Source organism: Lemur catta, chromosome 14 (genome assembly GCF_020740605.2).
Source record: "Lemur catta isolate mLemCat1 chromosome 14, mLemCat1.pri, whole genome shotgun sequence".
In the NCBI taxonomy this organism is placed as follows: Eukaryota; Metazoa; Chordata; class Mammalia; order Primates; family Lemuridae; genus Lemur; species Lemur catta.
The window spans coordinates 42,324,303-42,396,391 of record NC_059141.1 but is presented as its reverse complement, the minus strand read 5'-3'; the positions used below and the strand labels follow the sequence as shown (position 1 = coordinate 42,396,391).

The following is a 72,089-nucleotide window of genomic DNA, read 5'->3' as shown; positions in this document are numbered from 1 at the left end:
TTCATCTTATACCACTTAAAACAGAACATTAAATGTTCAATTTGATAGCAAAGGTGGGTAATGGGATCAAAATTAAACAAAGATTCATTGGACAAGCACACTCACTCGTGGGCTTCTCAAATTAATAGAGTTCTCAGAAATTTGGTCTCATCAATCACTTTTTGTTCTTTCTACAGATAATAATATTTGCTATGGTCTATTATAAAAGCTCATAAATAACACAAAGTCATTTGTAGTAAGATCTAATTTTTTTCTTTATCTAACCTCATGCCCTTATCTTGTTTACAATTCTTTCTTCTCACCAGTGTCTCAGAAGAAAGTATAATATCCTTCAACTTCATGAACTTCATTGCATTGTGCAAAAATAGATACATTCAATCTTGAGAATAAGAGTTATTTTAATAAGCTGAATAACCTACTATGTAATCATAATGCCAAATATGCTTATTATTATAATTATTTTTCTCTCTAAATCAATTGGTTTGTAAGCTCAAAGCATGCATTTCATTATATCCTAATTAGACTCACAGAGCTGTGATCTCCTTGTAACCCTAATCCCTATTATAAAATGGAAAAATCACCTAAATTTGATTTACACACTCCTTTTGGGTAGTGTCACCTACGTTACCCTCATGGCAAGAATTTTCTATTAAAATCTTTTTTGAACTAAGAATTCTAGTCATTTAGAATAACCAAGATGAGCACATCTTACATCCTAGAGTCAGTATAAAAATTTAAAATGTTCCTTCCTGGCTATCAAAACTAATATTCTGTCAAAGTGTTAATTGTTGAAAATTCCCCAAGTAGATTTTGAAAAGCACTAATACTGCGATATGGTCTATGAAGAAGGGGTCTTAAGGTCAAAAAAGTTTAGGAAATGCCAAAATCCAAAATTTATCCTAGTATATTAGTTACTTTAGAACTCCTACAGTTTTTATTTTTTTTTAAGTTTCAATAGAAAATGTTTTAAACTTATTAGAACAGGAATTCTTTTGAGAATCTTATTTGGTTAGTGACATGGTAGACCTACTACAGAATACTGTTTGGAAATTGGTGAGATAGACTGACACTTATGGAGTATCTATTATATGTTAGTTCTTACAATAAATTCATTTATCATTATAGTAAGTCTCTTCCTAGCTGGTGGCAACACATTGTGTGAAACCATCCATGAACCAGGCCCAAATATTAATACTTCCTTCCTCAGATAATTCATCGGGGCTACTCCTAGGAGACCAGAGATGTGAGTTGAGAGCGAGGTGGCGATGCAGCAGGAATAGGTGCCATGAGAGTCTGTGCCACATATTCATGCTATGTAGTTTAATCTTCAAAAGCTGCTTGACTTCAATTTTATACACAGCTCTATTTTCCTCTTGTGATCATGGAGTGCTCTATGAACTTGCAATTTTATGTTTTGGTGGATAACACCTAACTCATGATGGGCTACTTAGGTTGAATGTCATTGGAAATTCTTAGGCATTCAGTCCCTTCTAGGGACAAGTGGAAGGCTAAGAACTACTTCCTAAATGAAGAAATTATTTTCAGAAGAGGGTGTGGCCTCACTCTAAAATCCTCAGCATCTGTACTGTGATTCTCCTACTGGGGTTCCTCAAGTCTCCACACAGACAGCACCTCTAGCTACCGTAGACATGTTGAGCATCATTGGATCTACCGAGTCATTAGGTCCAAATCACAGAGCGGCTTGTGCAGCAGTCTGGACCACCTGCAGAGCGTCTTTTATCCTAGGCTTATTCAAAACTGGCAACTTTACAGGCTATTATCTGGTAAATGGGTCAGAGAAGTACACTCAAATGTGGTTTATGTTGCCTTTAACAACCAAAGAAGTCCACAAAATGTTGTCTTCTTAATGATAGAGGTGTAAGGTATAGCAACCTGTATTCTATTTTTTATGAGATATCACATTTCCTAGTCCATTCAACCCTAGAAATTTTGTCAAGATGACCAAGATGACATGCCTTGAATTTTCATGGGGTGTTTCTCCCACCTCTAGCATACATGCATTTTATCAAGACCTCTAAAATATTAGTTCCTTCCTACTTACATAGTCTAATCAGAATGAGTCATCTATATAATGGACGAACATGCTGTCCTGCAAAATGGTGAAATGATCTTGGTCTCTGTGGACTAGATTATCACTGAAAACCAGAATACTGACATAGCTCTGAACTAAGATGTTGAAGGCATACTGCTGTCCATGACAGATAAGAGCAAACTGCTTCAAATGGTTTTTGCTATTCAGAATTGGAGTAGGGGGAACATTATCCAAATCAATAACTGAATACCAGCTATTGTTCCAGCAAGGAATCCATATCTGTAACATTTGTAGTTGTAATAATCTACTTCAGGATCCTATAATCATCATTAAAATTAAAGAGCCCTTTTCAATGATAGCATTTCCCACCATTGTCTTGGAGTTGCAGAAGACAGCTGCTGTGGAGCTTTCCCAGGACACTTAACCTCCATTCATCAATGTTTTTCTCAATGCCTTGCTTATGAAAGTGTCCATTGGGCCCTTCTGAGAGCATTTAGTGAAAAGTGGGGAGTAGGACAGATATGATATATCCATTACAATATTTCTATCCTCCTCAGCCTTTAGATTACTTCCTCTATGTTATACCAATAATGTTCCAGCAACTCAACTTTATTTAATATAGGCCACCATTGATTCCAGTTTCAATCAATTGTTAATATTAATAAATAAAAAGTAAATGTATTCCAAGTCCTTTGAGTTAACACAATAAATCCAGAATTTCTGCTAAGTACTTCATGAGAAAATGTTGGCCTATTCCTAACTAGTCTAGCACACTTATAATCCACTCCCACACATATTCTCCACATTTCTGCCAATATAAATCAGCCACATCATGCAATTTTGGGGAGGGGATTTAAGCTGCTGTAGCTATGTAAATATAAGAGAAAATTAACTTCAAGACAAAAACTTTAACAGAGATAAAGAGGATCATAATATAACAATAAAAGATTCAATTCTTGAGGAAGATATAAAAATGTCAAATGTTTTACACCTAATGATATATATGTAAAGCAGACATTGACAGAACAAATAAATGAAAATTCTAAGTACATCATGATAGTGAGACATTTTAGCACAATTTTCTCAATAGTAGATAGATTATAGAGACAAAATAAAACCAATGAAGATACACAGATGATATGATAAACAAATCAATGAGCTTAACTTCATATGTGTTAGTGATATATATATGTATATATACGATGTCATTGCAGTCAACATTAGGAGAATACATATTTTTTAAGCACAATACAAACTGATTGTGTCATTGGCCATAAAGTTAACCTCAACAAATTCCAAAGGACTGGTGCCAAAGAACCACATATTCTAACTACTATGTGATAAATTTACAATTAACTAAAGAAGATAAACAGAGGGATAATCCATTCAATTGGAAATTTAAAAACACACTTTCAAGTATTTATGGGTCAAAAAAGAAAACAGAATTTAAAAATACTTAAGATTGAAAATCACAAAACATTTCACATTAAAATTTGTGGGATATAACTAAGAGGTACTAAAAGGGGAAATTATAAAAGAAAGGCTAAAACAGTGAGCTAAACTTCCAATTTAAGAAGTTAGAAAAACAATAACAATAAATTCAAATAAAGTAGAAGATACCATATAATAAAAATAAAAAGGAAACTATTGATAGAAACAACAAAGACAAGAGTTGATTCTTTGAAATGATTACCAAACTAGACAAATTTCTGGCAAGTTAACCAAGGACAAAGGAGAAAATATAAAAATAAACAATATTGGAAATAAGAAGGAGGAAATAAGGACATATTTTCTAGAGATTAAAAACAAATAAGAGAATTTTATGAATGACTCTCTACCAAGAAACATGAAAATTTAATTAAATGGATAAATTAGTAGAAAAAAAAAGCATACCCAAATTGACCAAAGTCAGGAAATAAAGGACTTGAATAATCCTATGAATAATGAAAAATTGAATCAGCAGTTAAAATCTTCTCAAAGTCCCAGGTGGTTTCAAAGGCACATTCTAACAAATATTTATTATCAGTTGATTTCAAATTTGCACAAACTGCTTCAGAAATAGGAAATTTTTTTTATATTTTACAGTTTTATTGAATTAGCATATAATAGAACCTGTTTAAAGTGTACAATTAGATGAGTTTTGACATGTGTGTGCACCTTTCAAACCATCACTACAATAAAAATAATGGACATATCCATCACCTCTAAAAAGTTTCCTATGCCTCTTTGTCTTCCTTGATATCCAAAGAAGACAATGTCAATACAAGAAAGGAAAATTGCAGTAATGTATATAAAAATAATATATAATGACCAAGTATCATTTATTCCAAGAATTCAGTTTATTTAATATTATAAAACAAATGAACATAATCCACTACATTAAGAGATTAAAGGAGAAAAAGAAAACAAAGTGAAATCTCATTGGATAAGGAAGAAAACATCCCTTAAAATTTATATCCATTTGTGATATATGTATTAAAAATAAAAAGCCTCTTAACAAACTAGGAATCTATAGGAACTGTAATAACCTGAAAAGGATACATACCAAAAAACTATTGCAATTATCATACTTAATGGTAAAACATTAACCAATGTATGAAGAAATCTCCATCACCTTGGGTAGGGACATAAACAAAAAAGCACTAACCATAAAAGAAAGTCTATTAATGCAGTTGACTATATTAACATTTTGACCTTCTGTTCATCCAAAGACAACATAAGAAATATAGAAAACCAGAGAGTGAGAGAAGATAAAGACTTCCTGGAGGTTAATTTTGAAAAAAGCAAAGAGGAAAAGGAAAAGAAAGCTAACCCAACAGAAAAATAGGCAAAAGACTTAAAGGCACTTACAAAAGAAGGAATCCAAATGGCCAATAAACATAAGAAAAGTCTCAACCTAATTCGTAATCATGGAATGCAAATTCAAACAAAAATAAGATACCAATGCATATCCCTCAAACTGGCTAAAATTAAAAAGACTGACAATACATAGTGCAATCAAGGAAACGGAGTGACAGCAACCCTCATACACTGCTGGTGTGATGATAAATTAATACAACCACTTCAGAAAACAATTTGTAATTACCCAGTAAAGTTAAATGCACATTTTATAAAATAGCAATTCCACTCCTAGGAACATATACTAGAGAAATTCTTGTGCATTTACACATAGAAAAATACATGAGAATTTTCATATCAACATTGGTATTAATAGCAAAAACTGAAATCCATTCAAATACTCATCAACAGAATGGATTTTTTAAATAGTTATGCATTTATGTAAGAGAACACAACACCTCACACAATGAAATTGAGTGAACTCTAGCTAATAAGTATGAGTCACAAATTGAAATAATGTTAAGAAAAAAGAAAAACAAATCAACCACAGGAAATATAAACAGTAAAATCTACTAAAAAATTTCTAAACAAACAAAACTAAAGAAATATTGTTTTTAGGGACTTCAAAATTCCTTATAATATTCTATATCTTAAGTATGGTAGTGGGTACCTGATTGTTTATTTTATTATTTTTTTAAAATGCCATATATTACATATACTCTTTTGTATGTATAATGTGGTTCACATTTTTTATGTAAAAATAGATTTATTTACTTTTACTTTTCAATTATTTTTCTTGTTGAACCAGTGTTTCTTTAAATAATTGCTGAAATTTATGAAACTCTCACTATATTCCTAAGATGGTGTTTAATTATGGATTATCTATATGGATCCTCATAGCAAGTCCATGAGGTAACAACTATTATTACAAGCACTTTTTACATATGCAAATGGAAGCTCAGGGAACTTCAGTAACCTGTCCAAGTTTGTAAAAATAGTAATATTAATCTGACTATACATTCCAAATCAGAGCTGCATTAAGACCATCTTTAAGAGTGACACAGTCCGGAGACTGGCTGTGTAATATATATTACACTGTCTTTGGGAGTAGACTGTATCAAAGCAGAATGCACACATGTACTATTGGCTTTCCTTTCATTAGAAATATTGACCACACTGTCTGAGGAAGGCAATCTTAAAGTCAGTACTGATATTGGCAATAAATTCCCAGACCATATTCATAATACTCATCAACTGTGTGGGATAGTAGTAAAATAGTTGGCTATTTGTTTAAGGTTCGTTGTTTCCATTGACTATCTAAACTTGCTCTAAAAGGGCTCAGAATATGCCACACCCAAATTATGCTACATTGGCATAAGGATTATTTTGAGCTAAAGGCAACTGAAACTCAACAGATGCAGGAAAAGTTTTCTATCCTTTTAGGCATTATCTGCCTAAAAGTAAGGCATGGGTTGCCCTTTGAGGAAGGTGCCCCCTTATACCAGAAGGAGCAAAGCTACTGTTCTCATTGAAGACTGAGCCAATTCCAAGATGATTATGCATAAACAGACTTTAATAAAGTAGCCTTTATCTTCCAATACTACACCCATATATTTCCATAATTCCCAGTTACTTGAAGCCTGATTTTTAAAAAATGGCAAAAAGTTTAGTATAAACATCTAATTAGCTTTTTCTAGAATCGTTTCAAAGTTCATTTCCTTATAGCCATAACACAGAGGGGACTTAACACAGAGGGGACTTCCTCATGCTGGCTCAGGTGCCCCAACCAATTATGGTTGTTCTGAATCTCCTGGTTTTTGAAGAACTGGCTCATTTTAAAGATAGGTTACATGGCATCTAGCTCCAGAAACTCCATTCTGGTTTGGTCATTTCAAACAATGAACTTCCATAAAGTTGATTAGCAAATCCAAATACTTTTTCCTGCATTAAGAGGGTCACTAAGCCCCTCAGTCTAATCGATTCTAACCAACCTATTTTTTGTGAACCCTAATGCATATAAATATTAATAAAAATTATGTGCTTTTTTTCCTGTTAAAAAAGAAAGAAGAAATATTGACCAGAGCTGAGTCTTTCACTGGGATGTTCAAATACCACTATTGCAAGGTGGATCACTCAAAAATTATTCCTGACTGTAGTCCTGTTAGATTCTATTTTTTTATTACTTTAGTTATTTGTGCATTTTTCCCATTGTTTTCAATTTTTCTACATTTTAATTATTTATTATATAAAACACACGATTTCAAAAGGAAAATCATAAGACAAGGTAATTCAGAGAAGTCTTAGTTTCATCCCTGTCTCCTACTTCCTGTTCTCTCCCTCCCCTTATAAGTAACTATTTTCATTAGGTTTTAATTTATCCCTCCATTTCTTCCTTTTGTGTATATATATTTCCCATTTTCCCCACCCTTTTCACACAAAAGCTAGCATACTGTACACAATACACACACTGATTCTGACATATATTTTTAATATATAGGTGCACTGTAAGAAGAAAGCAAGTTTTTAAAGAAAAGTAAATTGGTTATTTACTCCCAAGGAGGTTGAAGTTTAAGAAAATTAAGAGACTCAGGCAGTAGTTTAGTTCTTTGCTGCTAACTCTCTATGTGCTTCTTGGAATGTCACCCCCTTAAACATGTCTCAGTTTTTCCAAGTATAAAAAGGAAGGAGGTTAAAGATCTCTAAGTCCCATCCCTCTCCAAAGCAAAAATTAAATGAGAAAAAGTCTGGGTTTTGGATGTTGAAGCACATCTAGCTTGAAATAATTAGACAAATAGATCCGAAGAATATTAGTGAATGTCCCAATGTTTTCACTAAGATAAACGGATTTTCATTTTTTCTCATTTTCTATGCCAACCCATTAGAGGTAAAGGCTACAGAAAGGAACTTTAGCTGAGTCAAATATGGCATTAACCAAGAAATGGGAATGGACATTTTGTTCATGTTTATAGCAGGTTCTATTTATGAAAGATTATTAAATGTTTTATCCACTGGGGTCATTACTTGTATTTTTTTAAATGACTACTGGGGCACAAAGTACTAAAACAGTCTACTCCAAACACTTCAGACAGGATGCACAGTAATAATCAGCATTAGGCTGATGCATGAGCAAACTTTATAGTGACGCAAAATAAGGAGAAAGAATAGTATGTTTAGCTCAAGTAGAGTCAAGTAGTTGAGGACTAATGTTAGAAATTTTTAGGAACAACATAAGTGGTCATTGGTAAACAAAGTAAGTACACTTACTGAGGTTAATTCTTTTGAATAGGAATACATATTTTAATATTATTTCCAATAACTCTTATGCTAACAAAATTGATCTATTACATCTCAAATCATCTGAAATTCTCTAGAGAAGCACATTAAATTATGTTAATGGTAATACAGATTGAAAGGCCAGGCACTGTGACTCAAGCCTATAATCTTTGGGAGGCCAAGGCAGGAGGATCACTTGAGGCTAGGAGGTCAAGAATAGCCTGGGCAACATAGTGAGACCTCGTCACTACAAGATATTAAAAAAAAAAAAAAAAAAAAACAGCTGAGCATGGTGACTTGTGCCTGTAGAGGAGGCTGAGGTGGGTGGATAGCTTGACCCCAGGAGTTCGAGGTTACAGTGAGCTATGATCACACAACTATACTCCAGCCTGGGTGACAGAAGGAGACCCTGTCTCTAAAAAATAAATAAATAAAAATGAAATAAATAAATTAAAATTTTAGTTTACATTACATGACTGTATCAAAACATCACATGTACCCTATAAAGATATACAACTATTATGTGTCCATAATAATTAAAATTTTTTTTAAAAATCATAGTAACACAGGTTGAGCATCCCAAATCCAAAAATCTGAAATCCACAATGCTCCAAAATCCAAAACTTTTTGATTGCTAACATGACACTCAAAGAAAATGCTCATTGGAGCATTTTGAATTTTGAGTTTTCAGATTAGGGATGTCCAACCAGTAAGTATAATGCAAATATTCAAAAATCCAAAAAAATCTGAAATCTGAAACACTTCTTGTCCCAAGCATTTCTGATAAGGGATATTCAACTTGTAACCTCATGTTTTATGATTACATGTCTGCTGAACACTATCCCTAACCTCATCAGATTTAATGTAAGTAGAAAAAGTTTATTTTGAGCTGCAAAGTGTCACCTAATATCTCAGGATCTTTTCAAACATCTTTAATCTATCCATTATTTTTCCTATTTTCTGATATCAAGAAATTGGAAGTAATAGGCTTTCCTTTCAAGATATCAGAGATTAGTTTTTTGGATTCAGTATTAGGAAAATATGGGAATATTTGTATGTGGAAAGCATTCTTCAGAGAAAGTACTTCCCTTTCTTTTGTTAGAAGAACATTAACTTAGGTACAAATAATCACTCTTTTACCAAAAGTCATTTCTTGCATTTGGCTCTCTCTGTGAGCTTATTCTGAGTTTTAGTTTCACGGTAGTTTTTTTTTTTTCTGGTAATATTTTATCTGATCACATGGAAGCCTGAGAACTTGACCGGTCTTGGTACCTGTGCTGAGGGAGGAATCAAAAGATTTGCACAGCTCAGAGCTGAGGGTTTCTAAGAAATAGAATCCAAGGTGAAACCAAAATGAAAGACCAGGGAAATTATATGATCAATACGTCAAACAAAAAAGTAAGATAAGAACATCCAGTTCTGAGTAGAATGGAGAAATTTGTGGCTGACCAAGTCTTCCTTCAAGAACAACTATAAACACTAAATCAAATACAAATTAACCTGTTTAAAGACATCAGATAGCTGTTGAATAAAAGAGGGCAAGAATGGCTATGTTTCTCAAAGGGAGAGAATTTCAGAGAGATGAGTTGATAATATGCAATCACTTTTTCCCTAGGGGCATTTGCAAATTCTAAGAGATTGGCAATTAAAGATTTTCTTAGACTGCTGTTAGAAAGAAAAACAAGCAAAGATTTTAATGGTTTTGTGGGCTATAGAGACATAATTAAAAACTTGAGGGGCCTCAAACACATAACTCTTCAAGACATTTGCCAACTTCTGAAGCTGTGAGGGCACGAGGTTGAAATACTAAGCAGAAAACATCTGAAACACAAAGTATCATGTATTTATGGTACCAAAGAAACAAGAGTAAACTTTAGGACCTGCAAGTTAAGCCAAAAACCTGAAAATCAGAGAAGAATTTTTCACTGTTTCATAATGTTGATGAGATAAAGATTAGATCCTCTGAGAGAGAGAGAGAGAGACAGCACAAGAGCGCTCAATGAACTCATTAAGATTCAGTTGAAAAACCTGAAGGACAAAACCTTAGCAATAGGAACAAATCAGAGGTAGGCTGAGCCTTACCAAAACTAAACATCAGCCTCAACTTAGTGCAATCGCTGATTGTTTTAAGATCCTCAGTCCCAATTTCATTTGCATAGGAGAGGAAAGGGTGAACATACTGAGGAGAAAGAAAAAGTCATTTGGAGCCTATACAATTGTTAGATACAATGACCAGCATTCAATTAAAAAATTTCCAGACAAGCTGTGAGTCAGGACCATATTGCTAAAAACCAAGAGGAAAAACATGCCATAGATATAGAACCACAGGTGACCTAGATATTAGAGCTAGCAGACATGGACTTTAAAATAATTATGATTAATATGTTCAAGAAAATAAAGAAAGTAGATTTTTAAATGCAGAATTTCTCAGAGAACTGTAATCTCTAAAGAAGAATCAAAAGGAAAATCTTAGAATTTAAAACATATGACATCTGAAATGATGAGTTTAATAGATATTAGACACAGGAGAAGACAAGATTAATGGATTGGAAGAATGGTCAATAGAAAATATCCAAACTAAAGTACAGAAAGAATAGGAATCAAAATACAGAAAAAAGCATAAGAGACATGTGCAACACAATGAAAAGATATAACGTGCATACACTATAAGCCCCAAAAGGATAGGAAAGAAAGAGGCAGAAGAAATATTTGAAGATAAGATGTCCACAGATTTAAGAAGCAACTATAACCAACATAAAAGCAAATAAAATCACACTTAAACACATCATGATAAAACTGCTAAAAACCAAAAGCAAGACAAGGAAGAGAATCCAAATATGCAGCAAAAGGTTAGAAACAGAAAAGGCATATGAACAGGAAAAAAAAAAGAGGATGGATTACCTGGATGATCCACAGGGTGGTACACTTGGCAGAGCATTTCAGAGGTGGAAGTGAAAACTCTTAAGAAGAAAGAGCTAGATAGGATAACCTTGAGCTTCACTTTTAGTTCACTCGTGCTAAGAAGCCTAAAACCAATGATAAAATCTTAAGCAATTTTTGCACTAATTAATTTGAGTCATGAAGCAATTTTTTCTTTATTATAGCCAATAGGTTAGTTTATATAACAGATACAAATATATTCTATCTTATAAATACTGTAAACAGATAAACAGTAATTGGTGCTATGAAGAAAATACACAGTGTCACTGGACAGAGAACGACCAAGTCAGGGATTCTGTTGAGACACTGTGGTCCCAGAAGGCTGCAAAAGCACTAGGCCAGTCAGGGTAATGGGGACACCATCACAGAGAGGCCGACTATGATGGGGATTAGCCTTGACGGTGCAGAAAACTGCACCAGCCACCCCAAATATATCTGGTCATGAGGCAGCCTATATCCCCTGGACGTACCACTGTATGACTTGTCTCATACAGGGCCCCACATATAGATTGATGAATGGATGGTTAGTGGGATGGAGAGATATGTAATTAATTCTAGTGATTCTGACAAGATCCATCTGGTGAGACCTTAAGCTATTGAGCCAAACTGAGTATTCACTTTGACCACGAGCTCCCTCCTGTTAGGCAAATTGTAGGGAACCCTGTACCTGACTCTGTAGCCCAAGAAGGGAATGGGCTAAGTAAGAATACATGAAAACCCTTTTGTGCTAGAGTCAATATGGATACTTTATTACAACCCACCAGGAATTCAGTCCAGACCTACTTAAAAGGAAGTGGCTCCTCACTTGCCCAACTACTTGAAGCAGGCGTGCTATACCCATCAGGGTTCTTAACCAGCAACAGAAACTGATTCTAGCTGATGTATTAAGAAGGGGTTCATTAAAATGGCATTATTAGCTCACATTATCTCTGAGAAGGATGGAGAACCGGGTGTAGAGGTGCTAGCCAGCCAGAAACAACACCAAAATTAAACCATTGAACTGGTCTAGTGAAAACACCAGTGTCACTGCCAGTGGGCACAAACACAACTTACCTCCATCAAACTAGATGCTGGATTCTGCTGTCAAAACTCATTACGACACCTCAGGAAACTGCATGGAGCTGCCGCTGCCACTCTAGCCCATCACCAGACTGTACACCCCCTGCCTCTTTGAGTCAATTCTTCCTGATCAAAGACTGAAGTGGACATGTTTGATTGCCACAGTCTAAGTCACAAAGCTTCAGGAAAGGCTAGGAAAGTGATTATGTGGCATTTTCAGCTTCTACAGTAGGAGATGGTTCTGCCCCACTGGGTGAGGAACCTTCTTGCAGACATAACAAGGGGGTTCAAATTCTGAGCAGTCATAAAGAAGGACAAATGTCAACAACAGCTGGGATAGAGACTCCCAACAAAAGAAGACCAGAGACGCCACCTTGATCCTTCTAGGGAATGAAGACATAGGACCCCAAGAACCAAAGCAAAGCAATTACATTAAGATCCAAAAGCAACGCATAGAGCTATAAGTCAAAGAGTTCCACAACCCAGCTTTACAAGTAGCACGAATATTTTGGTCTCCAAGCATTGGGCTCATGTGTCGTAATTATTGGTTGATTCAGAACTTGCAAGGGGAATTTTATTTACTGGCTCATGTATTCCCAAAAGATGCTCTTGGGATTTGTTTTCCTGACACACTGTTTTCTAAGTCTCCATATTTAACCAACTCTCTCTTAAATAAATATATGAAGCACTGGCTCTACGCCAGGTGTTATGCCAAAAACTTTACATGGATCATCTTATTGGATCTGCATCATAATCCTGATTACACAGAAAACGAGACTGTAATTGATTAAATAAGTTGTTCAAGATCGTAAAACTAGTACGTGGTGGAGCCTGATGTCTTCCTTGAGATATATTAGTACCTATCTGTTTTTATTAGGTTAATATCTTCAGTCAAGTGATAGTTCTTTGCCATTGAGACTTTTTAATGTAACTTTATATAATTTTCTTCTCTGATTTATTATCTCTTGCTTTCTATTTTAGTATACTGGGAAGAATCTTATTTTTCTATTTTCAAGTCCTTGTTAGGGAGGTGGTAAGGAAGAGGAAAGACTTTGTGATTGTTGCTGTGTACTTCCTACACAGCCAAGGCAAGACATCATTCTGTCCATTTTCCAGATGAGGAAACTGGACCCACAGTCCCAGCAGATGTAGGTTGTAAAGCATGATGCCGATGCCAGCACTCTTTCAATTGCACCATTGTAGAGGAAGGGCAAATGGATTGCAATTTGTGTGCTATATATGATTAACTAGTATATTCATTTTCTATGGCCAGACATTTTGGCACACATGCCTATAGTCCCAGCTGCTCAGGAGGCTGAGGCAGGAGGATCACTTGAGCCCAGGAGTTCTGGGCTGTAGTGCGCTATGCTGACCAGGTGTCTGCACTAAGTTAGGCATCAATATGGTGACCAACTGGGAGCAGGGGACCACAAGGTTGCCTAAGGAGGGGTGAACCGGCCCAGGTCGGAAACAGCAGGTCAAAACTCCAGTGCTGATCAACAGTGGGATCGTGCCTGTGAATAGCCACTGCACTCCAGCCTGGGCAATATCGTGAGACCCAGTCTCTTAAAAAGAAAACAGAAAAAAAAAAAGAAAAAGAAAAAACATTTCCTATGCCTGCTTTAACAAATTACCACAATTGAGTGGCTTAAACAACACATGCTATCTTACAGTTTTATCCTTTATTTACAACTCTTTAGTTGCAAAGCTAAAATGTGTGTGTGTGTGTGTGTGTGTGTGTGTGTGTGTGTGTGTGTGTGTTGAGGTGGGTGGTGGATATTATGCTGCCTACCACAGCTGGTCATGGCTGTGTTAAGAAGGATTCTGAGGCTATGTCTGTGTTCATCAGGAAAGATAACTTTGGCCGATGAGCAATGTCTACCATGAATTCAGAAGAAGGAAATGCCATGTACTTTCTATCATATCACAGATGCAGGCTACAAAAAAGGAGAATATCAAAATACCTACTGATAACAGGGGTGACCAGCCACTACATACGCTCCAGCCCTAGCTGGAAGGGCCCTTATAAGAGGAGTGCTCCAAGGATCTGCCTGTTTCCGTACACTTGTAGTCCTCCTCTTCCTAGAGCTGAAGCCATCTGTCCCTCACTGGCAAGCTGAGCCCCCTCCCACGCTCTAGGAATGCTGCTGTCTCACTGGATCTCCTGAAAGCCTGCATGGCAGCAGGCCCAGTGCTGGGTGCTGGAGACAGCCAACAGGTACAGTTCTTTCACAACAGGAAACAGCACCACAGGACAGACACACACCTGAGGGACTTACCCCCTAGACAGGGAGACAGACAGGCCGACAAATCGCCACGAAAGGTAAAATTATATTACTTTCCAGGCCCTGTCCTGCTGTGCTTCCTATCTTCACAGCTGTGCTCAGACTGCCTAAAATGCTCTTCTCTCTTCTCCTACCTCCAACCAAGCCTACTCATTCTTCAAATACCACTTCCTCTTTGATCCCCACAAGCGTGAAGAAAATCTATTTTCTCATTGTACTTTTGTTTTTTACCATACCTGCAGCTACTGATGCTCACATACTCCATAAATACTTGATGAACAAAAATGATCAAGCCAAGTTTTCAAGAAAGTTTAGAGGTGAACAAGATCGTGGTGATCTTGGTGATACAGATTTAACAGCTTATTCATGAAGGATCATTTTGTTCACTGTCAATGGACCAACATCCCTGGCCCCCACAAAAACACTTCAACTAGACAAAACATACGAAGACATTTGTCAGAAATATAGTTTTATTATAATATTTCATAATCTAAAAACTTTTTTTTTTAATTCTGGGAACAGATATTCCAACTTCTATACAACTGACTTGCCCTGCAGAATACTGGAAAACAGTGTCTAAGCAATCTGAACTTTGCACAGAAGGATCTGCAACCGAGTTTGGGGAAAAAAAGAAAAAGAAAGAACAATTCAAATGAAGATTTCTTGCCTACAAAACAAATGATAAAATTAGATCTATTCTTTAGTTTAACCCTGAACATGTTTTCCCAGAAACTTTGGTGATTTCTTCAAAGAAGCAACTTCCCTACCTCTAAGGTTGACTGCCCATGTGGACAAAGAAAATATTTAAAAATAAGACACACATGGGACATGGCACACAGCTCGGGCCATGGTATATTATTGGGAGTATCCTTCTGAGTGAGCCAGCTCCCATGTTTCAACAGTAAATTTATGTCTCTAAGGAAGCACAACACACATAACACATTTCCTTATATGGGGGTCAAAATTTAGTGGGAACTTAAAAATGTTTTAATATAATAAATATAAAAATAATTTGGTGTAATGTGGATAGAGTAGCACGAGATTATGGTGCTTTCTGAAGATCACTGGGTACCACTGTCAAAGAGAGCTGCCATACCCTCTAGGCATGTTAAATGAAAATCAAAAACATCAGTTACTTTAAATAAAATAGGAAAAAAATCTGGCTATCTCATCTTTAAAAACAAGTCATCATCACACACACATTACGGGACAAAGAGCATGCAATACAACTAACAAGTCATGTTTTTAGTATGTAAAAGGCAAAAGTGCAATCATGGTATAAGTATCAATAATAAATAGCTCTGTAGGAGGTTAATTCTCCAAATAAATAATTATAACATTACAATTTTTACAATGTTAGCCTAAACAGTGATATTCACAGCAATGTTTTTTCCCTACTTGATAGCTGCCTATACATCACATGAATGGTCCACCTCCGTAGGCCAAAAGTCAAAGTGAAGATTCAAAAATCAACATTTTCACTATGATAGATTCAAAATATTTGTATAATAAGTTACACTTTTCCATTGACTGGCATTTTAAGTAACTGCTTTATTATCTAGTTTTAAAGCACTGCTAATCTGATGCTTACTGCAATAACAATAATTCTACTGTTAATTAGGTTACAGTTTTAATTTCTAAATTAAGAGAATTCAATTTACATGAACAAAAATATATAGTTTAAAAACCACTCACCACAAACACACTTTCTCCATGAGTTTTTAAAAATAAATTATCAATATACTTGAGATATATATTTTTATATGTGTTATATATATATATATGTACTCTTTGTGGACAAAATTATTCCTGTTTCCAGAAGGATGTCAGCACTTTTGAACTCCGCATGAGATCTGATGATATTGCTAAATGTAAGGGAAAAAAATAACACAGAAACTTATCCTTGAGAAAAATCATAAAGCAGGATGTTCCTAACAGATAGTTCTTTGCGGAAACAAAAGCCATTTAGGGCAGGAGGAAGGGGAGGACAGTGTCAGATTCTGGCTCCTACATGCTTTGTTTATTTCAGAAGTTACTTTAGAATGCAATGTACAGTGAACACTCCAGATACTTGGCTGAAAGGTAAGCACGTATATTTTAGTCATGAAAGGGCACAGAAGCAGCAGGAGCCGAAGTGAGCTGCTGAGTGGAAAAGTTAGGCCAGTGGAGATAAAGTCAAGTCCACAGCTGGCAGAGGGGGAGCCGCTGACACTGCCAGGGAAGCAGGTCCTAGGAACAGCCACAGTGCTTCCGGAATGGTCACGATGCCACCAAGTGCGCAATCCGCTGGCATTCCAACCACCCGGACACTGCGCCAAGGCTGCGGGCTCATCAGGAGGGTTTTACTGTCCTCCCCAACCACCGCGACAGAAGCAGCTGCTAAGACAGAGGCTGGAGGCAAGGTCTGAGGATGCAGAATACTCAGCCAAAGACGACAGCAGAGGTGCACCGAAACCTGAATAAACATGCATCTAGGGCACCAAAAAACCTCAATCAACCCAAACTGAAAAACAGTCCATCGAAATGAGAACTGAATTCGGACTGAACAAGTCCTGTAAGCAACCCAAAGACTGAAATGTTGATTAACCAGAATCCTTATTTTGGAGGATTTCAAATTAACTGAGGGGAAGGCTGAAAACAAACACAAATATTTTTATTTCACTGCTGTTAACAGCACTTTACACTCTCACTCCTCGCCTCGCAATTTAGAGAGCACTGGGCACACATGAATGCTCTCCCAATGCCTGACATCTTGTGTGGCCTTGAGCCTGAGAATTAATGACCACTGCACAGAAGCCCAGATGCCAAAACCACTGGAGACTGGGCCAATTATTTTAGAAGCTGCGGCTTTGTTTTACTAAAACTTTAATTTTTTAAAATTCTTTCTGTAACTTGCGACCTTCTAAAAGGGGGTTGTAATACAATTCCGCTTCACTTAGTTTCCCATTTGTTGAATTCTGGTTAATCGAAGTGCTTGTATGTGTCTTCCTTTGCTATTCCAACATGTCTTACTATGGGATGTGTCCGAAAGGACACTATCGTTGTCCCCTGGAACAACATTCCTCAAAACCCAGCGATGATGGTCCAGAGCCACCCACCCTTTTAGATGATGTTCACGATAGCTGTTGGCTTCTTTTTAGCCATTTTGGGCCTGATGTTGCCTTTCCGGCTCAACGCCAGGAGCTCCCCTTTCTTTGGCGGCCTGCAGAGTTCTCTCGAGGACTCGCCCTGCTCGTGAATGGACCTGGCGGGCTGCATGCCGGCTCTGTCATCCTTGGCTTTTTTCAGGTAGCTCCTTCCCTTGGGATGGAAATGGGTCTTGAGATCAGGGTGGTTACACGCCGCGTGCGGGTGCCCTCGGCTTCTGCAGAGAGTTGGGTGGGGGTGGAAGAGAGACGAGTAGAAAGAAAGATTTCTTTAAAACCTTAAAAGAATAATAACTACGCATAGCACCACCACCTCTGCATACTACAGTGGTGATAATGTCACCATGAAGACAAATATATGTTGGTATTTTTCTTTCAAAAATGCCCATGGCCTCCATGAAATCATCACAAAATACTAAATTTCCAGGGAGATATTACTGGTCCTATTTGCCAGTGATAAAACTGAGGCACAGAAGATTTCAATGACTACCCCAAATAATACATATGGTGGTCTATGGAGATGGGACCAGAACCCATATCTCTTGACTCTCTGAGTGACCACTAAGGGACTCAGACAAATCTATTGTGCAGATATTTCCAAATATATGATTCATAGTATAAATTTACATAATGTAGTAAACATATACTACAGTAATAGTACTATAGAGCTATTATGGCCATACTACACCTCAATAAGAGAAAGTTATACTATATAATACTATGAAAATACTCTAGTACTATCCCAGTGCCATATACTAATAGACTATTAGCATATTTGAAAGTCATACCAGCATTTTACAAAGTTAGGTAAAGTTTGTGTGGCCTCGGGCCAACGGCCACTTAAATTTTCACCTAAGTCTCTCAAATCCATTTATATTATAGATGGCATATAAAATACAACAGGAAAACATTCAATACAAACATTATCAAATGGTCCCAGTAAAAAAGATATACATACAGGCATTTGGGTTTCCTATTTGAGGAGATATCTGTAAGCTGAAGGAAAACAAATAAGAAAAAAATATTACTTCCCTTGAAAGATGGATTTGGTTTTAAAAATCTTTCTCGTATTTTAAGGAAACTGAATTCACATTAAGGAAGTCGGGAACTGTTACATGGTGGCATTACCGGAGCCACCATCCCTTACATCAGCAAACAAGAGCGTCTCCTGCTCATGCTCTGCGTACTCAGGGAGCCTCTGTGGGTACTTGCTCTGAGATTTCCAAGAAGTCTGTGTTAGCAGGCCTCAAAAATTTCAAAAAGTCAGAGAGTCCCCCAATAGTGCAATGTTTGAAGAAACATGTTCTTATAAATTGGAATGATGCACCATTATTTCTTAACTGATTCAGGCTGTATTTGCAGCTAATCTACTACAGCTGTGGCTGGTCAGAATGTATTGACTAAGGGGAAAATTGGCATAAAATGTTTATTGCCTAAAATACATCATTTCTAAAATGAGAGCATATGAAGACCAACTCCATAACTGTCCCTGAGGCCATTTATCACCAAGATTATTTTCCTTTCCTAATAATTCTTGCAATAAAATATCTGCATGCACTTTTGTGGCTGGGCTCGGAATGCCCTCATTTGCAGAACAAATTGATAATTATCATTTTGTAATCCAGATGTCACCATCCAGTTTCTAGGCAAACCCAGCATATTGCCAGCCTTCAGGTCCTGGATCTCCCTCATGTAGCTTTCACTAGAAGAAGTGGTGTCACATCAGCAGGCAGACCGACAGGGGAGAACAACAAAGGAAATACGGAGAAAGGACCAACTTGGTGTTTGAGCAGCATGGCCAAAATATGTCCCTGCTACACTAAAATAATCCGGGAAACCAAGCTCAGCGTAACGGGATCACTCCCTCCATTCTTCTGTCTGCAACAAGCCACTAAAAAGGTTCTTTAAGAAAACTTTTGAGGTTCATGTCCCCAAGAAGTCAAGATGGGATTCTTGCTTTCTGTCTTTTGACATAATCAAAAGTCAGCAGTATTTTGACCCTGTTCGTGCTGGCTGGGTTTGGTATGAAATTAGTAAATTGTAACAGAAAAAGGCACCACCCTGACATGATGTTCCCAAGGTTATGAAATATATTAACACAAAGAAGGTGGGACAGATGGCTCAGGTATACATCAGGCCAGCAGCTTCTGGGGACCTCACATGCATCCACATTTCCACCTTTTTCTTCCCCAACCCACCATCACCAATAAGGATTTCTCAGCTACGCTCCTTGAATGAACTTTACTCAATGAGTAGACTGTAAAAAATGCACAGGGTTTTTCCTCCTTTAAATCATCCTCCCCCTTTTAAAAAAATTATTCAGGCATAACAAAATTTGTTCGCTTTACTGTAAGTATGTAAGCAACAGTTTAATAATTTGTTAAATATGTATACATACTGCCCTTTGGAATTTTATGCAAAAGTGAGAGATGGGGAGGGGAGAGAAGGAGAGAATGAATGAATGTGTGCGTGCATATGCTTCCCTCCTCGAGGAAAAGGCCAACAGTGTTATCAAGTGTTCAAAGGGGTCCCAGACTTCAAAAATGTTTTATTAATAACTACAACCTTGGCACCTATGAACCTCGCTAAAGAACCCTGCTGGGACCTCAAGAAAGGTGAGGAATTTATTATGTCTTATGGAGGGGGAAATGCATGAAAGAAGAGAGGTAAAGAAAGGCCATGAACCTCACATATACATGTAAGTACCATAAATGGTGCCTGTCTTTATGCCACACGCTGGGTTAAATATTGACCATACAACAAGCAGAATTAGCCCTCCAAATAGCCTTACGAGGTGAGCATTATCTTTCCAATTTTAGAGGTTTGAAAACTAAGGCAGCAAAGTTAAGCACCTGGTTTGAAGCCTCAGTGCTTTAAGAGTGTGAAGGCAAGACTTTGCTCTACCTCCCTAAAAAGCATGTGTTTGCACATGTAAATATTGCATGTGCAATATTGTGCATGTAAATATTGCAAAGGAGTGTGTACACAGTAAGTTGAGTGAAAGCGATGGCTAGATTAGAACTTCTCCAAAGATCCTATAAAAGGTGAGGTTTGGGGTGGAGGTGGGCTTGTTATCACAGCCACCACAGAATTCCCTCGGCTCTCCTCCCAGTGAACATAGGAGCCCACTGCTCCTCCTGGCCCACTCAGCCCATCTACCTACCTCCCGTTTCTCCTAGTCTACCTCCTTTGTCTTCTTTTTATTTAAGGAAAGGAGAACATTAAGATGGGGACCAAGAAAGTCTTTGATCAAAGGTTCCAGGTTGGAAAAATATAAAGAGCCTCATAACTGAAAGCCAACCTAAGAACAGGTTGAATATTCTTTATCTGAAATGCTCGGGACCAGAAGCAGCAGTGTTTCAGATTTTGGAATATTTGTGTTCTACTTTACCAGTCCAGCAGCTCTAACCTGGAAATCCAGAATCTGCAATGCTCCAATGAACATTTCCTTTGAACATGACCCTGGAAGCACTCAAAAAGTTTCAGATTTTGGAGCATTTAGAATTTCCAGTCTTTGGATTAGGGATGTTCAAGCTGTAATAGGCATTCACCTATAAAGTGAGGAGCCATGTCTTTGCTATAATCAAAGTGCTAAATGTGGCCTCCCAGGATATCTGTGGCTATAAATATGAAGAATAACTAGGATGCTTTTAACAGGGAAAGCTTTGAATAACATCTTTGGTAACCTATTTGATCCAGCATAGTGAAGGTGTAGAGTGCCCAGAAACCCACGCTTCTGGCGCCTCAGCCCCACCTGGGCTAGTTTCTTGCTCCAGCTCTGCAAGATGAGCAGAATGTTCTGACCTGACTCCCCTGCACCCTCCTGCTGGCACACCTGAGCTTCCTCCTCCAGAGCAGTTGGGAACATCAACCCCAGCCGGGCTCTCACCCTCTCCACTAAGGCTGCTGCAAAAACCACCCACCTTCCTCATCTCCCTTCTGATACCCACCTCAGTTCCCTCCTTCTCTCCTCTCCCCTTTTTCTCATGACCACCTCTAGAGAGCAGTGAAATTCCTAGATTGATATGTAAGTTGCTTCCTCCTAAGGTGACTTCTTAACGTTAAGATTCTTCTGTGCTATGGCAAAATTCCCTTCCCCTCACATTTAGTGCCTTTTCTGAAATAATGTGTTGGCATCCGCATCTTTCCCTCAATTCCCTTGAGCATTTATGTTCTTTTTCACCTGGCTGATTTCTAAAAATATAACATGCTTACTCAGATATTTTATCTTTATGCTCTGAAAAATGCTATCGAATTAGACACAAAGTGACCTACTCTCCCATCTGTCAAAATCACTCACAGAACTGCTCAAATGGAATGTCATGAAACAGCTTGGATAATCTTATTTTAAGCATTACGTTTATGTCCTGCAGGTTGCTAAATTAGGGCTAGCAGTAATTCATTTAACACAAATTTATTGGTGGCACAGTGCTTACTGGGTGCTGAGGAAACTGCTGTGAGCAAGATATATGGGGTCCCTTCTCTCAGGGAGGAGGAAAACATAATGAATGAGTAAACAAGTGAAGATAATTTCAAATAGTGATGACTACTAAAGGTTGAGTATTCCTAACCCAAAAATCCAAAATGTTCCAAAATCTGAAACTTTTTGAGAGCTAACATGATGCTCAAAGGAAATGCTCATTGGAACATTTCAGATTTTGGGTTTTTGGATTAGGGATGCTGAACCAGTAAATAGAAGGCAAATATTCCAAAATCCGAAAAAAATCTGAAATCCAAAACATTTCTGGTCCCAAGCATTTCAGATAAGAGATAATAAATTGTATTACAATGAAATAGACTAAGTAACAGGGAGAAATGGCCTATAAGGTCTGCAGACTGTCTTATAACATAGCACATTATGGTCCAAAGTAGAGTTTAAAGTACTATATGTGGCAACAAGGGGAAAATATATCTGCCCAATCCTTTTACAAATCACACAACTGATTCCTGGTCTTTCCAGGGCAATGTACTCTCCCTCCAACTGTCAGACAAGTGATCATCCCCTACTCACACACAGCTCGTTTCTAAATTCCTTGCTATAATCTAACTGCACTTTATTTTATTTGAATTAGTCAATTCTTCCTTAGGTAGAGTAAATCTGCTGAAGGCAGATCATGTCATGTTTGGGACATAATTATTTATTATTTTCCCGCTATATTTATATGTAGGCATGTGTACATTTTCTGTGTATGTATATATGTTATGTGTATATATGTGTGCATGTACATATACATTTGTGTGTACACACACATATACAGTCATGTGCTTAACTAAAACGACATTTTAGTCAAGAAGAGACCACATATACAACGTTGGTCACATAAGATTATAACGGAACTGAAAAATTTCTATCACCTGCTGATGTTGTAGCCATCATAACGTCACAGCACAATGCATTACTCACACGTCTGTGGTGATGCTGGTGTAACAAACCTACTGAGATGCCAGTATAAAAGTATAGCACATACAATCATGTACAGTACATAATACCTGATAATAATAAGAAGCTACATTACTGGTCTATGTATTTACTATACTATACTTTTCTATCATTATTTTAGCATGTACTCCTACTTATTTTTAAAAAAAGTTAACTATAAAACAGACTCAGGTAGGTCCTTCAGGAAGTATTCCAGAAGCAGGTGTTGTTGCCACAGGAGATGACAGTTCCATGTGTGTTACTGCCCCTGGAGACCTTCCAGTGGGACAAGATGTGGAGGTGGAAGACGGTGATACTGATGATCCTGACCCTGTGTAGGCCTAGGCTAACGTGTGCGTTTATGTCTTAGTTTTCAACAAAAAAGTTTAAAAATTTAAAAAAAATGTTAAAAACATAGAAAAGTTTATACAATAAGGATATAAATAAAGAAAATATTTTTGTACTGCTGTAGAATGTTCATGTTTTAAGCTAAGTTTTATTACAAAGGAGTCAAAAAGTTAAAAAATAATTAAAAAGTCTATAAAGTAAAAATGTTACAGTAAGCTAAGGTTAATTTATTATTGAAAGATACTTTTTAAAATATAAATTTAGTATAGCCTGAGTGTATAGTGTTTATAAAGTCCACAGTAATGTGCAGTTACGTCCTAGGCCTTCACATTCACTCACCACTCACTCACCCAGAGCAACTTAGTCCTGCAAGCTCAATTCATGGTAAGTACCCTATACAGTTATGCCATTTTCCATCTTTTATACTATATTTTTACTGTTCCTTTTCTATAGTTACGTATGTATAGATAAACAAATACCATTGGGTTACAATTGCCTGCAGCATTCAATTAACATGCTGTACAGGCTATACCATACAGCCTAGGTGTGCAGTCGGCTATAGCATCTAGGTTTGTGTGAGTACACTCTGTGATGTTTGTGCAATGATGAAATCACCCAAACATACATTTCTTGGAACATGTCCCAACCTTAAACATCATGACTATATATAACTTTGTTTGTACATATCTGACGAGAAGAGCTGAGACACTACCCAACTGTTAACTGCATGATTTGGTGTGATGAGAAATAATGACTGGCTATGTCTCTTGAAGAGTGTTCAACTTTCAAGCTAAAAAAATAAACTGAGCAGAGGAAGTAAGCAAAAAAATATTAAAAAAAAGAGAACTAACAGGCCTTCTTTCTTACTCATTGCCTTCCACTGTTTTTTCTCTTTGAGATTCCTCTTGGCTTAGCATAGGAGGATTTCATATATTTCTTAGCTTTGGGTGACTTACACACCTAAATACTGAAAATGTTAATGCTACATTTTAATTTTAGAATTCACAACCAGCAAAGTCAGATGATGATCAGATAATTTAACAGGCCAAAACACTGCAGAGAGCCTTGATCCAACACCTCCACTTTATAGAAGAACTACAGGCCCAGGAAGACAAACTGTTCTGCCCGATCAGAAGCCAGACCTCTTCACCTCACACCCGGGCTCCATGACCTCACGCCACAAGCCTCTCTTGAGAGACGGCAAGATGGAAGAAAGCAGGAAAGGGCTCAGAGAGTGTCTCTGCAGCCACAGCTAGTCAGGACTGGATACTCTCACGGTTTCCCAAGGAGGAGACACAGAGGGATCAAGTTGCGGGGTGACAGTTGCCCCTCAGGAATGTTGCATGTAGAAGACCACAGACACCTACCCAGAAGATAATAAATATGTCACATGGATGAGACTGCTTTGAATATACTGACCAAAACCTTATAGATGTAACAAATTTTCTTCCTTCCAGTCTACTTCTGTTCTGGAAAGTTCTGGGGCTTGCATCACTGTGCTGCCCTAAGGTGCAGGGTGCATTAGTACAGGAAGTGCCATGTAGGATTTCTTCATTTCTTTCCTCCCTCCCTCTCCCCCATCCTGTCTTCCTTCTTTTATCCACCCGCCTTTCATCTAATTCCTTCTTTTGGATAATTAGTTTTATTATTTAATCATGTTTTCCTTTAATCTTGGTTTCCAGAAAGCACAAAGTAAACTTTTTAATCAACTAATAGCAACCTTGCTAATCTTTTGGTCAGCAAAAATGTTTCCTATCTTTCTTTTCCTTGTAAACAGAGTCCCTGGTGGGGGGGTGGGAGGAGTAAAAGGATAATTTTTAAATCCTCTGAGAAAGAGGTAAGCATAAATAAAATTCAATAGATAATGAAAATGTTATAAATAAACCACTTTGGGGTAGGTATCAAACATCCTTCTTTGGCTTTGTTGTTTATACCACCAAGGACATAGCACAGAGGGCAAATGTGACATTTATCTGGATCTTTATCCACATCCAGGGTTCTCATCTGAGCTCTGGGGGTTTCTTAAGCCCCTGAAACTATATGTAAAATCATATACAGAAATCTATTGTAGAACTATCACCTGTGACTTTTTCTTTTTGAAAATCTACCTGAAGAATTTTAACCTATAGAGACTGTTGAACAGTGTTTTCCTCCCTACTAAGGGGAAAAAAAAGAGAGACATGTGGTTGGATCTTGCTTTACTGAGAAGGGCCAATTTCTTAAGATTCTCTTGAAGAGCTCCAAAGCAGGATAATAACTTCTGACCTCCTTGAACACCAAGGCTGGGACACATGATTTCTTTGGATACTTCAAACTCTTTTATTTTACAAATATAAAAATATTTCTACCAATTCAGCAATGGTGTGGAGCGAGAGGGTCAAGACGAGCTGGAAACTATGCACCCAGGATTGAGCTTACTTCCAGGTGCCTGGGACTCACTGGTATCCCTTCCACAACATAGGCAGCACTTTCCAATGATGTCTAAAGTCCCTGAAAGTCACCCATCTCCCTTTTCCTTTGTCCTCAACCCACAGCCCACTCCTACCATACACAGAGACTTCACACTTGGTGGCTGGACAGGTGTGACTTACCACGTGCCCACTGAAGTCTTGGCCAAAGCCAGAGGCCTGCTGGCTTTGATAGAATTCTAGCTGTTTCTCTGCCAGTTCCACACGTTGCAACAGATTCTCAATAAAGTCTTGGAGCCGAGCTTTGCCCTGAACCTCTTTCTCAGCTGCTGCTTCCAGGAAATGGTTGAATGTAACAACTTCTCTGCAAGGCAAAAATGTCAGAACACAAAGTGGAGAAATGAGACAGCAATTCATTCATTCAACACGTTTATTGGGTGCCTACTAGGTTATCAGTTACCATCCTAGGCAATACGGCCGCAGCAATGACAAAAGTGATAAAGTCACATCCTAGTGATTAAATTTAGAAACTACATTTTAGTAGAGGGAGTCACTATACAATATACAAATACAGGCCGGGCGCGGTGGCTCATGCCTGTAATCCTAGCACTCTGGGAGGCCGAACCAGGAGGATCGCTCAAAGTCAGGAGTTCGAGACCAGCCTGAGCAAGAGCAAGACCCCATCTCTACTAAAAATAGAAAAGAAATTAGCTGGACAACTAAAAATATATAGAAAATATTAGCCATGCATGGTGGTGCATGCCTGTAGTCCCAGCTACTCGGGAGGCTGAGGCAGGAGGATCGCTTGAGCCCAGGAGTTTGAGGTTGCTGTGAGCTAGGCTGATGCCATGACACTCACTCTAGCCCGGGCAATAGAGTGAGACTCTGTCTCAAAAAAAAAAAAAAAACAAAAAACAAAAACCACAAATACATATGTCAGGTATATAAGTGATAAGACATAGGAAAACTGAAACTGGTGCAAGGGGACAGAGTCACAGAGTAAGGAAAGGGGTGGGTAATATTTTAGAAGGCAGAGATAACATTTTGGATGGGGCAACATTTGAACAGAGACCTGAAGGAAGCTCTGAGGAACGAGCCACGTAGATATCAGGAAAGAACAAACCAGGGCCATGCAGATGGGTCTGAGGTACGGTAAGGAGGTCTGCATGGAGAAGGAGCCAAGTAGGCCTGAAAGGTCACTGTGAGGATTCCAGATTTTACTACAAATTAAGTTGGGAAACCAATGGATATATTGCTTTTGAGACAAGTTCTGACTTACATTTTTAAAAATCTGACTGTTGAGGGAGAATAGTCTAGAGAGAGGGAAGGTATAGAGGCCATGCTGAGCACCAAAGCAGGACATCAAATGAGTCGTCCTGTCCAATTCTGAACTAAGACTGAAACAGCCACCTTGAGGCCAAGCCAAGGACCAATGGGAAAGCCATTCTAGTGCTGCCATAAGAGGAGCAATGGGCAGGCTGCCTTCCCCTAAAAAGCTGAGCAAAATACTTCCAACGATACTGTTAGCTACATAATTCACTGTAAATTCACAAATCCAGAAAATTGCTAATATAATAGCTTTATTAGCATTTTATATTTTCCTTTTATTTTAATGGAAGTATAAAGGTAACATTTGTCTGATGTATAAATAAGCCCTTTATTTTAAAAAATTTAAACAACACATTTAAAATATAAAGAAGGCAAGATCTTCCAAAACTCCATTATCTTGATACCACCACCATTATTTTGGGAGCCCTTCTCATGCTCATGAACATATCTTTACACATACACCCCCCCGAGCCCCCCGCCAAACACACACACAGACAGACTTTTTCTCCTTTTTCCACGTTATCTTCCCATCTCAAGTTCCCTCTCTCCCTCTTTCCCAGGCCAAGCACCAGGTCATCAACACTACCAGTAGGTGTGTATTACCACAGTTGTCTTCACCTTATTGTCTTCACTTAATAAAAAGCCATGAATATCCTTTGAGTCATCCCCCTTGTAGGTTCTGCCATCCCCTCTGGAGCTAACAAATTACATAATTTTACTACTTGTTGGATACAGTATTCCCTTTGTGTGTTGCCAAAATCTCTCTCAACCTGCAAGGAATGACCTCCCATTGTTCTTGCCACGTTCAACGTATGCAAGATTCTGAAGACTTTGATCACTGTCCCTTCAGCTTCTTTCAGTTTAATGACCCCTAATTTTTGTCTGCCTAGCCTCATTCAGTTGTTCTAGACAGTCCAATTCATTGCCTTCTCTACACCTTCTCAACCTCCATTTGATCTTTATTTTCTACTAAGTTCCATAATTTCATGAGAGTAGAAGTTTGGGGGAATCTGGCTCAGGAAGTCACAGTTTTACATAAGATCTTTGCAAAATAGTTGGCAGTGGCTTCCAGCTCATTTATTCTGTACTGCTAGTCAGTGTGCTGCTTTTACAATTAGTCATGATTGTTCTCTCACAAATATATTATGTCACACTTGGCCATACTGAAACGTTTCTGACATTTCCTACAGAGTCACATATATGCAAAACCTTGGGAATTACATATTTACAAAAACGGAAAACAGGCTGGCTCTAATAATGATTCATTCAAAGAAATACTAGTGATACCAATCTCCTCTTTTTCTAGTTTCCTATCCTATTCCTGTAATAATTCCATTATCTTTCAGTAGCTGTACAACTGAAATAAGCTGCACAAGAGAAATGAGTCCTTCTGGAAAAGGGTTTTCTCTCATCATCAAGTTTCAAGTTTATTTCCGGATGTTTCCATATCAGCCCTCAACAGAAGATACGTTCTTTCCAAGGTCCTAGTTATTCAAGCCATGAACACAGCCAATTTTTAAGCTCCACCATCATTCACTTTGCTCTGCCTCTCACGTGAGCCACAAAATTTAACTAGCAGCTACAGAGTGGAAGGTCTGTGCAAGTGCTACCTGCAGGCCTTTCGTGGTTCTTGGTTACGGTTTAGATCCTTTGGATGGAGGATGACCACAGCTCAAACGCACCATGGAAGCACATCCCCGGAAAACGGCTACGACTTCTTCTTTCTGACATTAAGCTTTCAATTCATTCGGAGTCAAGCCTATCATAGAGACTTCCTGGCTGATATTTAGGATAACTGAGTCATGAAACAGTCTCCAGATTGTATTTGCCAGGAAAACAACCAAAACAAAAACAAAAGTGCCATGCCAGTCATTTTTTTCAATTTATTTTGGTTGATAATATTTCCAACATTTATCTTATTATTCATATTTATTAGGGGAAATATAAAAATTGACCTGTTGGAGAACCTGCCTGGGCAGGGGCTAACTCATAAATCAACTTTTTGTTCTTGTTCTAAGCCCAGCACTCAACACAATACTTGACACTTTATATTAAATAAATATTTGTTGTAATTAATGTTTACAAAGGAAAATGAAGAAACTAAAAAATGATCCAAAATCCCACCACCCAGAGCTAACTACTCTTAACATCAGGTACATTTTTCCCAGTCTTTTTTCTCTGTGCACATATACTATTCTAGGGCCCTCTCTGCACAGCTCGCATATTAGAATACAGCCACATTTGCTGGCTTAATTTCACAGGATTAACATCACAAAAGCAAGAGAACAAATCTGAATACCTACATCACCCAATGTTTTGCTACTGGTTCCATATAAAACTTTTAAAAAGATCATTGCTCCTAGCCAATCATGGAGTGTCATGCCATGTTGTAGAAGAGAAGGATCTTTTTCTAACTTCCTTCAACCAATTATCTTGTGCCCTGAAGCTGAGAAGTTAATACTCTTGCATTTTTCAACCAACCTGGCTCTGATGCTAACCTAATTTCAGTTTGCGGATATATCACATCAACTAGAGAGGAAAAGACAGTTAAAACAAGCCTGATGAAGTAGTATGATTTTGTTTTAAAAGAGAAGTTAAACATATGAGGACTGGAGAAGTTCAACATACTGAAATTGTGTAGGGTATCTTTATTAGATAAAAAGAGTACCAAAACTGAGTGACTAACTGTGGAATAGCATGTGTGCATTTCACTCACATCCTGTTCTGTCTGGATGAACAATATCCAGAACCCCCTCTTCTTTCCCCAAGGAGCTTGAAATTTTTCTGAATGGAAAAGAAGGGGGTTTAACCACATTGCATTTGTAACCTCTTTAATAATTATGCTCCAAATTCTAAAACATTCACCTTGAGTGCAAAACAGAGCAATGGATTTCAACGTAAGAGAGAACAAAATGTTCACCGATATGGTTTCAGATCCCATGTTGCAATTAATCTTTAAGAAACTACCAACTGCCACATTTGGCATAGTATCAAAGCAGAATATCCACTATTATCTGAAAAGGGTATTCAAACACCCCTCCCTTTCCCTACTATATATCGTTAGGAGACAAGATTTTCATTTACTTAAACCAGAACAACAAATTTGCAACAGAAGGAATGTAAAACTACTAAAGACCAGCTTGCCTTCTAAGAAGCCAGACAAAAACTTTTAAAATGATTTCACTCTTTTCACTAAATTGTTTTTGGAAAAGTAGTTATTTTTCATAAAAATAGGTAATTTATGTTACTATGTAATGGATACGTGTAGTAGGAGAGGCAGACATTGAAATAAATAAATACATAATTACAAAGCTGAGTTGAATGTGGCTAAGAAAAAGAATAACATGATGCTATCAGACAGAACAGTAAAAGACTTGTGTGGTTTTATTTTAGGTTCTCAGCCCTGTGACTCAGAATACAGTGTGAAAGCTGGAGGGCGAGATGAGAAGATAAGGGCAGCCCCAAGTGAAACTCAATCAGGGTGTGGGTACAGACCGGGGAAATTAACCGGTTCCAGGCCACTTCCAGCCCCATCTTTGACTTCTTATTTATTAAAAGAAAAAAAAAGGTTAAATATTATTAAATCCAAGGTTTTAAGCTCCAGTGGAAGATATGCTTATTTAAAGCAATATTTGACACTAAAAAAAAAAAAAAAATACCTGTACAGTACAAAAAACTGACCTTGAAGTTCATTATGCAGAATGATTTGCAGATCTGGAAATCTGTCAGATTTGTAGGCATTCAGAAACCGACACAGCAGAAGGGGGGTCTAAGTGAAAAAGCCCTCTCCACAGAGCCAAAGCTTTAGTTAGAAAAATATCCATTCACTCACGCACTCATTCATTTACAGGATGATCACAAGGTCTGAAACACAGATAATATTATTTCATATTTTACACAGGGAACCCTCTCAATTACTCATCTGAAGTGGGTTAAAGACAGGTTAATTCAGAAAAATCAAAGACATGCTACCCTAGAAGCATGCATAGAGACTGACGGAAATGAGCATTAATGCACTGGGGTGCTCACTACAATTTTGCATAGGCACTCAACTATGCATTTTAATGCGGAACAACGCACTGATCCTATCATATACTATAATAATCTACTATCCACAAATCATTTCTTGTGTCTATTTGAACTTCCTTCATTCCAGCACTGAACCAGATTCTTACTTTTGGATATGCTACTTTCTCCACCAGAGTCACTCCTCCTGCCCTTCCCAAGCCCCCACTCTTAAGGGTCCCCTAACCTCAGGCCCCACGCCCAGGTATACAGGAGATGGCCTGTGTTCTCCACAGAACCCCACAGTACCCTGTCACCAGGGCACCACCTGAGACCATCTGTGCCATTCACCCCATTCGATTGTAAAATCAGTGACTCAGGGACCCCATGTGCTCCTTCACTGTGGTGTCCCCACCCCCACCTCCCATGAGCCCGGCACACAACAGAGGCTCAAGGACTTTCCGCTGAATGCACGAAATGGGCAACTCTATCTCTAGTTGAAACTGTTAACCAACACAAAGATCCTTAAGTTTCTTTTTTCTTTTTTCCAGACAAGTACTGGGGCATACAACCAATGAGTAACCTACAGGTGCCTCCCACAGAGCGGGGGTGGGATCTAAAATTGATGCCTCTCCTCTATTCTTAAACAACACTTTAACATCGGCTTCTCCTCCCAAAGGCAAGGCTCCACCAGGCTATTTAAATTTCGTTTTACATTACTGATTTATGAACCTCTTCAGAGGAATATGAAATGGTAAAAATACCTCCAGCTAAAAATAGCCTCGCTATTGATCACAGAGCACCTCAGACAGACCGTAATGTCAGCCACAAGGCAAACCCTGAAGCAGGAGTCAACCACCTCTGAGCCTTGGGAGTCAGTTTCCGCGCTCCCTCGGGCCCCACAGGCCGGAATCTGCACCAGCCACCCGTCTGGAGCCAGGGCCCGGCTCTAGTCTCGTGGGCCCTTAACTCTACTGAGACAATCAAATTACTCTTACCGGTTCTGAGTAGATCAACACTAAATTCTAAGCCCCTCAGGCCTAGCGAAGGGGTATACTGGGGGGTGGGAGAGATGGAAAAAAGAAGAGAGATATGGAGAGACAGAAAGAAACAAATTTTCCTGGGTTTCCAGATTTTACCACTTGTCATCCCAAGAGAGCATGTTTGACATCTAGTTTATTCTCTATTAGTTTATGAGTCTGCAGGGAACACAGCCTGGAAAGAGAGGACCCCATTTATATATGTGAACTAACAATGTGGAGCAAACAGACCCCTCTCTGTCCCACTGAACTCTTCCTGATTTTTCTTGCCTTGCTTCCTAGCTATGGATCAGTCTGGACACTAAGTTGCCTACTCACCCACTTTAGAGCTGATCCAAAAATGGGAATGACTTAAGTGGCAAGAGGCAAAGCAAGTTACCATGTCACACTTGCCTTTTAAAGGGGCAGCATCTCAAGGCCAGCTTTGGAGAGAAACCTAAATGGACATTAACTGGCTCAAGGCACCCCACAATGTCTCTTTTGTCACACCTCTAATGATCTGTTTGATGTCTCTTTTTCCCTTCTGGTTTACAAGGTCTGTGAAAGCAGGAACTAGACTCACTTGGTTTACTACCGTATGACCAGAACCTAGAACAGTACCTGGCACTCAGCAGACACTGAGTAAACATTTGTCTTCTACAATGCTCCAGGCTGGGAACAGGGCACATGATGAAAGAGGAAGGGAAACATTATATCTGTTGTCACTTGCAAGGGAGTAGGACGGAAACTAGAGATAGAATCACAGAGGCCCCTTACAGCAATCAAAGGCTGGCAGTGGCACAGGTCCCACCCTGCCGGAGCAAGGACGTCCCAGAGTCAAGTTAAAAGCCCTTGTTGGAAGTTAAAAGCCCTGGGCTCGGTGTTCCGGAAGCTCAATATCATGACCATGCTTACGACGCCACCATTTCCCTGCTCCCCAACACCTCCAATGCCAGCTGACATTTTCTCTAATCACATCAGGAAAATAAATGATGTCACTGTAGCAGCCCTCTCAAAATAGCAAAGAAGCAAGCCCATTCCAAAATGGGCCACATTCAGTATTACATAAGTCTTGACGCTTTGGGCAAAAATCACATTTTCAGAAATCTGGCTGGAACACAGTGAACTAATGGAAAAAGTGCTCGGCAGAAAGACAGGGAAATTGGATTCCAGTTTCAGCTTTGCTACTAAATCTTTGTCCTTGGGCAAGTCATTCCACTGCTCTAGGCCTTATTTTCTGTGTCTGTAAAATGAGAGTGTTTTCCCAAAAAAGACGGGGGTACCTTCTAGTTCTCAAATCTGAAGTTGCTCGGTCCACTCGAGCTTCTAGCAGCCCTCCCTGCTGCCCCTTCAAGGTCACTCTCCTCTGGCCACCAAAGCAAATTCTGTCCTTAATCCTCATTCTCTCCCCATACAGAAAAACTCTGTTCTCTAATGTTTTATCAATTTGAAACTGTGGCTTGTATTTAAGTATTTGTCAAAACCACCCTGGGTTTGGACAATGGCACATTCATGGGCGTGCTTTATTCTTTCTACATAGAGCATGGCACCTTAGGGAAAAATACCACACATTTATCTTCCCCTTGTACACCTAGCACATACAGGTGCTCAGCCAGGACTCGCCAACCTTACTGGCAGAAGAGTGTATAAGTAAATTCGGGATTACTGTTACCACACTCAAATTCTCCAAACCCCAGGAGACCAACTCGGCCAGCAACTAGCTACTAAGTCCATCTTTTCTTGTTAAAGGATACCACACTGCACAGTTGCCGGGATTGATTTTCCTGATTACAGGCAGTGCTACCCAACAGCTCTGAATCCTCTTCAATAAGTAAATACCAGTTTCAACTGGACTTTTAAAGTTACATGGACTTCGTAAAGACAATGAGCAACTACTTTCTTGGATTTGAACTCCAAGAACATAGAGAAAACCTCTTTTCACAGGTACAATGAGACTCACCAGTACAAAAGTACAAAATACAGTTGATCCTTGAACAACTAGAGGGTTAGGGGAACTGACTTCCCACACAGTCAAAAATCCATATAACTTCTGACTCCTCCCAAATTTAACTAATAGCCTACTGTTGACCAGAAGCCTTACTGACAGCATAAATAGCCGATTAACACAATTTTGTATGTTATATGTATTATATACTGTATAATAAAGTATATAGCTAGAGATGTAAAGCTAGACATTTAAAAAATGTTATTAAGGAAATCATAAGGAAGAGAAAATACATTTACTATTCATTAAGTGGAAGTGGGTCATCCCCAAGGTCTTCATCCTTGTCCTCTTCACACTGAGTAGGCTGAGGAAGAGGAGGGGTTGGTCTTGCTGTCTCAGGGGTGGCAGAGGCAGAAGAAAATCTGTGTATAAGTGGACCTGTGCAGTTCAAACCCATGGTTCAAAGGTCAACTGTATCCCCAGTGCAAACAACCTCCTCAGTTACAAAGTATATATATATGTGACTTGTACAAACCAAGTGGCTTCATTCAGCCTATAGATGGCCCCAGGGCAGAAGCAGTCTGGAGTCTTTTATTTCAGTTTGCAAGAATGGATTCTTAAAGTTGAAGGCAAAACCCACAAGCAAGAGAGCCTTATGTGAATGTTAAATACTACATGTTTGCATTTTTTTAACCACATCTACCATCTGTGTCTCAAAGGGTCCCCAGAGATCAAGTCAATTGTGCAGGGGATGGTAACAACCTACTTTCTCTCACAAATGGGCCTGGAGAGCTCCTGTGGAGGTGCCTGCCAGAGGAACACAACTCCTGGTGGGTTCCATCCTGTATCTGAAAGGCCATCTCTTTGGTGGAAGGCACAGCTCTCTGAGGGAGAGGTGAGGAGGGAAGGGACACCGTTCAGCCAGGCAGATCTGGTCAAATCAACCCAGTATCGATGGGGTGGCAGATGGGCAGCTGGCTCTGTGTCCCCATTCAGATGGCAGGGGGAGGAGAGGGGACAGACACTGTAGACACTGAGGCCACTGTCCACAGTCTCTCCCTCAGACCAAGACTTCTAGTGTCCTCCCTGCAAACAAGACTCTTTCAGTGCCATTTTAGGTACAGAAAGAGTGATTATTTGAGGCTTGAACACAGAACTTGATGAGACAGGCCCAAATGAAGACTTAAAAAAATTAAGACTGTTTTTTATATTCAAAAGTTTAAGGCACTTTATTTTTTTTCAAAACTATTTTTAAATATCGTTGCTTTTTTGTTTGTCCAAAAATGACATACTAAAAACTAACTCGTAATTTACCCTCAGGTAGACTCACAAAAATGTGAACAAAGAGGGACAAGGATATTAACTGAGGTGCTATTTTTAATACTAGGAAAATGGAACAAAACTAGGTATTAGTCAATAGCAAACTAGTTAAATGGATCATGATGCATCCATACCATGGAATATCACGCAACAGTCAAAAGGAATGGTATAATTCTGTATTCAGTGCACAAAAGATGCCTGAGATACATTATGTTAAAGCAAAAACAATTCCACACGCAAGTGGCAGAATAGTCTATGTCATGATTTCATTTGGAAAACCAGAAATTCTCTGTGTATAAATTACATATGATCATATGCACACAGGAAAGATTTGGAAAGACATTTACTGAACCTCACAGTGGCTGTCTCTGAAGGATGGGATGGGGTAGGCTTGGATTGGAGGGGGTATTTTTAACACATACAATTCTATCCTATTAAAAAAAATTTTTTGTATAAGTATGTATTAGTTTTTCAACTAATGGTCAGGTAACAGCCTTGGATTAACCATAACACATTATCATAACTGATCCATGCATGGCTCACTTTTACTTAATCAGTTATATTTAATAATAAAGCATCTTTGAACTCACCATCCCAAACAAAAGTTAGATCCTTGACAATAACCTACATCTAACCATATGATCCTCCCTCCCATTGCCTTGTCTTCTCATACTCCGGGCAACCACTGCTCAAATCTCACGTTATTACTTATGCAATTAATAAATAAATGCAAAAAATCAATTCAGTTGCCTTTTAAACTCACTGCTCTTAAATCAAACAGAAATATTACAAATTTAATTCTAGGATCTTCTCTACACGTAGAGCAACCCCATCTGCCATTTTTCCAGTAGGGCAGTGTGGGTCACCCTGGTGGCCATTAACAGGTCAAGACACTAACTTCCCACCAGAAAACACCAGGTGCCAAAAGGGAAACATTTTTCACTAGAGATGATTTCCCTAGGAGCAAAGTTAAGTCAGCAGCTGTTTCAAATCCATCGTAACCATGTAATTTAAAAAATGTCTAGTCTGTACAAAAAATGTCTAGGCTTCCCATCAAGATAGAATGTAAGCATTTAGTGATAGCAAGTAATGATCTCTCTAATGTACAGGATTTCCCAGGAAGTTTTAATTATTACATTTTAAGAGACAGCACAAGATAGAAGAGTGCCAGAGGGCAAAGAAAGGATGAAATTAAATCAATCTCTATAATAGAACTCAAATTATTTGGAAACCTAGAATGTTTTACTCTACCCATTTTTATGTCCTTTGATTCCATGAATTCTGGGCCTCCATTTATAATGAAACTCAATATTCTGCATTTGGGAAATACACTGAATTGTTATGTATACTTTTCTAGTTTGGGTTAAATCCATACTAACCGACAAAAAAAATGCTTCTCCAAGTATGATGATTTTCAAGTAATAGCTTCTATGATCCATAACTTGGGAAAACCACTCTCAGCTTTTTGCAAGTGGGCAAGACTTATTCTAATTTCCCTCATCATTTGACAAAAAGAAAAGCCTCAAACTTAAGTCACAGAAGTACAGCAATACAAAAAAGTCTTTCCTCTGGGTTTCCTAACATCTGCTTCTCCCAAATATAAATTATAATTAAATTCTCAGTTATGGACATTTAATTAACATGGACAGATAACCCAATATGGCAAACAAACCAAAATTATTTATACTTGAGGCATATTTTTATACTTGAAGAAGACAGTATCTCGTGTTCTTGACTTTGTAACACAGGGACTGTCAAGAAGGAATGGCTCTCCCAGCACACCCTCCCTGCCCTCCCACTCGACTCACCCCTGCACACCGTTTGGTGCTGGGAATGGATGCACCATGGGTAGGCTGTGCTCCTCCTCTCTCTACAAACATTATCTGTGGGTTATAGTTCCCAGGCGAAAAGGAATTAGATATTTTGACTTTAATCTTGCTGGGTTGCAGACCATACACAGAAAGGGTAAATAATATCAAAGCCTTTGCCTCTGGTTCAACTATAGCAGTGAGAAAGGCAGTCAAGGCACCTGCAAGTAATAAAAACCTGCGGGTGGAGAGGGCCTAAAGCAATGGGGTTAGCATCCTGTTTCAGCACCACTTACTCTTCTTTCCTAAGAAGCTCCTCCTCGGAATCCGTCAGGCGCTGCCTCAGCGCAGCTATCATTTCCACGGCCACGTCCACCTGTCTGTTTAGGGCCCGCTCTCGTCTCTGAACTTCCTGCTTCTTCTGAGTCAGCTGCACAAAAGCTGCCCGAACTTCCAACAGTTCGGCAGTTTTCTGGGCCAACTCTTTGGTGAGTTTATCGATTCTCTTCTCGATGGTCCTATCCACGGCCTCCACCATCCGATTGAACTTTTCTCTGACGTGAGCCTCGAAAGCAGCTTTGGTGTCCGAGGTGGGAAGTCCGGGACTCGACCGCGGCCCGTCCAGCGACTCCGTGCGCAGGTCCACTGCAGTGCACGTCTGCACGCAGGACACGGGCCTCTCTGCCACCACCTCACATGGCTTCCTGTCCTGCGAGTGTTCGTGCGAAACGCTGTACCAGTTAACATAGCTCGGCTTCTGCTTTACCACCTGGCCACTGCTCTGCAATTTTCCCTGGTGCAGGAGTTCTGAGGAAGTGACTAGGTCTGTGTCTTTGAGGGATGGAAAGAGGCTGCATTTTGTCAAGAGGGTTCTTTCTTCGAAGCTGTGACTGAATTCCAGATGGGCCTTCAAGGACGACAAGCTTCTAAATCTAGTATGGTCTCCACACCTCGGGCAACGGAATGGCAGGCACACAGCAACATTCTCAAAGGACTCCTGCCAGGGATATCTGCTTTCCTCAAAAGCCTTCTGTTGCATTACTCTAAAAGTCCTGGGAGGGGGAGTAAAAAAAAAAAAAACCAAGTAGTTTACATGTCTGCTGAAAAATACTCTATCTGAAATGACTGCCACCCATCTCCAAGACAGCAGATGCTTTTTGGTTTCAAGTGACTTTGGCACATATTTTATGTTGCAATTAAAACCTACACCCCAGGAGCCAAATCCATTTCGGTATTGTCTACTGCTGCTTTTGCACTACGGCAGAGGTGAGTGGTTGAGACTTTATGGCCCAAAAGCCAAACATATTTACTACCTCTACAGAAGAAGTTCACCAACCCCTGCCTCCAATAGAAAAGGTGGGTAACATTCCCTCTTCTCAGATGAGAACACTGCAGCAAGGAAGTAAAACAATTAATCCAAAGTCCAATGGAAAGCAGTAGATCCAGAAGTGGCATTCAAGTTTCCTGCCCTCCTGAATTTAGTACACTGAATGCAAAAATGTGCCCTATTTTCCTGATATGCATGAACACAAAAAAAGAGAAAAACTCACATGAATTATCAAAATAGGACCTAAAAGAGCAAGCTCAGCGATCTTTCCTCACGCATAGTAAAGATTACTCAAGCTAGGCACGGTGGCATTTAAGTACACAATCAGCTGACAAATTTTCCATCTGAGATTTTTGTCTTTAATTTTTTCCTTTAATTACTGCTATGATGACATAAATCAACATGTTATCATAACAATAATCGTCCCCATACTCGAGCTTTACTGAAATTTGGGAACCCAAAATGTCAAATACTATTTGACATCCAGGGCCAAGATTTTATTGTAACAGAGTGTTCTGGATGGATTTGCCTTATCCCGGATGTTGTTTTATGTGACATCCTCTAGAGATGGCCAATGTTTGAACCAGGTAAGTATGAGCATAACTCTTTTAATAACAGGAAGTTCTTCTTTCCTTGTAGGAATTTATTATCTTTGCCCTAGCAACAGATGACTGCTAGCAACCCAATTCTGCAAGCAGTGCATATCCTATTTCCTCCAAGGAATGGTTTCTACTTAAATGTAGCAAGCACTGGACCCCAAAAGGAGGGAGCCAAGCTGGGGCCTCTGGCTGAAAAGTGTCATTACTGGGTCCTTAACCTCTTCAAAAGCAGCGGTGCAAATGGTCCCCACACAGCCAAGCGAGCAAAGCTTCCAGGTTAAGCCTTGGGCCCCCAAAGAAGGTAACCTCTTCCTGTGCTACACTCGGATGTTTAACCACTGGTTTTGGGGGGATGAGATGCAAACACTAACCTAGCGCTCAGCCAAAGACGCTGGCAAGAGGAGAAAAAAGGGCAAGTCAGGATGCTAGTGGAGGCAATGAGAGAGGGGTGGGTGGCCCTAAGGAGAGGGAAATGGGTAATCACACACTCCGGAACATGCAGGCTTTTATGGGCCCAGAGGAAACCCCAGTCCACGGGGTTGGTGGAAAAGCCCTAATGTACTCTGCCAGAGTACGGCAGGCTGGCAATGACCCTGCCTCGGGGTCCCAGCCCTGCCCGCCCCCGCAGCGTGGGAGCCCGAGGGTGCCAAAGTGGATTCGTGCGCACACGAGTTCCTGCAGGTGGAGGCCGAGCAGCCGGCTCTCCTAACTCCCCGCCGGCCGCGCCGCGGGGTCCGGAACCCGCTCCCCAGTCCCAGCCACCCCGGGCCGGTCCCCTCCGCCGCGGCCCCAGGCCGGCCCGCGGGCGCAGATGCCCAGCGGCCGCCACTTACCCGACTTGTTGCTGCCGCTGCAGCCGCCGCCGCCGCCGCCGCCGGTGCTGATGCTGCGGGAGCGAAGCGGTTTTCAGCAGAGCCGTAAATCAGGCTGAGCCGGGCCGGCTCCCACCCCCCGCACCTCCGCGCCGGGACGGGCGGCGTCCAGGGCGGAGCGAGGCGCGGGCCGGCCGGCGGGGGCGGCGCTCGCGGCCGCCGGGGACTCCGCGCGCCCGGGGGGCGGGGGTGGGGAGGCCTGGAGCGCCGCGGCCCCGGGGCTGCTGCCACCTCTGCGGGTGACAACACCCTTGCTCTGCCCTCCACCAGCCGGGGAGCGGGGTCCGACTCAGGAGTCCACTGACATCACTGGGAGAGAGGCTGGGATGGTCCCCGGGGGAGGGAAGGGGAGACGCGAGCCAGCCTCGCGGGCGCCGCGCTTTCTGCAGGCCCTAGCAAGCTTTTTTTGCACTTCACAGTTTTGGGGGTGCGGGAGAGTGTGGATGAGGAGGAAGCATGGCTGGGCATCTTCTTTGAAAATCTGCCAGCAGGAAGGTCCGGGTTTTTATACGAGGACCTCTTTGTCCTAAGCAAGGGGGCGAGAACGTCCCAAAATAACTAACCTAGAGCGCTCCAGCCTGCCCAGCCAAGTGTCCTGGAGCTACGCTGACAGGCAGAACTAAATCTAGTTAAGTATAGGGGTTGTGAATAAGCAGTTAAAGCACCCGCACCCCCATCTCTGAGGAGCGACGCCCCCTTCCTCTGCAGAAAGGAAGATCTATCATCCTAAAGAGAGGTTTCTTTCCTTCTGAAGGACCCTGATATCTCAGCTTACTGGTCTTGTTTTGTTTTGTTTTTTAACCTGTTTTGGGTTACTGCTAGTCTAACTCCTGAAATATGAAACAGGTCAAAAGTTACTGTTGGGTTTTCTAGTCAAAAGGAGCGATTCTGCTCATCTGTAGACAGTTTTTTAATGTGTCTTCTCGGGGTGTCTTTCCTCAAGGCTTGCTGTTACTCATTTCAACACTGATTTTATTTAAAGTGTAATTATTAATAGCTCAATAATTATCTTGGTTGAGATTTTTTTGTTTTGTTTTTGACAAATGAATTATCACGTCAATGTAATTAACATCCCAAGCTGTGGAATCAGACTTGATTCATATCCAAGCTCTAGGATCCAAATCCCGACTCTAGGACGTGGGTCAAGTAACTAGACTTTTCTGTGCCTTGGATTCCTCATCTGTAAAAGGGAGATAATCAGGACCTACCTCTTACTATGGTGGTGAGGATCAAATGAGGTGATGGCAGTAAAACACATTCCCTAACTGGACATGCACTGATAAAGTCAGCTATCCTTGTCATTTCACCTATTAATTCCCAAAGAGAGGGGCCTACATGCCTGCAAAAAAAAAACAGAAAAGAGAAGAGGAAGTAATATGTACCTCCATAAGTCAAGATAGGCAATTGTGCTGAGGTATGTTCTCTTTGAAAATATATTTCATTGAAGTTACCTTTTGACTCACCCTCAAAAATATATTTATTCCAACAACCAATTCATTTAGTAAAAATGTTTAAAGTCTGAAAAGTACACACAATGGAAGGTCAGGTCATCTTGGGAGGTGCACACAGGGTCAACTTCTCACTGGCTGTCTTTATGGCAGAATGCAACAAAAGTATGCTCTAGAGGGGAAACGTTTTTTTGGGTTCAGACTCCTCCCATTTCTGAAGCAGCTTCGCCTTTTTTGGTCCTCAAGTTCCTCCCCTGTTAAAGGATGGAGATTTTCCAAGGCCTTTTTTCATCCTAAAAATACCATAAATATTATCAAATAATCATGGAGAGGTTATTCTGTGCAGGGTCTAAAGCTTAGCATTGTGGGAAATTCACCTTTGATCAACAAGCATTTAGGACCTTACAGCTTACACTAGTGGTTCTCAAACCATCACTTGCACACACACCTGCCCCCATCCATCAGCAGCATGAGCATCACCTGGCAGCTTGTTAAAGTGCATGTTATTGACCTGGTGCCAGACCTGCTGAATAAAAACTCTGGAGGAGGGACCTCAGCAATCCATGATTTAACAAGCCCTCCAAGTGATTCTGAGGAATACTAAAGTTTGAGAACCACTGATTTACACAGTAATTCTTCATGCATTATCTTACAATAAATCAGTCAGATATGTTATCTTTGTGATCAGGCTTCTCTGTGCTGAGCACTGTGCTAAGCATTTTATTATCTCATTTAATCTTTCAATACCCGAGGGGCGAGAGGGGGGACCTTGTGCATTCAGCCCAAGCCACACTGGCATCCCTTAAGAGTCAGTCTAGCTTCTTCCCCTATCTGGGGCATCTTTATCTGGTCGTGCCTACTTATCCTTCAGAGCTCAGCCTAAGGATGCCTTTTCCATGGAGGTCTTCCCTGACACTCCCAGCCTAGGTTAGCCCCAAGTAGGAGAATTTATCACAACAGAATTTATCACAATAGAATTGGTTTTGTGTGTAGTTGTCTGTTTAATATTTGTGTCCAATATTAATTTGTAAGCTACATGAGTCAGGGACCCTGTCTGTCTTAATCGCCAGTGTATTCCCAGTATCTAGCACAGTGCTGGTCATGTATAAAGTGCTCAAAAAATACTTGTTGAAGGAATGAATGTGAGCAAATGAATCCTGTTTCCACATAGGGGGAAACTGAGGCTCAGAGAAGTTAAATAACTTTCTCCAGATCACCCCACTCAAGAGCATTAGAGCCAGGACACCAAACTCCAGGCTTTTACCCACAATACTCATTGCCTGTTCATTTTTTGATGAAGAAAATACAGTACTGAGAAGTAAGGTGACATGGCTAAAGTTACCTAGCTAATAAATAATAAAATCAGGATTAGAGTTCATGTTTTCTAACATTTATGTTCTTCTGTGCCACATTATGCTGTCCTATCCTGCCCTCCAGGAACTTACAACTAGTGGGATGGACACAAAGCATATATACAGGACAAATTAAATTCATAGTAAAAGAAATTAATTGGGAAGTATCTACAGGGCCTGGCATCATGCCTGATACATAGTAGATCTTCAGTAAATGTTTGCTGAATGATTAATGATCATAGCTCTCACCTTTAGAGTATTTACGACATGTCTTACTATACTAAATATTTATGCACATATCCAGGGTTTCTCAAAGTGGGGCCCGTGGAGCCTAGGGAGCCTGTCAAATGCAGATATGTGGGACTTTGACCAACTGGAATCTGTGGATGCAGGTCTTAAAAATCTGCATTTTCACCTATCTCCCCAGGTGACTCTCATGACCACTAAAGTTTAAGAAACACTCCTTCATTACACTAACCAACAAGACAGACATTGGTAGCCCCTTGTGCACAGAGAAAATGCTGCTGGAGATGTGATGAATGTTGCTGAAGTTCGCACCACTAATAAGTATCAGCAATAGTAAGAATTGAAAGATAATTCTGACTCCAAAAGCCTGGGCTCTTTGCTCTGTGGCTGTGGAAGGAAGGGTGGGTGGAGTGGAAGAGCTGGAAGGAAAAGAGGAAGAGAAAGATGGAAAGAGGGAGAGAAGAAGGAGGGAGAAAGGCCAAATGATTGATAGAGAAAATAGATTTCATGGAGAAAGGAAAGAGCCCTTCAGGCTGGGGTTGTCAGATAATCCTTGCTGAAAGACCTAGAAAGTGGGGGGTGAATGGAGATTTATGAGCTTCCTTTCCTCTTTGTTTATCGAATAACATTCATTCCTTGTGGCCAGAGGGTTGCCTTTCAAACATAGGCTTCTTGAACCAGAGAGGCTGTTTAAATTTTTTTAAAATCCATTTATTAAATATGTTGATCACATTTGCCAAAAAGCAACCTTAGAGGGACTGAACACAGACCCTCTAACATATGAATAAGTACCCCAGATAAAAGGCCTGCAAGGGGAATCCAGGGTCAGATTCCTGCTTCTTTTTCCATGTCTCCAGCAAACATCTGTGTGCAGCTGGAACCCCCTGGGTTGCAGGGCTCATAAGGGGCCTAAAGATCAGAAACTGTTCTTTGGAATCAGACAGATCATTTCATACCCAGTGTCAGGTAATTATGCAAACCTGGAGCTACACCACTTACCAAGGAAGATGTGAATAAACTTGCTCCACACTGACTCTAAGTATTGACTTTAAGTAACAGCTCAGTTCACTGCTATGTCTTCCAGCTCCCTCATGCAACTAATTGCATACATGTATCCGTTCCGTTTTTCAGCAAGTATTATAGTATGTCTACTATATGTCAGTGCAAATCACTTGCATCATTTAAGCTTCAGAGTCAGGGCTATAATCTGGCTTTAAAACCTCCACCAGAATAATCAGCTAGAAAACTCTATTTTCATTACATTTTGTTGGCATGGCAACCACCAAGCAACACCATGGAGAGTGCCTTAAATCCCACAGCAGTCTGTTAGCCAGAGTGAATCTGCAGGGAGCAGGCCATCTATAGAGGCTAAAAATAGACAACTTACAGCAAGGTGGGGCCTCCCACGTAACAAAAACAGTGTTACTTTCTTGCTCCCCTTGGTGGGATCAAACATGAGCCAGATGAGAGGATAGGCTAATTTTCCACTTTGCAGGCTTCTCCAGCCCAGTGCCTGAACTAAGAAGGTGGAGACCCAAGGTCTAATACCAGCTTCACCCCCAATTAACAGTGTGAGTTTTGATTCAAACTGGGCAACTTCTCTGGGCTTCATGCCCTCATTTGTAAAAGGCAGGAACTGGACTGAACTAAGGATTTTCCAGGACCACAATCCTAGTTGCTAGGTCAGTTAATGCATTTGTCAGGTTGCTGGTGTGGATGGGGTGGTTAGAGATAGGACACGGCAGGCAGTCATGGTGGTGGTGGGGACATTTGTCAATAGGTGATTGGTCAAAAATTTGTTAGATGTCATCACTTCCTATAATAACAGTTGACACATATTGAATTCTTACCATATGCAAAGGATGATTCTAAGTGGTTTTCACATAATATGCCATTTAACCTTCCTAATAAGACTAGAAGAAAGGTATTACTTGTATCCCTACTTCATAAATGAGTAAACTGAGTCATAAAGAGGTAAATAGGTCATTTTTACAGAGATAGTAAATTATATAGCCAGGATTTGAACCCAGGCTACCTAAATTAAGAGCCTACATGCTTGACCATTATTCCATCGTGCCTCTAGTGCCTAGATCCTTGCCTGGCACCCTGAGATCCCTCAAAAACTAACTGTTGAACATACAGTAAATGACTGCCATGCTGGAAAGTTCTCAGCGCCTATTACTCACAAATTTTCAAGCCCTTTCCTTTTTTGGTAGTTTATAAAGTGAAAAAAAATCTTTGGGATATCTTTGCTAAGCAAACTGTGGGAAAGCTAGAAAGCATGTTGCTATGGAATAAAATATACAGAAAAAGACAGTTAAAATATGGGGATTGTTAAATAATTAGTTTGAATTATGTAATTGTGTGAAGAATAAATTATGGAACTGACTGTCAAAATGGGGCCTGTTTTCTGGGACCTAAAATACATAGGCAATTTTATTCTACTATTTTGGGTGAAAATTACATTTGCTTTTAGAAGTAGAGAAGAAAAAGAACTTGTAACTAGAGGCAAGAGAGAACTGAACTTGAAAATAAAATATATGTACACTTTTCTCCTGTATATAACGGAAGCACATGGTATACACTAAAACCTGGTTAAACTCATAACCCAACAGTATAATATGAATCTTTTAGACATTATACCCAAATGCAGACATTTGAATGTTTAATTGAAGTCATTTTTACCCTTTATTGGCTATAGAAATAATTCTTCTGATTGGAAAGAAAGAATCTCCTCCCCATCCCCCGTCAGCACAGGAGTGGTTGCCTAGGTTATTCTAAGAGGCATATTTTACTAGGCAGGTAATGGCTAAGATTTTAAGGTGAGTTAAAAAGGTAATGGCCAAGATTTTAAGGTGAGTTAAAAAGGTAGCTTCTTTGGAATATTATTATTATTACGTGAAAATAAGTAGTGTTCTTCAGTCTCTACCTTCCAGTCTAATTCCTCTTTAAAAATGAGTTGTTAGAACATTTCAACCTTTTTATTGGAAACTAATATACATATAAAACATTTTCTCATCATAGGTCTAAATCCTAATGAATTTTTACAACTAGACACACCCATGTAACCAGTATCCATATCAAGAAACAAAGCAATTGCCTGCTTCCTACACCGGTCCCCAACCTTTTTGGCCAGTTTCATGGAAGACAGACGGGGGGGAGGGGGGATGATTCAAGTACATTACATTTATTACATTTGTAGCCACACCCCAGAGCTAGCATCACCCCCTCAGCTCCATCTCAGATCATCAGGCATTAGATTCTCATAAGGAGCACACAATGTAGATCCCTCGCATGCACAGTTTACAGTAGGATTCCTGCTCCTATGAGAATCTAATGCTACCGCTGATCTGAAGGGAGGCGGAGCTTAGGTGGTGATGCAAGTGATAGGGAGCGGCTATAAATACAGATGAAGCTTTGCTGGCTTGCCAGCCCACTCACCTCCTGCTCTGCGGCCCGGTTCCCAACAGGCCACAGACTGATACCCGTCCACGGCCTGGGGTTGGGGACCGCAGTCCTGGAACACTGCTTTGTATTCCTCTCAAGTGTTTATCCCCCCTCCCCTAAGAGTCCCATCATCCTGACTTCTAACAATGTGGATTATGCTTGCCTCTGTGCTTCAAATAAATGGAATCTTATTGTATCTGACATTTGTTCAACATTATGTTTGTGATATTCACCTATATTGTTGCGTGTAGTTGTAGTTTGTTCATTCTCATTGCTGTATAGTATTGTATTGGGTGACTATGTCTCATTTATTTAGACATTATACTGATGATGAGCATTTGGGTAGTTTCCAGTTTGGGGTTATTGTGAAAAGCTGGTATGAACATTCTAGTGAGACACTGAATGTGCAAACAGACAATGGCCAGACCATACAGAAAAACAGAACTCTGACCTACAACATCTGTAGCAATCAGTTTAGGCAGCTTGGCCCCAAATGTCCAGAACCTGATCTTAACTGCAGTTTTCCAATTTTTGGCACTAAGTCTAATTTACGACCAACCAGAGAAAGCCAAATATGTTCTTCTACCCGATCAAATAGGACACTTTGCTTCTGCTTACCCCACCTCCAGCTGCCCTGGGCCAGCAACCTGCAATCAAGGCGTACTTGACTCCTTCTCTTTTTTCTGTCATAAAGCTTTCCCACTCCTCTGCTGGCCTTTGAGTCTTTGCCAAATGCAAGTGATGGTGGCTGACTTCCCTGCTAGAGCAAACTCCAAATAAATAGCCTTTGCTTGTTCTCATTTGCATGATCCTCAATTATTTCCACGCTAAGATATGTCTTTTGGTAAGTATATGTATACATTTCTGTGGTGTATATACCTAGGAGTGAAATTGCTGGGTCATAGGGTATGCATATATTTAACTTTGGTAGATATTGCATAACAGTATTTGAAAATGTTGTACCAATTTACAAACTTACCAGCAATGCATAAGAAGTCCAAATACTGCACAATCTCTCCAGCTCTTAGAATTTTCTGACTTTAATTTAGCATTCTGGTATGTGAGTAGTAGTATCACATAAGCACCTATTTGGTTAGAGGAGCAATAAAACAAAATCTTTTGTTGTCTTGATTCTATATGTAGTTTATATTTTGATGCTATTATAATATAAATAGCATGTTTTAAAGTATAATTTCCTATTTATTTACACATTTTATATATAGAAATGATTTTAAAATAATGACCCTATATTCAACAACATTATAGATTCAATTATTAGTCCAAATAGTCTATAGATTCTTTTGGATTTTCTTGGCATATTATCATGATACCTACAAATAATGACAGTTTTATTTCTTCCTTTCAAATCCTAATATCTTTTTTTTTAAAAAAATAACTCAATAGCTAGAACCTCCAGTAAAATGTTGAATATAAGCAGTAATAGTTGGCATTCTTGACTCATTTGCAATCTTAGAAGGAAAGTTTTCAATATTTCACTATTGAATATGATGCTTGCTGGGGGGATTGTAATATTCTTTATTTGTTTAAGAAAGTTGCCTTTTTCCTGATTTACCAAGAGTTTTGAAAAATATATAATAAACAGGGAATGTGACAAATTTTGTCAAATTACTTCTCTGTATCTGTCAAGATGTTCTTATAATCCTTCTCCTTTATTATATTAATGTGGTTGTGTTAATTTTTAAATGTTGAACCCATCTTGCATGCCTAGAATAAATTCAATCTCTATAACATTAGATTCAATTGTTAAATAACATCTATGTTCACGTGAGATTGTTCTGTAATTCTCTTTCTTATAATGTACCCGTCAGGTTTTAGAATTGTGGTTACACTAGTCTTGTAAAAGGTACATGAAGAAAACAGTTGTCTCTTTGTTTTCTGAAAGAGTTTGTGCAAGATTTGTGAGATTTCTCCTTTAAATTTTTGCAAGAATTTACCAGTAAAGCCATGTGAGCCTAGAGTTTTCTTTGGGGAAGATTTTAAAATAATGAATTAAATATCTTTAATAGATATGGAGCTATTCAGGTTTTCTAATTCTCACAGTTTTGGTAAGTTGTATTTTTCTAGGAATTTATCCATGTCATTTAAATTGTCAAATTAATTGATGCTAAATTGTTTATAACATTATCTTATTATCCTTCTTATTAGATCTGCATTAATGTCCCCTTTTTAATTAATTTGTGCCATCTCTCCTTTTTCCTAGGCAGTATTGCTACGGGCTTATACATTTTATTAATCTTTACAAATACTCAATTGTTGCTATTCTGATATTATTAATTATATGTTTGTTTTGCCTTTCACTGATTTCTGCTTTTACCTTTATTTTTCTTTCCTCTACTGTCTTTAAATTTAATTTGCTTCTCCGTTTTTTATCCTCTTGAGATTGAAACTTAAATGATTAATTTTTAGTCTTTCTTCTTTTCTAATATGTGCATTTAAAGCAATATATTTCCTTTTATTCATGCTGTAGCTCAATCCCATAAGCTTTGACATGTTGTATCTTTGTTATGATTTAGTCAAAACTTTTCTAGTTTGCATTTTGATTTCTTTATTTATTGATGTTTTATTTGAAAATTTATTATGTAATTATCAAGCAGTTAGCATTATTCTAGTAATATTTTTGTTATTTTTTTTTCTTTATTCTATTGTGGAAAGATACCATGCTGCAAATTATTCTATTTTTTTCAAATTTGTTGAGGCTTTCTTTGTGATTTTGGCAATAGATCCATTTGCACTTGAAAAAAAATGAATTCTGTCATTGTTTGATTCAGTATTCTATATAGACCTATTAGGTCAAATTGGTCAATTATGTTGTTTTTACAGATTTTTTTGCTAGAGTATTTTGTGAGCTGTTAAATGAAGTCCGCTGAAATTTTTCATTATGAACATGGAAGTATGGATTTACCCATTGCTTCTTTTAATTCTGTCAATTTTTTTTCATTTATTTTAGTTTGGGATGCTACTACAAAATATCATAAACTGGGTAGCTTTCAAACAACAGAAATTTATTTCTCACTGTTCTGGAAGATGGGAAGTCCAGCCTTTAGAAGTAAATTCCTAATCCCAGTCAAGCCTTGAGATGATTGCAGCCCTAGGCAACATCTGGCTGCACCCTGAGCCAGAATGTATGAACCAAGCTAAAAATTAATTCCTTACCCATAGAAAGCATTGTAAATAATAAATTGTTTTGTTGTTTTAATCCAGTGGGCTTCAGGGCAACTTTTTTTGCACAACAGTAGATAAATACAGATTTTGATGATTGAAAAGGGGGTGCTGCCATAACAACAAAAACCTAAAAATATGGTGCTAGTTTTGGGACAAGTTGGTGGGAAGAACTGATAGGACCATGAGGTTATTAGTGAAACCTAAATGCTATTTGAGACAGTTAATGGAAACTGGATGATGCTCAATGACGATATGAGATGAGAAAGTAAAGAAAAGTAAAGAAGATGTTATTGGAAGCTAGAAAAAAAAAGGACACTTATTACAAAGTGGTGGGAAGTTTATCAATATTGTTGCCTGAAGTAGAATGAAAAATTTTAAATATGCCCAGTGGACTGGAAGAAATCACTAAGAGGATTTCAAGACAGAGTGTTAAATGTATCACCTGTCTTCTACTTGCAGCTAATAGCAAAATACAAGATAGCAGAGATAAGCTAAAGGAAGAACTGTGAAGAATTTAAAAATCCAGAACATACTGGGTTTGAAATTAAAATTGTTTCCTATTCCAAGACTTACAGATGGCAAACAATACTAAAATTAAGAAACGGCTTTCAGGCATATATCATTCTAGGGCCTCTCAGGAAAAAACATAATCTAAAGATGAAACAGATGATGTGACTGTAAAATTCTTTAAGAATGCAGAAAAATCTAAGGCAATGCCTCAGGGAACTGTTCAGTGAGAGAAAAAGTCCTGTAAGAATTTGAAGGATGTGTTTTGTAGATCCTTTTTGTTAAATGATGAGGCTTCTAAGCATCCTGGAAATGTTGTACTTCAATAGCCCCAGAGGAAGCCTAAAGTTGAGAGGGCTTCTAGTAAATACATTTGTGGGTGTGGCTTTTGTCTAAAGACATTTGTGGGTGTGGCTTTTGTCTAATGGAGTAAACTCTAAGATTCATAGGAGACCCACAAAATTTTTAAAAGAGTTATACTATGATGATATTATGGGCTTCCAGCTGATACTGTTATATGATGAAACTTTTGAGATCCTTAAAGAGGGAGTTTATTTTGCATGTGAGAAGGACATTAATCATTGGGGGTCAGAGAACAGACTATGGTAGTCAGACTGCACTGCCCCTGTTATTTATGCTCTTGGTTAATAACCTTCCACATTGAATCAAGGTTGACTTGTGTGGACAATAGAACACTGGATTTTAATTGTGTGTGGCTCCCTAAGACAAGTCATAAAAAGCATTGCAACTTCTTTCTTGATTTCTTAGATCATTCTCTGTGGATGAAGCTAACTGCCATGTCATGAGGACATTTAAGGAGCACCATCCTAAGGAGCCCCAGGTACCAACAGCCAGCACTAACTTGCTAGCCATGTGACTTAATAACCTTAGAGTGGAATCTTTTAAAGCCAGCTGAAGTCAAACTGGTAAATGGCTGCAGGCCCAGTCAACAGCTGACTGCAATCCTATAAAATAGCCTAAACCATAACCCAATCAAGCTGTTTCTAAATTCCCGTGGTTTCCACAGACACCATGAGAGATGATAAATTATTATTATTAACTTAAGCCTTTTTAGAGTGATTTGTTATGAAGCAATAATAGCTAATATACCATCTCAGGTACAATTTCCATTTGCATGCATGTTAGACCTTTTGAGCATTTCTCATATATTTTCCATGTTGGTTCTATTTTCCCCATTCTTTCTTCTCTATTTGGATATCTTCCACTTACCTATTGTCCAGTCCACCATCCCCGTATTCAGCTTGTTCAATCTTCTATTAAATCTATCCATTTATTTCTGATACTATGGTTTTTAATTCTATTGTGGCCATTGGATTATTTTTGCAAATTCCAATTCTCTGTTCAAGGTTTCTTTTTATCTATATTTTTCATCATTTCTTTTATTTTCTTGAATATGTTTACTGCAGTTTTTTAAAAGTCCTTGTCTGCTAATTGCAATCTATGAATCATTTGTAAGTTTCCTTCTATCATTTTTCACTTGATTATTGGTTGTCTATTTTTTACTTTTTTTAATGTCTAGTAATATATATCAGACATGTATATAGAAGAACTGTAGAGACCACAGAAGGTATAGTCTTCAAAAAAGTAGAATTTCCTCTGTTAGGCAGTGTTGCAGTTTTGGTAAAATCAGTCCCTCTGATCAGTCCCACAACCCTAATTCGTGGTTGTGAATCTACACAGCAAGCATCAGTCTCTTTAGCCACAGAAAACTATAGAAAGGGAACTTCTGCTTCTGGCCATGACAAAGGAACTGAACAAAATGTGTAAAACCATTGTTTCCAAATACCGTAAACAGGGTGTGCAGGGCTGTGACCCTTCAGAGAAATTGTTAATAAATAATATAATCTCTAACACTTTCCAGCTTTCTGCATGGAAGTATTTCCCAGACTGTGGAACAGGGAAGAGAAACCTAAATAAAACATGTTGCTATCACCATGTTGAGGGGACAAGATACTGGAATTTGGGGAGATAGGAGCCACTGGAATTGGCAGAACAGAGTCCCAGAAAGGAGATGATGAAAGAAAAAAAAAGTCCAAATACCCGAAGAGATTCTGTAAGACTTTAGGTAAATACTAAGATGAATATATGTATAGTGAAATTCCACAAACATGGGCAAACTTGGTTGTTACAAATTGAATAATCCTCAGAGCTCATACAAGGCTGGAAAACATTTTCATTTCAATCATTCAGAATGGAAAGACTCAAGTGAACACTCAGGGAATTCACTGGAGACCCCAAAATGATCATGTCTTAGTAGTAGGTTTAAACTAGCCCCAGAGAAAAGGCTGCTCTAGCCTACTCTAACGCATATTGAAAATAAAAATCAAAATGACCAAGCTGATCTGCAAGTAATTTAACCAACTGCCAAAACAAAATTCAACACACTTTAAATAAAGACAAGAAAATCCAGGCACTTTAAACTTTACACAGTATCCAACATTAGTTTAATGCTTATGCAGTATACAAAGAAACAGAAAAATGTGTATGATCAAGAGAATATTGTCAGTATAAATAGATTTGGAAATAAAAGATGATAGGATTAACAGATTAAGAGCTTTAAAAACCTCAAAAACATGCTCAAAGATTTAAAATATGAACAAGAAAGAAGAGACAGAAGAGAGAAACAGAAACAAAAAATTAACCAAATTTAACTTTTAAATTTGAAAAATACAACATGTAAATAAAAGCTCATTGAATAAATTTATTAGCTTATTCGACACTGCAAAAAAATAAATCGGTGAACTTGAAGATACATCAATAGAAAATATATAAGTATATTGGGGAATGTATGGAAAAAGAATGAACAGAATATCAGTGACCTGTGGGACAATAGCAACCAAGTAAACATTTATGTAATTGGAGACCCAAAAGAAGAAAACAAAGAAAAAAATATGTGAAAAAGTAATGGTTAAAATTTTTCCAACTTTAATGAAAGCTATAAATCTACAATCTAAGATCTGTTTGCAGAGTAAGCTCTGGAGCACATCAAATAAAGGCAGTAGACGCAAGGAGGAGAAACACAAAGACAATTAAATCGAGATATATCACAATTGTACAAGTTATCAATTTATTGCTTCTCAAAAACAAATTCAGTATGGGCTCCATGATTATGGGCTGGACTCCTCATAAGCATTTCTACTATACAGTGAGCACAATATTAAGCTTTGTCAGGGGTAGGTGCTAGAGATTGCAGGTAAAAAAGGAAGCTTCTCTTCCTGGTCTTCTCTTCTCTTGCTGCTGTTTTGTTTCTTCTTCTTCTTGCTGTACAACATGTCAGCTGAACATATGTGTGAAAACCTCTTAGTTGTACACTGCCCCTGCTGCAAAGGAGAGCCTACAGTCCAGTCCCTCAGTGAACTTGCAGCTCTGGCCTAGGTCTGGTGACCACCTTATGGTGGTCCTCCAAAGTACACAATGCACTTGAAGGTTCATGCTGGAAGTGGCATTCCAACTCCCTCTTCATGACTGTCCATAAGCCTCTGTTCACTTGAATCCCAGAAGGTTTTTGCTGCTGTCCAAGGACTGTGGACCAACTCTGGGCCACATAACTCAGTGAACTTCTCTGCCATTCAGTGGGCCACCTTCTTCAATGAGGATTGAATACCAGCCTCTATGATAGGACTCCCCTTCCAAATTTGTCCTTCATTGGGTACTCCCCTTCAGCCCTAGGGTATCTTTTTAAGATCTCTTTATGTGATTACTCATTTTTCTCTTGCTGCTTTTAAAGTTCCTTCTTTGTCTTTGTCTTCTGACAGATTGACTATGAGGTATCTAGGTATGGAACTTTTTGAATTTATCCTACTTGAAGTTTGTTAAGCTTCTGGCATGTGCTGATTAATGTTTTTCATTAAATTTTAGAATTATTTGCCATTATTTCTTGAAATATTTTTCTACCACACCCCACGCCTGGGACTCCCACCATGTGTTTGTTGGTAGGCGTGATGATGTCCCACAGCTTTCTGAGCTTCTTTATTTTTCTACATTATTTTAATCTTTTGGTTTCTCAGAACTTTAATTGACCTGTTTATTCTTTCTTCTACCAATTCAAATCAGTTTTTGAGTTCTTCTAGTGCATTATTAATATCAGTTATTGCATTTTTAAACTCCAGAATTTCTACTTAGCTCTTTTTTGTTATTTTCACCTCTTTCTTAATATATTCTATGTGGTGAGACACCATCTCCTATTTTCCTTTACTCTGTAAATGTAGTTTCATTTCATTCTTGAACATATAATAGATAATTTAAATAATTATCTAATAAATTCAACATCTGAGTTCTTCAAGGATGGTTTCTATTAGCTGTTTTTTAATCTATATATCTGCCAATATTCTTGCTTCTCTGCATGCCTTATAAGCTTTTATTGAAATTTGGACATTTTAAATAATATTATGTGTCAATTCCAGAAATTAGGTCTTTCTCCCACAATAATCATTGCTGTTGCTGCTGTTGTTATTGCTGTTTGTTTAGTGACTTTCCTGCACCAATTTTGTAAAGTCTGTATGTTTTGTCATGTGCAGTCACTGAAGTCCCTGCTCAGTTAGCTTAGTGGTCAGCTAATGATTGGGCAGAGATTTTCTTAAATGCTTTGAACCAGTAAGGCTTCCAGTTTTTGCTGATGTGCTCAGCTTGTTGGGTCATGCCTTCAGTGCTCCCTGGCGGACAGTTTAAAACTCTGCCTTCCGTTTCAATTCTGACTTGTGCTAAACCTCAAGATCAGCCAGAGGTAAAGCTTAGAGCCTTCTCAGATCTGTCCTGGGAATGCACACATCCCTGGACATGTTCAGAGCCCTAGACATGTGCATGCATGAACTACTAAATGTCTAGTTGGTTTTCAAAGGCCCCTATGGACATCTCATTCCCTAGTTTTATCCTTTAGGCCCTTATTCAACCTATTCTTAGCCTCAGCTGGTAATGCTGCTTCAGGTAGCTGTGATGTTAAAAAAAATGCCACTGTTTACAACAAGTACCTGATGGTAGGGCTGAGTGAGATCAAATAAAGACAAGCCCTGAAAATGGAATTTTTCAACAAGCCACTATACAAGTCAAATAGTAAAAATTCTCTAGGGATGGGGTTTTGAGGAGCTCTAAACTCTTACTGCCACTCCAGTGGCTGATCCTAAAGTTGTGGGGTTATTGGCTTTCAAGACCACCGTGAAGCTGAGGAGCAGGTGATGAAATTGAGGTAAATTAAAGTGCCATGAGGCTCGCTGTTCTTAAAGAAATTCAGCTGGTTTTCTTGACCAATCACTCTTCAGATTGTTGCAAACCTTCAGTTAATTTCCAGAGTTCTAAAACACGTTGCTTTTGACAGTTTTGGCAGTGCTCTCATTGCTTTTACAGAGAAGCAGATTTTCAAAGGTCCTTATTCTGCCATTTCAGAAGTAGATCCTGAATTTTTTTAAAGTCTCATTTACAATCACATCAAAAACCATGAAATACTTAAAGATAAGTTTAACAAATTTGAGCAAGATGTGTAGAAAATGAAAATTAAAAATACACTGTTGAAAGAAATTAAGAAAGACCTAAATAAATGGAGAGATATACCATGTTCATGAATTGGAATGCTCAATATTGTCAGGATGATGTTTCTCCCCAAATTGATCTATGGATTCTATACAAATTGATAGACTAAAAATTTTATATGAAAATTCAATGGGTCTGGTATAGTTAAATAATTTTGAAAAGGAATTCAGTTGGAAGACTTTAACTTATTTCAAGATTTGCTTTAAAGCTACATATGGTGTGGTATTGGTGTGAAGATCAATGAAACCGAATGTAGTGTTCAAAAATAGAACATATGCAGGATTAGTTGATTGTCAACTGCTATGGTTTGGATATGGTTTGTTTGTCTCTGCCAAATCTCATGTTGAAATTTATCCCCAGTGTGGAAGTGTTGGGAGATGGGGGCCTAATTGAAGATGTTTGGGTCATGAGGAGTATCCTTGTGAATAGATTAATGCTCTCCCTTGGGAGTGAGTGAGTTCTCAATGCATTAGTTCCCACAAGAGCTGGGTATTAAAAACAGCCTGGCACCTCCCCCCTCTCTCTTGCTTCCTCTTTCACCATGTGATCTCCTCACCACCAGCTCCTCTGCACCTTCTGCCATGAGAGACAGCAGCCAGAGGCCCTCACCAGATGCAGATGCCCAATCATGGACTTTCTAACCATCAGAATCATCAGACAAATGAAACTTTTTTCTTTATAAATTACCCAACTTCAGGTATTCCTTTATAGTAACACAAAAATGAACTAAGACATCAACAAAAATGCTAAAGTTTACTTAGGAAATGGTGAGTTTTTTTCCCCTCCAAAATGGTGCTTTAACAACTGTATTACCATAAAAAAAATTTGATCCTTACCTTATGCCCGGTATAAAAATTAACTAATTATGCATTAAAGGGTGTTCCTCTTGCCTGACTGCCTTTGAGCTAGGACATTATGTTTTTGGTTTTTTTTTTTCCAGTCTTCATATTGGAACTGAAAGATTGGCTTTTCTTGGATCTCAAGCCTACTGGCCATTGGACTGGAACTACACTATTGGCTCTCCTGGGTCTCCAGCTTGCCAACTGCAGATCTTGGGACTTGTTCATGATCATGTGAACAAATTCTTTATAATAAATCTTTTCATATGTACATGTGTGTATATATATGTATATATGTATATATATGTACATATATACACACACACACATAATTACATATATATCATGTGTGTAATTGTGTATCTTCTATTGATTTTGTTTCTTTGAAGAACCCTGACTAATATAGCTACATATAATGTAGTATTAACATAAAGATCAATGAAACAGAATGTAGAGTTCCAAAATGAAACATGTATAGGATTGATTGTCAACAAAGGCGGCAAAGCAGTTTAAATAGGAAAAGGTACTTTTTTCACAAATGGTGTTAAGACAATTGTATTTCCACATAAAAATGAAATTTGACCCTTACCTCAAAAATACACAAAAATATTAACTCATAGCCGATTATCGACCTGAATACAAAAGCTAAAAATATAAAATTTCTAGAAGAAAACATTGGATTCACAATTTTGGAGTAGGCAAAGATTTTTAGAATGCAAAAACCACTATCATTTAAAAATTAAATCAATTAGAAATTGATAAATTAGGCCTTATCAAAATTTTAAATTTCTGATTTTTAAAAGCAAAAGAAAATATAAAGCAAAGTATATGAAAAGAGAAAGTATTGCCAATGCACACATTTGACAAAATACTTGTGTCCAAAATGTGTGTGTATATACTATATGTGTAAAATCTCTTAGAAATGGGGGAAAATTGAAATAGATACTTCAGAAAAGAAGATATATGATGGACCAGAAAAACACATAAAAAGATCATCTTTTGTCAACAGGCAAAAGCAAATTAAAACCATAAGGTTATACCACTACACATCCACTAGAGAGACTAACATTTTAAAAAGTGAGGATGCCAAACATTGGTGAATGTGTGGAGCAATTGGGACTCATATGTTTCTGGTGAGAGTGTAAAATGAATACAATCACTTTGGAAAATAATTTGATTGTTTCTTATAATGTTAAAAACACACTTACCCTATAAGCCAGCAATTTTATTTCTTGGTATTGACCCAAGAGAAATAAAAATTTATGTCCATAAAACACTTACACATAAATGTTCAAAACAGCTCTATTCATTATGGGCAAAAACTGGAAACAGCCCAAATGTTCAACAAAAAAATCCACAACACACAATGAGTATTATTCAGCAATAAATGAAGCAAACAATTTGTCCCTGCAAATCATGGATGAACCTCAAAAACATTATGCTGAGTGAAAGAATCCAGACATAAAAGAGTATGTGCTTTATGAAATTTCATGTATATGAAATTCTAGGAGCAAAACTAATTTATAGTGATAGTAAACAGATCAGTAGTTTCCTAGGTCTAGGAGTAGGTAGCAGAGGCAATGACTGAAACTCATCATTTGAACTATGCACAAAAAATGAGTGCAGTTTATTGTATGTAAATTACACCTAAATAAAGTTCTTAAGTGAAAAATATCTGTGGGAGATTGAACTCTGCCATTCGGATATTCACAACCCAGCTCTCCAACCTCCCATCCACCTCACCCCCACTGCAACACAGCTTCAAATATGGGGAAAATCTTGATGTGGAGACCAGCTATGTGCTTGAGATGGGACCCTTCCCCTGCCTGGATGGTCTTTTTTCCTGAGAATGTAAAATTTCAGGAAATTTCACCTAACTCTCTAGAAGCCTTTAGCCTAATTCTCAAATCTCCTACATTGTTCCAGAATTCACTGGTTTTTTGAAGCACAGGTCTCTAATTTGTTACTCCAGCCCATGTGACCACTGAAGGCATACGAGTTGCCCATTTTTCCCAGCAGAGGCTCTCTGCTTTGGCCAAGCCAGACCTTCATCCTGTACTCAACAGTGGCAAATGCCTCCAAGGTGAGAAAAGCAGGCCATTGACAAATCATGTGGGAAAGTTCTCTGTGAATTCATCTAATTCATATAGTCCTTGTTAGGAGCTGAATGTTTGTGTTCTCCAAAAATTAATGTGTTGAAACTCTAACCCCCAGAGTGATGATATTTGGAGATGGAGTCTTTGGAAGGTAATTGAGGTTAGACGAGGTCATCAGGGTGTGGCCTCATGCTGGGATTAGTGCCCTTATAAGAAGAGAGTTCCACTCTCTCTCTAACCATGTGCACACACCAAGGAAAGGCCATGTGAGGACAGAGGAAGAAAGTGATCATCTGCAAGCCAGGAAGACAGCCCTCACCAGAACTAGCCCATGCTGGTACCCTGATCTCTACTTCCAGCCTCTAAAACAGTGACAAAAGAAATTTCTGTTGTTTAAACCACCCACTCTATTGTACTTTGTTATGGCAGTCTAAGCAAACTAAAACATTTCTCATTGTTTCCACAGTTCTCTGACACTTTAAAAAATAAGACTTTTGCAATTTATTTGGCCTTTTCTAGTTGTTGCAGTAGGAGCATTGGCTTGATATGACCTGATTTATTGAACTTATTAAACCAGACTTGCATATTGTTCCCAATATGTAAATTATTTCATTGGTTTTACTACACACTTACTGTTGTCCTCCAATATTCATTCTTCCATTCTTCCATAGTAAAAGAAATGTGAACTGTTAGCTGGGGATATGGCTGCCCACAATAAAGACTACATTCTCCAGCATTCTTTGAAGCCAGGCGTATTTTAGTCCCACTGGCATATGAGCAAAAATTATGTGGATGACTTCCTGGTCACATCTTCAGAGGGAAACAATCTGCTCCCTGCTCCCCTTTCCCTCTTCCTGCTGATTGGAATATACATGTGGTAGTGACCCATCTGGTGCTACGTGGACAAAAGAAACTCCTTAAGAAAAGGGGAGTAAAAAAGTGTCCTGGCTCCTCCTCACATTTTTAAGGAGCAGATCCACATACCAGCTTAGACTTTTACTTGAGAAAAAAATATATTCTTTTTTCTGGTTTAAACCACCCATGTTTTTGTTTCTATCACTTGCAGCTGAATTTATATCCCAGCTAATACTCTTACAATATCTTCATTATTTGGGGTTAGAATGTTTGTATTTGTGAATATGTTAATTCATCCAACAAAGTTCTCGCTATGTGTCGTGCCAGGCACTGATTATGCAAACTGGCAAGCTTGTGGCCCAGAGACTGAATTTGAACCCCAGATATGCTTTATTTGGCCCAATTTTTTTGAGCTAACATGGGAATAATTTGCCAAGAGCTGAGTAGAAGTTGCCCTTGTTAGATGACACTTTTGCTTTTCATCCAACCTTCTTTGTTAATTTAGTTTACTTGCCTGGTCACTATTAGAATTAAAGTTTGAGACTCTTCCATTAGAAGTACAATGATAGGACCTACTCCTTGATTTCAATATGCTTATATTCTAGAAGAGCAGTAAACAGGTACAACAATCACTATGCCATGACATGGGTTGACAAATCTGTCCTACCATCTGTTTTTGTAAATAAAATTTTTATGGGCACATGGTCAAGCCCATTTGTTTGCATATAGTCTATGGCTGCTTTTACACTACGTGACAGAGTTCAGTAGTTAAGACTGAGTCTCTGTGGCTCCCTGCATAGTCTCCTGTGGCTACTATTACAAATAACCACAAACTGGCTAAAATGGAATAAATTAATTCTCTCACAGTTCTGGAGGTCAGAAGTCCAAAATTAAGATGTGTGCAGGGCCACACTTCCTTTGGAGCTTTAGGAAGAACCCATTTTTTACCTCATTCAACTGCCAATGTTTGTGGACATTCCATAATGAATGGTTGCCTCACTCCGATCTCTGCCTCTGTGGTCATATGCTTCCTCCTCTTCTGTGTGTCTTTTATAAGGACACTTGTGATTGAATTCAGGCCCTATCCAGATAATTCAGGATGATTTCCTCATTTTAAGGTCCTTAACTTAAGTACACCTGCAAGGACTCTTTTTTCAATAAAGTAACATTCACAGCTTTCTGGCATTAGAAGGCATATATATCTTTTTAGGGGCTACCAATGACTTACCACACTGTCTGCTATAGTTTAAATGTGTCACCCCAAAATGTGTTGGAAACTTAACTGCCATTATAACAGTCTTAACAGGTGGGGCCTTTAAGAGGTGAGGTTACTAGGTCATGAGGGCTCTGGTCTTGTAAATGAATTAATGCTGTTATCACTGGGTAAGTTAGTTATCACAGGAGTGGGCTCTCAATAAAAGGATAAGTTTGGCCTCCATGTTCTCTCTCTGTCTTATTTGCTCACGGGCCCTTCTGCCTTCCACCATTGGGTAATGCAGCACAAAAACTGCCACCAGTTGCCAGCGCCATGCTCTTGGACTTCCCAGCCGCCAGAATCATGAGCCAAATAAATCTCTATTCTTTATATATTACCCAGACTGTAGTATTCTCTTATAGTAACAGAAAATGGACTGAGACAGTCTCAAATCCTAAAATATTTATTATTTGGCTCTTTACAGGAGAAGTTGCCCAACACTGTACTATGGTATAGTGTGACGAAGGCCATTTAACTCAGAGTGATGGAGGTGGGAGATGAAGAGCATATTGCTGGAGAAAATGACATTTGAGTTGAGTATTGATGATTAGGTACAATGTGGCCAGGTTTGGGGAGTGCTGTGACAATATGAGAGTAGGAGAGAGGGAAAATTCATCAGACAGAGGGAATAGCAGCATGTGCAAAGGCCTAGAGCGATGAAACAATGTGGTATGTGGGTAAATACAAGTAGCTCAGCATGGCTATTGTGTCAGGTACATATAGAAAAGAGGCGAAGTTCAGATTGTGAAGAACTGTAGGGACCAAATTAAAAATTTTATATCTAATCCAAAATGCCGTGGGTCACAATGGTGAATTTTAAGCACAAAGAAAAGGCAAACAGATTTGCATTTTGTAAGGATCAATTGGGATCAGTAAATAGTAAATAAATTGGAAAAGAGCAAGAGTTGGGCCAGGAGAAAATTAAGAGGCTATTATAGGATTCTGAAAGTTGTACTGAGGGCCTGAATTGAAGTGGTAGCAATGGAGATGGAGAATATGTAGGATGTAAGTGTAATTTAGGAGGTAGAATTAATAGGACAGAGAGGTCTATTTGTTATAGATGTGGCAGGAGCTGGAGCAATAAGATGACTCCCAGATTTCTGACTTGTGAAAGTGGGTAGATGTTTGTGATGAGTATGGCAATAGGAAATAGAGAAGAATAGATTTGGAAGGAAAGACGGAGAGTTCCATGATGTACCTATTGAGTTTGGGAGTAAGATGATGTCTGACATGTTGGACATGGTTGAGTTGTGGATATCTATAAGCATTTATCAAATAAATCTTGTATATGTGGGTCTGAAGATTAGGAAAGATGTTAGAACTAAAGGTATAAGTTTTATTATTATTTTTATCTCTTTTGAAGGCCCTACTTTATTAATTGCTCTTATCTATTCAAAATATTTCCCCATAGAGTGAGGGAAAGACTCATTTTCATTAACTTGCCAAGATGAAAGGATAGTAGGATATTATCCTTTATAATAATATTGTGATATGTTCATTACTGTCATGTAATGAAAATCAACCACCTCTTTACTCCTGTTTTTCCTCCTACCAATTAGTATTCAAATTACTCATGCATGGTGGATAAGGGCATCACAGAGATTATTCACATACTTCCTGGCTGCTGGGGATCCAATTTATCCTCATAGTAGATTGTGCACACAGGAAGTGACTAACACACGTTTTAAGTTGCATGATAAAATAAGCAAAGCAAGCAGAATTCCCTGAATTGAAAACTTACAAGAGAAAAAAAATTGTCCCTTTGGAATAGGTGTTCAGTCCTTTTCAGGACTTGATTACCTAGTTTGTAGCTTATGTGATACATTTCTTGTTTTTCTTCTTGTTTCTACCTTGTGGCTATTTGCAAAGAGACAGATTCTGTGATGTCATTCATTAATTCGGGTATTGCACTACCCCATATGATCTGAGTCTCCTTGTTTACTGAGTCCTCGACATGAAAACAGAGGGGTTTTTAGCACAACATGCTCTTTCTGACCTCCAGAACATCCTAGAAATATTACCATCACCACCTCCAAATGTCCTCCATCTAGATCGGGTTCTTTTCATCCTTCAATCAGGAAAACTTCCCTCCACCATGCTACCTTTATTCATTCTCCTAAAGTTATTTTTTCATCACAGAATCTATCCTGCTTGCTTCCTTCTTAGAACTCAGCAAAATCTGTCATTATCTGCTCTTTGTGTTTTCTTAATCAGCCTCAACAGGAGTTTAATTTTCAGTGATAGGTTCCATTTTGATTTCACTTATCTTTTGATTTTTTGCTAGATTCACATTTTTGCTTTTTTATCTTAAAATTCCATCTTTTCTAGTTTGGTTTATTTGATTGATCTTTTTTAATGTTGTTAAGATTTATACTAAGAACCTCCTCCTTTTTTATTATTTCTTCTTTCATAATGAAAGAGTTTAAGGTGAATACTTACACTCTTTAGTGTAGCTTTTGCAACAGTGTATTACTTTCTAGATAATTTATAATTTGTTTAAAATTTATGTATGAGTCCAATGGTTATCTAGAAGTGTATTTTTCAGTGCCCAAATAAGTAGACTGGAAGCCCATCTCGTTATATAATATTTGATACATTCAAAAGGCTGTATGTAAAAATTGGCACTCATCAACCAAACTAAAAAACAGAACTTTAACAATATCATTGAAGGCCATTTGTGTGCTTTTTCTTCTCTTCTATTCAGCAATTTGACTAACCCTAAAACAAAACCACACTATTTCATTACTCTGGCTTTGCAACTTTATTAATAGTAACTGTTATGTCAACACTACCATGTCATTCTATTTCTTTACAAATGTCTGAGGAATGTCAGGGAAAATGACAGAGTAGGCAACTTCAAGGGCTTGTTCCTCCACAGAAACACCGAAAAACTGGCAAAAACTGTCAGAATCAATTTTCACCAGAATATTACAAAGCAGTCAGTGCTTTACAGCAACTAAGCAGATACAACCAAAAAAAAAAAAAAAAAAAAAAAACCATTGAAACCCAGTAGAAAAGATTTGTGGTGTTTTAACTTACTCTTGCTCCATTGCTCTCTACCCAGCCTCATGGTCTGGAAGATGGCAGCTCATGGAGGGAGCAAAGCTGATGTTGTTCTCAAAGAATGGTGGTTGTCTGTTTTGACCTGGCTGGCCACTTTCTGAAGGACTAATGCAAAGAGCTTGCCCTTTTTTTCATCTATCTTGTAACTCTTGCTGTTAGACAAAGAAGCTGCTATGTGGGGGAATTTTTCAAAAACATTTAAAGGCAAATGAGGCCGGGCGCGGTGGCTCACGCCTGTAATCCTAGCTCTGGGAGGCCGAGGCGGGTGGATCGCTCGAGGTCAGGAGTTCGAGACCAGCCTGAGCAAGAGTGAGACCCTGTCTCTACTAAAAATAAAAAGAAATTATCTGGCCAACTAAAAATATATATATACAAAAAAAATTAGCCGGGCATGGTGGCTCATGCCTGTAGTCCCAGCTACTCGGGAGGCTGAGGCAGTAGGATCGCTTAAGCCCAGGAGTCTGAGGTTGCTGTGAGCTAGGCTGATGCCACGGCACTCACTCTAGCCCAGGCAACAAAGTGAGACTCTGTCTCAAAAAAAAAAAAAAAAAAAAAAAAAAAATAAAGGCAAATGAATTACTTGTTGCCACTTGGGCCTAAGCGTGTCAGTTAAGTAAAACAATAGACACTTTGAAAAGCCTTTGAGAAAGGCTAGGAAGTGAGATATTTGGGGGAACAAGAGCTTTGAAAATCTTCTACACATACCTGGGAATCTAGAAGTCCACATGAATGCCCAGGGTGGGGTACATGCTCAGAAAAGACCTGAAGGAGGTCCCCTGGCTGGCCTTCCAACTCTGTACCAGCAGGAATTAAGGCAAAAGAAGTTTCAAACTGCCCATCTGAGTGTTAAAGGCACGTCCCAACACACACACACACACACACACACACACACAGCCCATCTGCAAAGACTGGGAGATATTTTTGGCTCTAGGCATTTAAGGAAATCTTTGTGAAATCACTAGCTGACCACTACACTAGTGGAACAGAGACTTCAGATGCCACACAAAACAGAGAAAACAAACCTTATAAAAATTATTTAGAAAAGTCACTATACTAACAACTTTGTGAACGAAAATAAAATCTTAACCTCCCAACCAACTGAATGGACTCCCTCTTGGCCTTAACACTGAGTTGCCAGCCATGAGGGGAAAAGAGGTCAGACACACCTTGTTATGCCCCCTCCGTTTTGGAGTTATTCTTTGTAACAGTAAGATACTAAATCACTACCAAGCCTAAGGCCATGCAAGACAAAGGTTAAACCACATCTGCAGCCATCAATTTACTTAACAGATCACCTGAGTTTCAGTAAATGTTCAGTGGCTTGTCGCTGACTAACAGACATCATTATCTTAAGACATTCCAATCCTTCAGACAAAGCTTTATTTCTTTTACCAATTATAATCAAAGAATCTTTAAACCCACCTATAACCTGTAAGCCCCTGCTTCAAGATGTCCTGCCTTTTGGGGCCAAATCAATATATGCCTTCCATGTATTGACTTATGAACTTACATGTAATTTCTGTCTCCATGAATGTATAAAAGCAAACTGTAACCTGACTACTGCAGGCACATTTTCTCAGAGCCTCTTGAAAACATGTGCTCCAGGCCATCAGTCACACACACTAGGCTCAGAATAAAGCTCTTTAAATTATTTTACAGAGTTTTGGTTTTTTCCTTTAACAACTATAATCCACAAAAAGCGCCAACAAAAAATTCTAGGGAGGAGGGAAAATATGATTTCTTGAATTATCATATTACAATATTAAAAAGTTACACTTTTCAACAAAAATCATAAGGCATGCAAAAAAAAAAACCCCACAAGAAATTATGGACATTACTATGAAAAAAACAAATGAACACAAACTGTCTCTGAAGAATGTTGGACATTAGACTTACTGGGAAAAGACTTTAAATCAACTGTCTTAAAAATGTACAGTGAGCTAAAGGAAACCATGGACAAATAAATAAAGGAAACAAGGATAATGATGTTCCCCAAATACAGAATTATCGATAAAGAGATAGAACTTATAAAAAGGAACCACATAGAAATTCTGGAACTTCAGAGTAAAATAACTGAAATGAAAAATTCACTAGAGGTTGGTTCGAGTGCAGTGGTATTTACAACTAATTGATGACAACCAGTTACAGATTTCCTTTGCTCCTTCCCCACTACCACGGCTTCACTTGACCAGCCTTAAAAAATAAATAAATAAATTCACTAGAGAGGTTCAACAGCAGATCTGAGTAGACAAAGGAACAATTTAGCAAATTAAAGATAGGTTGGTTGAAATCATCCAATCTGAGGAGTAGAAAGAAAAAGAATAAGGAAAAAGTGAACAGAGCCTAAGAGACCTGTGAGACACCATCAAGCATACCAACATACAATATACACATAATGTATATACCAATATATGTTATGGAAGTCCCAGAAGGAGAGAAAAAGGTGAAAAGAGAAGAAAAAATGTTAAAAGAAATAATGGCCCAGAACTTCCCAAATTTGATAAAGACATAAATCTGTACATCCAAGAAGATCAATGAACTCAAAGTAGAATATATTCAAAGAGGCACACACCAACACACAGGATAATCAAACTGTTGAAAGACAAGGGCAAAGAGAGATTCTTGAAAGACAGCAAGAGAAAAGCAACTTGTCACATACGATGGATCCTTCATAACATTAATAGCTTATTTCTTATCAGAAACCATGGAAGCCAGAAGGCAATGAGATTACATATTTAAAGGGCTAAAAGAAAAACACAAGATCTATCAACCAAAAATTCTACATCTGGCAAAACTATTCTTCAAAAATTAATAAGAACTTAAGACATTCCCAGGTAAACTAAAGCTGAAAGACTTCATTGCTAGTAGATCTGCCCTACAGGAAAATGCTAAAGAGGGTCCTTCAGGCTGAAATAAAAACACGCTAGACAGAAAATTGAAGCCATACAAAGAATAAAGAACACTGTTGAAAGTAGCTTCTTAGGTAAACATAAAAGCCAGTATTACTGTACTTTAACTTCTCCTTTTCTTTTCTTTTCTTCTATTATATAAAAGATAGATGCATAAAATAATAATTATAACTCTGTGTTATTAGAGACAGTGTATAAAGACATAATTTGTGACAATAATAATATAAACAGGAAGAAATTGAGTGATAGAGCAAAGTTTTTGTATATTATTAAAGTTAAATTGGTTTCACTTCAAACTACATTCTTACCAAGTTAAAATATTGATTATAATCCCAGGTTAAATACTAAGACAACTAAAAATATTCAAAAAATGGAAATGAGAATGGAATTGAAATAATGCACTAGAAAAAATCAAACACAAAGAAGACAGTAATGGAGGAATTGAAGGAAAAAAATATATAAGATGTATGGAAAACAAATAGAAAAAGGCTGAAGTCTGTCCTTTATCAGTAATGACTTTAAATGTAAATGAATTGAACTCTCCAATTAAAAGTCCTATTTTGGCAGAATGGATTTTTTAAAACACATAATTCAACTATGTTCAGTCTAATTCAAGACACAAACAGATTGAAAATTATGGGATGGAAAAAGACATTCCCTACAAATAGTAATAAAAAGAGAGCTAGGGTGATTACATCAGACAAAATAGGCTTTAAGACAAAAATTGTAACAAGAGACAAAGAAGGACATTATATATTAATGAATGGATCACTTTATCAAGAAGGTGTAACAATTATAAATATATTATTTATGTTTACACTTTTATAAATGTTTTTTCATTTTATAAATAAATTATATATACATCTAACAGCAGAGCCACAAAATACATGAAGCAAAAAGTGGCAGAATTAAATGGAGAAATAGTTCTGCAATAATTGCCAACAACTTAAATATGCCACTTTTGATAATGGATAGAACAACTGGACAGAAGATAAATAAGGAAATAGAAAATTTGAACAACACTATAAATCTAAATTAGATCTAAGATATATACAGAATATTCCTCTCAACAACAGCAGAAAACACATTCTTTTCAACTGCACATGGAACATTTTTCAGGATAGACCATATGTTAGGCTAAAAAACAAATCTCGATAAATTTAAAAAGATTGAAACTATACAAAATATGTTCTCTAACCACAGTGGAGTGAAACTAGAAATTAATGATAGAAAAAATTTCTGGTGTTTTCTTTAACCAATGTTAAGAAAACACAAGGGAAAATTAGAAAATACTTTATGACAAATGAAAATAAACATTTATGAATGCAATATATGCCACTGAATTGTATGCTTTAAAATGGTTAAAAAAGTAAATTTTATATTCTTTGTGTTTTGCCACAATAAAAAAAAATAAGCGAAAGAATAGTGTCTGAGCTTACTTTAAGTCATCACTCCTCCATAAAAAACTTTTAGATGAACATATAAATATCCTTGACATCTCCACAGTATTGAATCTTTCAATCTATTTACATAGTAGAACATAGTGTAACAATGTAAAGTCTTCTTTACACCATTCATTCAAGTTTTAATTTTTTCTCTCAAGGCATTGTCTATTTTTTTTTGTTAGATTTATTTTTAGGCACCTTATATTTTGAAATGATTTTTTGTAAAATTTTATACATGTACAAAAAGAGTACAAGTCATAAATACATGTGTTTTTTTATTTTTATTTTTTTATTTCAGCATATTACAGGGGTACAAATGTTTAGGTTACATATACTATCTTTGCCCCACCTGAGTCAGAGCTTCAAGCATGTCCAGACAGTGAGCACTGCACCCATAAATACATGTCTTGATGAATTAATACAAAGTGATTATACTCATGTAAGTACTAATCAAATCAAGAAACAGAACATTATCAATGCACTGCCTCCCCAAAATGTTTCCCTCGTATTCCTTGTAAGCCACTACTTCTACCCTCTTTCAAAAGGACATCACTCTTTTGACTTCTACTTTCCATGTAGACCAATTTTTCAATGTTTCTGTGGTAATTAGCGCTTTTGGTGTCCAGTTGAAGAACAAGTTTATTAAAATAGTTTATTAAAATAATACCTTCATGTTATTGTATTCCAAATGCTACCATTGTAACTTCTTCTTTGACTCATAAATTATGTAAATGTATTTGCTTAATCTCCAAACATTTGGGGGTATTTTCTAGTTTTCTTTTTATTATTGATTTCTAGTTTAATAATCAAAGAATATATTCTGTATGTTTTTAATCCTGTCAAATTTGTAGAGACTTGTTTTATGGCCCAGCATGTGATCAATTAAGATTTGTTCCATGTGCACTTCAAAAAAAAGTCACTGTTAAGTGGAGTGTTCCATATATGTCATCTAAGTCAAGTCTATAAATGCTGTTATTCAAATATTCCATACACTTGATGACTTTTGATTGCTTGTTTTATCAGTTAGTGAAAGAAGCATGTAAATTCTCCCACTATTATTGTGGACTTGGCTATTTCCCATTTTAGTTCTGTAAGTTTTGTTTTATATATTTGAGACATAGCCAAATATAATATGTACATCTCGTTTGGACTCTCATTCAAAAATATATTTTATGACAGCAGAGACATTTGAACACAGACTGACATTTGAATAGGATGATATTAAGGAATTGTTAAATTTGTTAGATGTGGTAATGATATCTACTAGAAATACAGACTAAAGGGTTAAACGGTTACATTTTATGATATTTTATAGAATGTACTCATAGAGTAATTTGAAAAGATTGAGAAGTATATTTCCTTTAAGATTTTTATACCAAGTACCTTTTCCTACTCACAAAGATACACATGATAAATAAATCAAGCTGATTGGCTTCACATAAAAGGCTGGTCTGGTATTTGTCAGGGATTTTAGTCAAACACAGAGATTCTATTTTTTTTTTTTTTTTTTACTGCTAACAGATGATTTTTCTTTCTCTTTCTACACAAATATTTGAGCCAACTAATATTTGGGAACAAAATGATCTAGTATATATAGTTGTAGATTTATGGAAATATTTATAGAGTGAAGCCAGAAAACCCATATTAAAAAGTTTTATTCAACTTTTTTTAAACCATGGTCTGACTGAGGGAAGATTTCTGATCAAAATAAATTTGCCAAGATGTAAACTGTCTTTACTGCCCAGGGATATGAGCCAGCAGTCTTCAACATTAGAATAAACTAACAAGGTTTTGAGCAATAAGACAGAAAAAGAGAATGCCATTGGGAAGGCATTCAACTAGAATTGACTTTTGTAGGTTGATCATGAAAGGGATTTAATGAAAAGTAATATTTTTCCTCCATTCCGTGAGTTTGAAACCACTCTCACATATGGCTTTTAGGAAATTTGTGAAGGGATATTAAAAATGCCATTTGCCAATTGCCTGAGCTCAGCTCTTTGTAGCCAATATAATGGGAACTAATTTTTTCGGTTTTCAGATGCACTGAATTTGAGAGATGTTGAGATTTTCTCAAGTTCACACAGCTTGTATACAGTGTAATGAAAGAAACAACCATTTATTGAGCATCTACTATGAGGCCAACAGTAAGCCAAGTATTTAAACAACACAGTTAACCTCACAATGAGCCTGTAAGGAAGGCATGATTTCAACCATTTGACAGATATGAAAGCTGAGTTTCAGAAAGCTTATGTGACCTACCCAAAGCTCTACTCTACGTGCTGCGCAGTTAGAATTTAATCCTGGATCTGTCAGGCTCCAAACCCTCTATTCGTCACCGTGCATTATAAAGCCATCAACTGCCATGTGTTTCCAATTAAAATGATCATTTAACTTAGTTCACATGGGATTGTTTTAGAACACATTACCTTTAAATTTTTCTTTTTCCTTTCTTAGCCAGCTGTTTTGTCTTTTAATTAGTTTTTTAAAATTGATAAAAGTAATGCTTGCTTATGTGGCTTCTTTTTTAAAGGTTAAATATTAGGAAAAGTACGGTTAAAACTTCTCCCATCCCCATCCCATATTCTTCCCAGACATGACCACTGTGAGATTTCTCACACAGGCCCTTTTAGAAATTTTCTGTGTATATTCAAATACACACACACATTCTTTTTGCTTAGATGAATACATATTTTGCATACTGTTTTGTACCTTCTTTTTTCACTTAACATATCTTGCACATCTTTTCATGCAAGTATATATAGTTCTATATTTTCAACTTTACAACTACTTATAATAATACTCCTTTGCATGGATGTATACAATTCATGTAACCAATCCCTACCAGGGTTATTTCCTTTTTTTAAAAAATGCAAACAAAACTACAATGATCAGTTCTATATGTCAAATTAAATTAGGTGCTTTCAAAATCAAGGATTAACCCTCTAGGCAAGTCCGAATTTTGGTCATAATAAGTAATGGGGCAGAAATAAGGGACCCAAGAGACTGAGAAATCAATTAAAACGAGTTTTTGTACAACCTCTTTATTTTCTACTGAGAGCAACATTAACCAGTGTTCAGATGTTACCACATTGGCTTCAGTTTGCTACTGGTGAGCAGAAATCTTCCAAATATCGGAGCTGTCTCGATTCACTGTGTTTTACCAAATGATCGTAGGGAGTTTTGCCTACTGGTGAGTGACATCTTCAAAGGGGGAGCAGGTTCTGGCTCTTTTTTGACTAAAGAAGAAATCACTGTGGGGTGTCCCTTTGAGAATAGCTCCAAGGGAAAGTACCTCTTGTTAATTTGGTAAAGTGATATTAAACAGCATGCTGGAACAGAGATTTTCCATAAACTCTGCAGTCATACATGTTCAAATTGTGGTAATAATGTGACGTTTGTTCTAAGAATGGAGCATGCAGATAGATCCTGCTATGACTTACTTGAGAACAATTGTTGTCTCATAATTTGAAATTTCTCTGTTTCCTCAAGAGACAAAAAAAAAATCACTAAATAAATGGAGTGTGTTAAAAAGGGGGGTTTCACTAAGGATTTATTAGAATAAGGGTGAATTCCCAAAGCAAAAACTCTGACTTAAATGACATGCCTTTTAAATTTTGATCAACACTGTCAAAACACCCCCTGAAAAGTTGTTTAAATTTATATTTTCATATGCTTTTATTACTCTCACCCCCCCAACACACACGTCTGTGCACACACACATACACACTCACACGTGTACACACACACATTCTCATCCTGGGCAATATTAATGTTCTAATTATGAAGAATATAATTTGTAAAATAGGGTGTCTTAGTTTTAAACTGCATTCTTAAATTTTGAATGAGCTTTAGCATCACGTTTCTTTTATTTATGATTTACCTGCCTAAGATTTTTTTTAAGCATCTC

At 38.1% G+C, this 72,089-nt stretch overlaps 1 protein-coding gene across 2 annotated transcripts; it reads right to left on the bottom strand.

Annotated features, from left to right (window-relative positions):
• Positions 1–16,247: 16,247 nt before the first annotated feature.
• On the bottom strand, positions 16,248–40,120 carry ZNF365 (zinc finger protein 365). 2 transcript variants are annotated; one of them, XM_045568253.1, is made up of 6 exons: positions 39,955–40,120; positions 37,492–38,247; positions 25,953–26,133; positions 18,553–18,590; positions 17,547–17,812; positions 16,248–16,313 (listed from the first exon to the last, which is right to left on the bottom strand). In XM_045568253.1, exons 2-5 carry the CDS (start codon positions 38,232–38,234, stop codon positions 17,551–17,553), a joined length of 1,224 nt encoding a protein of 407 aa, XP_045424209.1. In that variant the 5' UTR covers positions 38,235–38,247; positions 39,955–40,120; the 3' UTR covers positions 16,248–16,313; positions 17,547–17,550. The 2 variants fall into 2 exon arrangements, with proteins under 2 accessions (XP_045424209.1, XP_045424208.1); XM_045568252.1 differs by lacking the exon at positions 16,248–16,313 and having other exon boundaries at positions 16,415–17,812.
• Positions 40,121–72,089: the final 31,969 nt, after the last annotated feature.

Bases quoted from the DNA above. Each gene is read 5' to 3' on its own strand.
- ZNF365 (XM_045568253.1), bottom strand. From the start codon at position 38,234: ATGCAACAGAAGGCTTTTGAGGAAAGCAGATATCCCTGGCAGGAGTCC. The intron at 26,134-37,491 runs GTAAGTGGTGCT...TTTGCCTTGCAG, and splicing joins GAGCTTCTTAGGAAAGAAGA to AGAAGTTGTTACATTCAACC. The intron at 17,813-18,552 runs GTATGTATATCT...AACTCTCTGCAG, and splicing joins AATAGGAAACCCAAATGCCT to AAGCCGAGGGCACCCGCACG.